Source organism: Chlorocebus sabaeus, chromosome 23, assembly GCF_047675955.1.
Source record: "Chlorocebus sabaeus isolate Y175 chromosome 23, mChlSab1.0.hap1, whole genome shotgun sequence".
In the NCBI taxonomy this organism is placed as follows: domain Eukaryota; kingdom Metazoa; phylum Chordata; class Mammalia; order Primates; family Cercopithecidae; genus Chlorocebus; species Chlorocebus sabaeus.
In genome coordinates this window covers 1,308,799-1,380,289 of record NC_132926.1, presented here as the reverse complement: position 1 = coordinate 1,380,289, position 71,491 = coordinate 1,308,799, and the positions used below count along the sequence as shown (strand labels likewise).

Below are 71,491 nucleotides of genomic sequence, written 5' to 3'. Positions count from 1 at the left end.
TCCTCAAGTTTCTGTTTCCAGTCTTACCTTGTGAATATATAGAAATATGATTGTTTTTTGTGTGTTGATGTTGAATCCTGTGGTATTACTAAACTCATTTACCAGTCTTTCATAGATTCTTTTGGATTTTTACATAGAAAATCATGTTATCTGTGAATACGGACAGTTTTGTTTCTTTCTTTCCAATCTATACATCTTTTCTGTTGTTGTTGTTCTTGCATTATTGTACTGGATAGGATTCTTTTGGACAATTTTAAACAAAAGTGATAAGAGTAGATATCCTAGCCTTTTTCTTGATTTTAATGGTAAAGCATTCAGTCTTTCACCATTACATATGATGTTAGCTATAGGGGTTTTTGTAGATGCCTTTATCAGATTGAGGAAGTTTCATTCTATTAGTGTGCTGAGAGTTTTATCATAAATAGTTTTTGAATTTTGTCATGCTTTACTTCATCAATTTACATGATCATGTGGTTTTCCTTCTTTGGGCTCTTGATATAGAGAATAACATTAAGTAATTTTTGAATGTTGAGACACCCTTGAATTCCTGGCATGAACCCACTTCAGTTGTAGTGTGTTCTTATTTTTATACATTTATGAATTTAATTTACTAATAATTTGTTGAGAATTGTCTATGCTTATGAAATATATTGGTCTGCATTTTAATTTTCTTGAGCTATCTAGTTTTGGTATCAGTGTAATACTGGCATTATGTAATAAGTTGAAAGGTATTGGAAAGTGATCATGAAACTTAAAGCTTTTTGTTAGGTGTATGCACATTTGAGATTGTAATCTTATTGATGAATTAACTCTTTTATGATTATATAACATCCTTAATTATCCCAGGCTATTTTCTTTGCTTTAAAGTTCATTTTAGGAAGACAGGAAGTCAAACTATCCCTGTTTGGAGATGACATGATCCTACATCTAGAAAACCCCATCATCTCAGTCTAAAAGTTTCTTAAGCTGATAACAACTTCAGCAAAGTCTCAGGATACAAAATCAACCTGCAAAAATTGCTAGCATTCCTATACACCAACAACAATCAATCCAGGAGCCAAATCATGAATGATCCCCCATTCACAATTGCCACAAAAAGAAGAAAATACCTAGGAACACAGCTAACTAGGGAGGTGAAAAATCTCTACAAGGAGAGCGATAAACCACTGCTCAAAGAAATCAGAGATGACACAAACAAATGGAAAAACTCTTCATGCTCATGAATAGGAACAATTGATATCTTTAAAATGGCCATACTGCCCAAGGTGATTTATAGATTCAATGCTATTCCCATTAAACTACCATTGACATTCTTCACAGAACTAGAAAAAGCTATTTTAAAATTCATATGGAACCAAGAAAGAGCCCAAATAGCCAAGGAAACCCTAAGCAAAAAGAACAAAACTGAAGGCATCACACTACTAGACTTCAAACTATACTACAGTGTTACAGTAACCACAACAGGATGGTACTGGTGCAAGAACAGACACATAGACCAAGGGAATGGAATAAAGAACCCAGAAATAAGACTGCACACCTACAACTATCCAATCTTCAACAAACCTTACAAAAACAAGCAATGGGGAAAGGATTCCCTATTCAATAAATGGTGCTGGGATACTGGCTAGCCATATGCAGAAGATTGAAATTGGACCCCTTCCTTACACAATACACAGAAGTTAACTCAATATGAATAAAGACTGAAATGTAAAACCCAAAACTATAAAAACCCTGGAAGACAACCTAGGCAGTACCATTCAGGACACATGAATTGGCAAAGATTTCTTGACGAAGACACCAAAACCAACTGCAACAAAAGCAAAAATTAACAAATGGGATCTAATTAAACTAAAGAGGTTCTTCACAGCAAAAGAAACTATCAACATAGTAAACAGATAACCTACAGAATGGGAGAAAGTCTTTGCAGACTATGCATTTGACAAAGATCTAATATCCAGCATCTATTAATATAAGGAACTTAAATAAACTTCAAGAAAAAACAACCCCTTTAAAAAGTGGGCAAAAGACTTGAACAGGCACTCCTTTAAAGAAAACATACGTGTGGCCAACAAGCATATGAAAAAAAAAGCTCAACATCACTGATCATTAAAGAAATGCAAATCAAAACCGTGATGAGATACCATCTCACACCAGTCAGAAGGGCTACTATTAAAAAGTCAAAAAATAACAGACGCCGGTGAGGCTGGGTAGAAAAAGGAATGCTTTTACACTGTTGGTGGGAGTGTAAGTTAGTTCAACCATTGTGGAAGACAGTGTGGCAATTCCTCAAAGAACTGAATACAGCAATACCATTCAACCCAGCAATCCCATTACTGGGTATATACCCAAAGGAATAGAAATTGTTTTATTATACAGACACATGCATGTGTATATTTATTGCAGCACTATTCACAGCAGTAAAGACATGGAATCAACCTAAATGCTCATCAATGATAGACTGGATAAAGAAAATGTGGTACATGTATACCGTGGAATACTATGCAGCCATAAAAAAGGTGAGATCATATCCTTTTCAGGGGCATGGATGGAGCTGGAGGCCATTATCCTTAGCAAACTAATACAGGAACAGAAAATCAAATACTGCATGTTGTCACTTATAAGGGATGGGAGCTAAAGGATGAGAACACATGAACACAAAGATGGGAACAACACATACTGGGGCCTATCTGAGGGTGGAGGGTGGGAGGAGGGAGAAGATCAGGAAAAATAACTAATGGGTACTAGACTTAATACCTGGGTGATTAAATAATCTATACAACAAACCCCCATGACATGAGCTTACCCATGTAACAAACCTGCACATGTACCCAAGAACTTAAAATAAAAGTTTTTGAAAAAGAAAAATAAATAAAGTTGATTTTGTTTGATATTACAGTAGCCACTCCACCTTTTCTTTTATTAGTGTTTACAAGGTATATAATTTTCATCTTTTTTATTTTTAATTTTATAGGTACATAGTAGGTGTATATATTTATGGGGTACATGAGATGTCTTCATATAGGCATGCAATGCATAATAATCACATCATGGAGAATGGGATATCTATCCCTTCAAGCATTAATCTTTTGTGTTACAAACAATCCAATTACATTTTTTTAGTTATTTTCTGATGTGCAATTAAGTTATTATTGACTGTAGTCACCCTATTGTGCTATCAAATAGTAGGTCTTATTCACCCTTTCTATTTTTTATACCTATTAACCTTACCCACCTCCCCTCAGCTGCCCATGACCCTTCCCACCCTCTGGTAATGATCCTATTACTCCCTACATCCATGAGTCCAATTGTTTTGATTTTTTAGATCCCACAAGTAAGCAAGAACATGTAATGTTTGTCTTTCTGTGCCTGGCTTATTTCACTTAACATAATCATCTCTAGTTCCATCCATGTTGTTGCAAATGACTGAATTTCATTCTTTTTTATGGCTGAATAATACCCCGTTGTGTATATATACCACATTGTCTTTAACCATTCACCTGTTGATGGACACTTAGGTTGCTTCCAAATCTTAGCTATTGTGAACAGTGCTGCAATAAACATAGGAGTGCAGATATCTCTTTGATATACTGATTTCCTTTCTTTGGGGTATATATTCGATAGTGGGTTTGCTGGATCATATGGTAGTGTTATTTTTAGTTTTTTGAGCAATCTCCAAACTGTTTTCAATAGTAGTTATACTAATTTACATTCCTAACGACAGTGTATAAGAGTTCTCTTTTCTCCACATTATTGCCAGCATTTGTTATTGCCTGTCTTTTGGATATAAACCACTTTAACTGGGGTGAGATGGCATCTTACTGTAGCTTTGATTTGCATTTCTCTGATGATCAATGACGTTGAGCACCTTTATGTATGCCTGTTGGCCATTTGTGCGTCTTTTTTTTTTTTTTTTTTGAAATGGAGTCTTGCCCTGTCCCTCAGGCTAGAGTGCAGTGGTGCAATCTCGGCCCACTGCAACCTCTACCTCCCAGGTTCAAGTGATTCTCCTGCCTCACCCTCCCAAGTAGCTGGGATTACAGGCATGTGCCACTACGCCTGGATAATTTTTGTGTTTTCTGTAGAGATGAGGTTTCACCATAGCCAGGCTGGTCTCTAACTCTTGACCTCAGGTGATCCACCCACCTCGGCCTCCCAAAGTGCTGAGATTACGGGCATGAGCCACTGCACCCAGCCTGTGTGTCTTCTTTTGAGAAATGTCTATTCAAATCTTTTGCCCACTTTTTGACTGGATTATTCGATTTTTTCCTATAGAGTTGTTTGAGCTCCTTATATATTGTGGTTATTAATCCCTTGTCTGATGGGTAGCTTGCAGTCTGTGTGTTGTCCCTTTATTGATGGTTTCTTTTGCTGTGCAGAAGTGTTTTAACTTGATGTGGTCCCTTTTTGTCCTTTTCTGCCTTGGTTGCCTGTGCTTGTGAGGTATTGCTCATGAAATTTTTGCCCAGACTAATATCCTGTAGAGTTTCCCCAATGTTTTCTTGTAGTAGTCTCATAGTTTGAGGTCTTAGATTTAAGTCTTTAATCCATTTTGATTCGATTTTTGTATATGATGAGAGATAGGGATTTAACTTCATTTTTCTGCATATAGATATCCAGTTTTCCAAGTGTGATTTATTGAAAATACCACCTTTTCTCCCATATATGTCCTTAGCACATTTGTCAAAAATGAGTTCCCTGTAGGCATGTGAATTTGTTTCTGGGTTCTCTAGTCTGTTCCACTAGTCTATGTGTCTGTTTTTATGCCAGTGCCATGCTGTTTTGATTATTATAGCTCTATAGTATAATTTGAAGTCAGGTAATGTGATTCCTGCAGTTTTGTTCTTTTTGCTCAGAATAGGTTGAGCTTTAGCTATTCTGGGTTTTTTGTTGTTCCATGTAACATTTAGTATTTTTTTTTCTATTTCTTTAGAAATGCCATCAATATTTTGATATAGATTGCATTGAATCTGTAGGTTGCTTTAGGGAATATGGACAATTTAACAATATTAATCTTCTAATCTATGAACATGAAATATTTTTCATTTTTTGATGTCCTTTTCAATTTCCTTCATTAGGTTTTATAGTTTTCACTATATACATCTTTAACTTATTTGGTTAATTCCTGGGCATTTAATTTTATTTGTGGCTATTGTAAATGGGATTACATTTTTAAATTTTTTTCTGATTGTTTAATGTTGGTATGTAGAAATGCTACTATTTTTGTTTATTTATTTTGTCATTTTTTAATTTTAAGCTAACTATATATATGAAATGAGTTTATTTAAATACAGTTGGATAATGTTTTTTAAATTGGCCTAAAAATATCTGTCTTTTACTTCATGTGTTTAGACTATCTACACTTAATATGATTATTCACATTTGGATTTGTAGCTACTATGTTATTATTTGTTTTCATTGATCCATTTGCTTTTCTTCCTCTGTTTCCCCTCTCCTGCCTTCCTTTGGGTTATTTGGACAATTTTAATATTCCACTTTAATTTATCTACTGTGATTTTAACACAATATTTATCTATTGTATATTAATTTGCATAATTTGCATAATTTTATCTATTGTGATTTAATTTATCTATTGTGATTTTAACACAATATTTATTGTGTATTAATTTGCATTTTTTGTGGTTGTTCTAGGGATTACAGTATACACACTTAAGTTTTCACAGTCTGCTTAGAATCAATATTTCAGGCACAGTGGTGCATACCTGTAATTCCAGCACTTTAGGAAGCCGAGGTGGGTGGATCAATTGAACTCCGAAATTTGACTGGCCTGGGCAACAAGGTGAAACTCCATCTCTACAAAAAAAAAATTAGCCAGGCATAGTGGCACATGCCCATAGTCCCACCTACTTGGGAGGCCAAGGTGGGAGGACTGCTTGAGCCCAGGAGGTTGAGGCTTTAGTGAGCCTAGATCACACCACTGCACTCCCGCCAGGGCAACAGAGCAAGACCCTTCTCAAAGGAAAAAAGAATCAATATTTTACCATTTCAAGTGGAAAGTAGAAGCCTTACCATCATAGAGGTTCCTTTCCTATTTTCTCTTTATGTCATAGTTGTCTTACATGTTACTTCTATATACAGTCAATCTCTATTATTTGCAGATTTTGTATTTGTGAATTTGCCTACTAACTAGAATTATTTATAGCCCCAAAATCAATATTCACAGTGCTTTTTTGCAAGTCATTCACAGGACATGGGCAGAGTAGAAAAATATTTGAGTCATACAAAGTGCACATTCCTAGCTAATGGTAAACAAGGTCATGTTTTTTCTTCTTGTTTCAGGTTTCATAAAGAAATGACCAGAGATTTGAGATGATAAGCAACACTGATATGTAGTAGAAGAAGCTCCAGATCTGGGGCCAGTTGAATGAGATTTAAACTACAGCTTTGGAAGTCTGTCAGTGTGGCAACCTCAGGCAAGTCACTTAACACTCTTGAACCTTTTTCTCTTTTGTAAAATAAAGAAAATTAAATCTATTAAAATGAATTATTGTTAGCTTTTAAGATTACAATCTATGTGATATATATATATATTACTAGATATATATGTGTGTGTATTTGTATAAAATCTAGGAGCAGTGGTTCAATATTCACTAATTCAGTGAACATGATAATCATGAATAATGAGAATCAACTATACATTGCAAACCTCATCAAACAATGTTATATTTTTTGTTTTCAATCATAAAATATATTTTAAAGAGTTCAAGAGGAGATGATAGTCTATTATATTTATCAAGATATTTAGTATTTCCTTTGCTCTTCCTGCATTTTTGAAGTTCTAAGTTTTCTAGCATTATTTCCCCTCTGTCTGGAGAACTTACTTTAGCAATTCTTCTACAGTAGGTCTGCTACATGTAAACACTCTAAGATTTCCTCCAACTGAGAATGTCTTCATTTTGTCCTTATTACTGAAGAATATTTTCACTGGATATAGAATTCTGGGTTGGCAGTTATTTTCTTTCAGTACTTTACAAATTGTTCCAGTGTTTTCTAGTCTCTATAATTTCTGATGAGAAATTCACAGTCATTTAAATCATTGTTTCCTTATAGGTAAGGCTCCATTTTTTTCTCTTGGTGCTTTCCATTTTTTTTCTGTCTTTAATTTTTAAAAATTTGATTATGATGTGCTCATAAATATGAGGGGTGTTTAGTTAAGTTGATCCTTAAATATACTTGAGGAGGGTGATGGGCGGTGTGTGCGTGCTTTATGGCCTTATTCAATTAAGCACTCTATTCTTAATTTACTGCTAAATCCTCCTTGGGCTCTTAGGTTTCATAAGAGTCATCGTGGGTTTTCTGAGATAGAAAATGTAGCCCATTTCTTACCACCTCACAAGATACACCTTGACCTAACTTTTTTGCGGGGACATTTATGCTTACTTTGTGGCCTTTATTAGGGTTTGCTGAGGATGGCGGTATATAGGCTGGGCAAGAGATGGTGAGGTGAATCGGGGTTTATCGATTATAGAACAGGCTCCTCTAGAGGGATATGAAGCACCGCCAAGTCCTTTGAGTTTTAAGCTGTTGCTTGTAGTATTCTGGTGAGTAATTTTGTTGTTTTAACTATTGAAGTTTAAGGCTAAGCATAGTGGGGTATCTAATCCCAGTTTGAGTCTTAGCTATTGTGTGTTCAGAAATTTTAAAGCCACTTTTGTAGTTTATTTTACATCAGCTGGGGTTTTTTACAGTTTAGATGGAGTTTAGCTTTATTGAAATAGATCTAAAACACTCTTTACGCCGGTCTCTATTAGCTTGGGTTAATCGTATGGCCGCAGTGGCTGGCGTGAAATTAACCAACCCTGGATATAGCATAGCTTAGTTAAACTTTTGTTTATTGCTAAAGGTTTGTCACTGCTGTCTCCCATGGGGGTGTGGCTGAGCAAAGTGTTTTGAGTTGCATTGTGCGTGCTTGATACTTACTCCTTTTGGTCGTGGTGATTTAGAGGGTGTTTTCACTGGGATGGGGATACTTGCATGTATAATCTTGCTAAGAGTTAATAGAAAGGCCAGGACCAAACCTGTCTGTTTACGGGGTATGGGCTTTCATGGGTTTATCATGTTTGGAAATCACAGAGCTTCTTGAATGTATAGGTTTACACTGTTTGCCAAACTTGGGAAATTTTCAGGCATTATGTCTTCATGTATTTTTTCAGCATTATACTCTTTCTCTTCTTCTAGGCATCTGACAACATAAATAATAGATCTCTTATTATTATTTTACATATCCTTCTGGCTTTTTTTTATTTTTTATTTTTTTTGAGGTGGCGTCTCACTCTGTTGCCCAGGCTGGAGTTCAGTGGCACTATCTCGGCTCACTGCAAGCTCCGCCTCCCGGGTTCTGCCTCCACCTCCTGCCATTGTCCTGCCTCAGTCTCCTGAGTAGCTGGGACTACAGGCACTTGCCACCACACCCGGCTAATTTTTTGTATTTTAGTAGAGATGGGGTTTCACCATGTTAGCCAGGATGGTCTCAATCTCCTGACCTCATGATCTGCCCACCTCAGCCTCCCAAAGTGCTGGGATTACAGGCATGAGCCACTCCGCCTGGCCAGCTTTATTTTTAAAATCTATCTCTTCTCTCTTGTTCAGATTAGATAACTTTTATTGATCTATTTTCAAGTGAACTGATTTTTTCCTCCATCATATCCATGCTGCCCTTTTGTCCATCTGTGAGGACTTTTTTGTTAATTTGTTATATTTTTCACTTCTAAAATTTCCATTTGGCTCATGACATTTCTGTTTTTTTTTTTTTTTTTTTTTTTGGACTTCTATATTTTACATTCATTTCAAAATTGGTCATGATTGCTTATTGAATTTTTTATAGTAGCTGCTTTAAATTCTTTGTTACGTAATTCAAAATCTTGGCATATCTTGGCATTAGTACACATTGATTGTCTTTCCCCAGGTGGACTGAGATGTTCCTGGTTCCTTGCATCTGAAGTAATTTTGGATTGTTTCTTGAATATTTTGAATATTATGTTATGAGATCATGGGTCTTACAGAGAATATTAATATTTTTGCCTTTTCAAGTATGAAAGGAAAATATCTTGAGCCCCCAAAATCACTGAGCTAAAGGAAAAATTCAAGCCGGGAGCTTCTCAGAGCAAATCTGCCTCCCATTCTTTCAAAGTCATCCCTCTGCTCACTGAGACAGATGCATATTCTGATGGCTTCCTTTGAAGAGGCTCATCAGAAACTCAAAAGACTGCAACTATTTGTCTCTCACCTACCTGTGACCTGGAAGCTCCCTCCCTGCTTCGAGTCATCCCCGCCTTTCTAGATAGAACCAATATACTTCTTACATATATTGATTGATATCTCATGTCTCCCTAAATTGTATAAAACCAAGCTGTGCCCCAACAACCCTGGGCACGTGTCGTCAGGACCTCCTGAGGCCGTGTCACGGGCACATCCTCCACCTTGACAAAATAAACTTTCTAAATTAACTGAGATCTGTCTCAAATTTGGGAGGTTCACACAAGCAATTGACCTAGTTCATTTCAAGCCACAAATTCCAGCTTATCTTCTGTGGCTTGTGGTTCCAATGTCAGTTTTCAAGACCTTTGTATAACTATTCTGATCTTTTTCATATGTGTACCATCAGTGGTCAGTCTGGAACCTGAGCATGCTTTCTGTTTGTTGAGCAACAAAAGTCTTCTATATACTGATTAGGTTCCGATCCATGTATGTGTAGCTCAAGGTGAGCCCAGGAGTTCATGAATAGTTTATGGGATAACTTACCATATCCTCCCTCTCTCTGTCCATCTCTCTCTCTCTCTCTCTCTCTCTCTCTCTCTCCCTCCCCCCCACACACACTCCCCCCCCATCTCCCCAGTACTATCTAGCTTCCTGGGGCTCTTCTTTTTAAGTCCTGTAGCCAGAAATGTTGTACTTTGGCCTTCATACTATGTTCGCCCATTTTGCATCGTTAAAAAGGAATACCTGAGACTGGGTAATTTATTTTTAAAATGGGGGGAGTTTATTTGGCTCATGGTGCTGCAGGCTGAACAGGCAGGGCACCAGCATCTGCTCACCTTCCAGTGAGGCCTCCAGAAGCGTTTACTCATAGCAGAAGGTGAAGTGGGAGTCAGCATGTCACATGAGGAGAGAGGGAGCAAAAGAAAGAGGCAGGAGGTGCCAGGCTGTTTAAACACCAGCTGTCCCGTGAACTCATTACCACAGGAAGGGCAGCCAGGCATTCATGAAGGGTCCACCCACAGGACTCAAACACCTCCATTAGGCCCCACCTTCAATACTGGGGAATCACATTTCAACATGATATTTGAAAAGGACATGCATCCAAACCGTATCAGGTATTCTACCGTGCACTTCTGTAACTGCACCTACATCTGAGACCAAAAGGCAGGAGCACAGAAAAAAAATTAATAAAGCTTTGCGGGTGTTGACTTTGTGATTCCAACTGTGGGCTTCCATTGAACCTCTGCTTTCAACAAACACTTGCTTGGAGCCTAGTACATGACAGAATGGAGACAAGAAAAAATAACTGCATATTTATGGAGGGGAATGTGGTGTTTCAATGCATGTATACATTATGTGATGATCCATTCAGGGTATTTAACATATCTGTTACCTCAAACGTTTATCATTTCTTTGTGAAATCCTCTCTTCTAGTTATAATAAAATATGCAATACAATACTGTTAACTATAGTCACCCTACTGTGCAATAGACCAGAACTTATTCTTCCTATGTAATCGTAATTGTGTAGCTGTTGACCAATCTCTTCACAATCTCCTCTCCACCCTGCTTTCCCCAGCATCTAGTAACCATTATTCTACTCTAAACTTTTATAAGACCAGTTTTTTTTATATTCCACAAATCAGTGAGATCCAGCAGTATTTTTTTCTGTACCTGGCTTATTTCATTTAACATAACGTTCTTCAAGTTTATCCATGTTGTCACAAATGACAGGATATCATGTTTATGGCTCACTAGTTTTCCATTGTGTATATATACCACATTTTAAAAATTCATTGATTCATTGATAGACACAGGTTGATTCCATATCTCAGCTACTGGGAATAGTGATGCAATTAACTTGGGAATGAAGGTATCTCTTTGACATACTAATTTCATTTTCTTTGGATGATTACCCCGGTGTAGGATTGCTGGACCACATGGTTGTTCTGTTTAATTTTTTGAGGAAACTTTCTATTGTTATTCATAATGGCTGTACTACTTTACTTTCTCACCAACAGTGCGTAAGAATTCCCATTTCGCCACACTCATGCCAATATTTGTTATTTTTTAATCTTTTTGATAATAGCCATTCTAACATGAATGAGGTAATATCTCGTTGTGGTTGTGATCTGCAATTTCTTAATGATTAGTAATGTTAAGTATAGAGTTCGGCAAATCCTGTTTGCAAAAAGTAGCAGCACTGCATCTCCACACTCACCTTCTTGGAGCATTTGCTTCTGCTTTTCTCATCCTTCCTGAATTTTTTCACAGTTATTGCTATCTACCACGAAAAAAAAAAAAAAAAAAAAAAATCCTGGTCTGGAAGTAACGCCTGCAGAAGAGCCTAATTTTATCTTGACCACCAACATCCGGCACCGTGAAACTAACAGTCTGTGTCCACGTTAAAAACAGTGGTGGGCGTGGTGGCCACTATGCCTCCTGACCTCCGTTTCTACAGCAGCATCCAATCCCACCATCCAAAGGCGCGTGTGCTTCTTGACCAAGGTGGGGAAGAGGGGAGTAGGGGAGGCCCACGCGCAGGTGCAGCCGGGCTCGGAGTCTCCCCTCGCGCAGAAGGAGGGAGGCGGGAGCTGGGAAGAACGGGCGCGGCAGGGAGGGCTCCTGGGGAGAAGAAATCCAGCGGAGCTGGGGCTGTGGCACCTGCTCTAGAGGGTGCGGCCCCTCCAAAGCGGCGACGTAGCCCAGGCTTTTCAGGTTCTTCCTCCTATGTCTTCTGGAAACTGTGTCCCTGATAAGAGGTCTGCCTTCAGTTGAATCGTCACACTTGCTTTTCAATGATTTGGGATATTTACAGCCGTTTTCTTTCTAATGTTGCCTTTTTACTGTCCCTACAATTCCCTTTTTCCGGAGTTCCTGTTGGAAGCTGTCAGAACCTCTCAGTCTATCTGTACATCTCTTATCTGCTCTTCTTCTTTTTGTAAGGACGAGGTCTCACTCTGCTGCCCAGGCTGGTCTCTAACGCCTCGGCCTCCCAAACCCCTGAGATTACAGGGGGGTGAGCCTCTGCCCTGGCAGTTGGCTCTTCTCTTTCTCGCTGTTCCTTGATCTCTCTGCTCTGTATTCTGGGAGCCCTCATTATTAATCAGCTCAATGTTTAATGCAGTCTTTGAACAATCCCATCAATAGTTTTTTCTCATATTGCATTTTTGTTTCAAAAAGGATATATTTTATTTCCAAGATGTTACGTTGCTTTTTTAAAGGTTAACTATTCTTGTGTAGTTTCTACTTATTTTATTTCAATAACTTCTTGTTCTATTTTGGCTTTATTGAAAGGAAGGTACTATGACTTCTGTCCTTTTTCTAAGTTGTGGTAAAATAAACACACAACTGACCGTCCTAAACATTTTAAGTGTACACTTCAGTGTTTGTTAAGTGTATTCACATTGTTGGGTTCCCTTGACTTTTTAAATCTTTTTTAAAATAAACACATGTTCCAGATTTTATTTTACTCATTAATGAGGGAATCAGGCAGGCACTACAACCTGAAGAACAGATGTGTCTATAGATCACAGATATTGAAATGAATGTATAAATGGAGATAAACTGAGTTTTCCATAGAGGGTGGGAAATCACCTGGATCTCTACTCAACAGGACAGAATCTGCACGTCTATTGTCTATGGGAACATTTTGCATTGCTATCAATTACTGAAAACATAAATGGTTGTAAAAGACAAAGAAAGACTAGAATCTGATGCACTGGAGGGCTATCCTTTAGACAATGCTGAGTTTTCCATTGAGGTACAAGTGCTTTTTTTTTTTTTTTTTTTTTTTTTTTTTTTTTTTTTAACAGCCCCTAAAGTATCTCTTTACTTTGACAGCCAGGCAAGAGGGCCTGGGCCCTACTCATAAATGAATAACCTGAGCAATACAGCGAGACCTGGTCTCTACAAGTTTTTAAAAAAATTAGCCAGGCATGGTGGTATGCACCTGTGGTCCCAGCTACTCAGGAAGCTGAGATGGGAGAATCATTCGAGCCCGAGAGGTTGAGGCTGCAGTGAGCCGAGATTGTGCCACTGCACTCCAGCCTGGGTGACAGAGCAGGACACTGTCTAAAAAAAGAAAATGAGAGAGAGAGAGAGAGAGAGAGAGAGAGAGAGAGAGAGAGAGAGAACTGGGATCTTTGTCATTATCCCAAATTTTGTGAAGGAGAAACAAAGTATATCCTTTTTATGAAAATGATAGGCCAGGTGTGGTGGCTCACACCTGTAATCTCAGCACTTAAGGAGGCCAAGGTGGGCGGATCACCTGAGGTCAGGAGTTTGAGATCAGCCTGGCCAACATAGTGAAACCCCATCTCTACTAAAAATACAAAAATTAGCCAGTCTTGGTGGCATATGCTTGTAATCCCAGCTATTCAGGAAGCTGAGGCAGGAGAATCGTTTGAACCCGGGAGGTGGAAGTGGCAGTGAGCTGAGATCATACCACCTGCACCCCAGCCTGGGGGACAGAGCCAGACTCCATCTCAAAAAAGAAAAAAGAAAAGAAAAGAAAAAGAAAAGAAAAAGAAAAAGAAAAGAAATGATAGAGGCTTCCTTATACAAACGTGGATACTTGAATATGCTATTTGCAATGAGGCGTAAATTGATAGGTTGAAAAAAGAGTAGGAGTAAAATGAAACGCGCTGGAGACCCCAGGAGGTGGAAAGTACAACAGGACAAGGTGCGTGTGGTGTTATGACAAAGAGATGCATGTACTGGTTTTCGTCCAGGGTTGCTTGTTCATAACTCCCATATTCCTTGTTGCTGGCCATTTTTTCTTCTTCCTTTTTTTCAGCTGAGGGAATTCAGCCAATCCAGGGGCCTTGTTCCCCAAAATTTGGAACTTTTCTTTGGATTTGATCGAGTCGGGTAGAGTTGGTCAAACCTAAAGGGAAAAAGACCAAAACAACAGAAACAGAAACTAACAAATTTTTAAAAAACAGTTAAAACAAACAAATGATCACACAATTTATATTATTGCTGAGCACTCTAATGGTAAGGAGGAATTAAGACCAACTGGTTGTTCATCTTAACTTGAGTGATTAAGGAGAATTTCCAAGACAAAACCCCCATTCAGCTACTTACCTAGGAACGAGATCAGGCTAAAGACTGTGCTCTACCATCCAGAAGCAGGAAAAAATGCAAACTTGCTTTCCCTGTTGGAAGTGGGCTGAAATTCCAGAAAGGAGTTGCCTGTACTCCATCATCATGGAAGCAGGAAAACTCTCCCTTCTTGTTGAAAGTGAAGGAAACTCCAGAAAAAGAGTTGCACAGCCAAATAAACCTTAAACCCCAACCAGCTTTTGGAAGATCAGGGATTCTCTGGAGGGGGAGCTCCCAGCCTGCAGCAAATTGTCCAACTGATTTGAGCAATAAAGACTGATTTGGCCGATAAACATAGCCCAAGCTGGTACCAAGTACCCACAGGAGATTTGACCCTCAGGAGATTTGTCAAAGGCCAGGGGTAGCTCCACTCAGAATCCCTTCGTGGTTACCAATTGTAAACCGAAAAGGATCTGAGACAGAGCTCAGTCAATGTAGAAGTTTATTTTGCCCATGTTAAGGACACACACCCAAGATACAAGTCTGTGTCTTTCTCCAAAGATGATAGTGAGGGCTTCAATGTTTAAAGGAAAAAGGGCAGGTATTGCAGAAAGACAAAGACATTTTTAAAAGGTGTGGGTAGATAAAAGGCAAGAGGTTGCTTTCTTCTGAGCCTTTGATCGGCCCTTCACATGTAAGGGAGGTAAAGGAATAGTCACTTAGACATTCAGCTAGCTCGGTGAATCTGCACTTTTACATAAGATAAGGTAGGGCAGAGGAAGCAATCAGATATGCATTTGTCTCAGATGAGCAAAGAAATGAGGGAGTTCTTTCCTTTGCCCCATCACCGTGAAGACAAGCTATCAATTTACATGGTCAGGGTGAAATTCAACAGAACTCTTTTAGGGTAAACATCTTGCCCACAAGGGCAAATTGGGAGGGAGATATGTAGCCTTTTCATTTGTGAATGGGAGGCAGGTTTGTGTGACACAGTTCCCAGCTTGATTTTTCCCTTCGGCTTAGTAATTTTGAGGTCCCAAGTTGTATTTTCTTTTCACAATATGTGTATATATATTATTGGTTTATGCATTGATTTTCAACCTAGGGTTCCTGGCTCATAATTCCCACAGCCCTTGTTACAGTCTTTTGTTACAGTGTTGGGTGTGTGAGGCCTCAGGGGCAGGACTCTGACCCTCCGCTGCCCCAAGGCAGGACTCGAGGACCCCTGTGAGATATCCCATCCTATACCCTGGGGGAAGCAATGCCAATGTCATGAAGCTTCCATAAAAAACCAAGGGGACTGGGTTTGAAGACTCTCCAGATAGCTGAACACATGGAAGACGACAGGAGGGTGAAGATCTCATCCACGTGCCGGGAGGGTGGTGCACCCCAGCTCCACAGCCCCAGAAGCTCCTGTGCTCCAGACCTCACCCTACGTACCTCTTCGTCTGGCTAATTATCTGTATCCTTTAAAATATCCTTCCTAGTAAACTAATTCTCTGTGAGCACCCACCCCCCAAATTAATCAAACTCAAAGAGGGGGTTGTGGGAACCCCAGCTTAAACCCAGTTGGAAGCCCCGACTTTCGACTGGTGGGGTAGGGGCAAGGATGAGTCTTATGAGTCTTGGGGATGGAGGCCTAACCTGTGGGATCTGGCACTGTCCCCGGGTAGACAGGCTGGAGCTGAACTGGAGGACACCTGGCTGACTTCCACTGCGTGGAGGTGGGGAGAGATCCCCACACATTTGGTCGCAGAAGTTTTCTTCTGTGTGGATGATCCTTGCGGTGTGAGAGCAGAGAGAAAACATGGTTTGGGGAGCGTTTTCTCCCAACGATGTGATTGGAGCAAAAGCACAAGAAAGATGAACTGAAGGAGGAAGTAGAATTTAGGGAGAATCAGGGGCACCGGTTCAGCTGAGGGAGGAGGAGTTGGAACCACACGTTCCATGCTGTGTAACTGGGGTGGAGAACTGCCAGGGCTTGACCTGGAGCCAGGCGGGCATCGGGGCAGGCTCCAATTCAAGGGAGCAACGGGACAAGGACAGGGAAGTCACACTTGCTGGTTCAGGTGAGGCCTCATCCAAGATTTTGATTTTGATTTTTTTTTTTTTTTTTTTTTGAGACGGAGTCTCGCTCTGTCACCCAGTCTGGAGTGCAGGGGCGCGATCTCAGCTCACTTCCAGCTCCGCCTCCCGGGTTCACGCCATTCTCCTGCCTCAGCCTCCCGAGTAGCTGGGACTACAGGCGCCGCCACCTCGCCCGGCTAATATTTTGCATTTTTAGTAGAGATGGGGTTTCACCATGTTAGCCAGGATGGTCTCGATCTCCTGACCTCGTGATCCGCCCGCCTCGGCCTCCCAAAGAGCTGGGATTACAGGCGTGAGCCACCGCGCGCGGCCGGATTTTGATTTTTAAAACGCGGGTTCGAGGCCGTCAGACTCTGTTCCGCCGTTTCCGAAACCACCGCCTTGATGCATTGGTTCCTGCGGAGGAGGCGGATCCGGCCGCCAGCAGAGGGCGCCCCTGCCCGGCGAAGACCGAGACCAGGCCCGACGCCTGCTCAGCGAGCCGAGAACCAAAGAGAGTTAATCCGGGCAGTGCGGTTATGTATGAACGCTATTTTCCTTGTATTTTTCAATGTTTTTAGGTAGCTACACAATAAGCACATATTACTTATATAAGAAAAAAGTTCTTTAAAAAACAATATTCATTCTTTACCTTCCTATCAAGTGGTACAGAAAATTATACGGTATATATTTGCCGTGTGGCAAAACATTACTTGTCAGATCGTCTCAGTGGAAGGAATATGGTTCTTCTTTGTATTAGTCTTTCAACTCCCCTGTGGGTTTGAATGTTTTCATAACAAAAACTTGAAAAACAGAATATAAAATTGAAAAAAAAGTTTTGGAAGGAAAAAAATATTCCCATCCTTTAATTCAAGAACGTCTGCGTAAATAATAGAACCAGTCTCCTAGATGAGACTGTTCCTCACCCTCGGGTGTTGATGAGTAAATGTTTTAAAATTCTATTCTCAAAATATTTGTTCAAACATTCCATTCTGGTCACATAAAATCTTCCACCGTTTCAAGGACAGAACACAGTATCCGAGAGTTCTGGTTTCTACCGTTGTTCCCACAGAACTCAGCAGCTTAAAATACCCATTTCACATTGCCCACCATTTGTGAGTCAGAAATTCAGGCAGCCCTCGGCTGGGCAGTAGTTGCTTGGGGTGTCGCATGTGGTGGTGTCCCATGCTGGCCGGGGACTTCCTCAGCCCCTGTGGGCGACGGTAGCTGTGGGCCACTCCCCAGGCCTCTCCAGCAATGGGCTCAGAGTAGCCAGATGTCTCCCATGAGCTCCCTGGAGCTCAAGGCCCCAGGTGTGCCTGTTCTAGCAAGAATCAGGAAGAGGCCGTCTCCTGTCATGACCTAACCTAGGAGCCACACAACCCCATTCCGCTGCCAGCATCCTGCAGGCCCCTCCTCAGGGAAGACCCTCGGTGAAGGGTGAGGCCCGATCACCACTCACCTACTCCTGATCCTGAAAGGTTTTGCCCTTTTCCCAAATAAAAACTTTGACAGTATTTCCAAAGGAGGCTTTTGACAGACTTGCCACATTGTCCGTGCAGGGAAGGTTGCCTGTCTCTAGCCATCTTCCTCTTCTTACAGCTGTGCTGAGATGTTTTGACTAGATGCAGGGCTGCTGCACTGAGGGTGCAACCCACCTCCTGCAGGGAAGGCAGCTAGACCACATTCCAGGGAGTGGAACGTGAGCGAAGGCCGTCTGCAGACTGCTTTTATTCTATAAAGAATGAGGATTGCGCCGGGCACAGTGGCTCACCTGTAATCCCAGCACTTTGGGAGGCTGAGGCAGGCGGATCACAAGGTCAGCAGATCGAGACCATCCTGGCTAACACAGTGAAACCACGTCTCTACTAAAAAATACGAAAAACAGGCTGGGCACGGTGGCTCACACCTGTAATCCCAGCATTTCGGGAGGCCGAGGTGGGTGGATCACGAGGTCAGGAGATCCAGACCATCCTGGCTAATACGGTGAAACCCCGTCTCTACTAAAAATACAAAAAATTATTCGGGCGTTGTGGCGGGTGCCCGTAGTCCCAGCTACTCGGGAGGCTGAGGCAGGAGAATGGCATGAACGCAGGAGGCAGCACTTGCAGTGAGCTAAGATCGTGCCACTGCACTCCAGCCTGGGTGACAGAGTGAGACTCTGTGTCAAAAAAAAAAAAAAAGAATGAGGCTTGCCCTGCCTTCCCCTCTCCCGTTCCCTGGTGGCTGAACCAGGAAGGGTGTGGTAGGGCTGTGTGTGGCCTTCAGGAATTTCAGTTTTCATTCATGACTCAGAAGGCTCAGCCCCCTGGCACAGGACAGGTTTCTCAAACAACCCACTAGGGTTAGGGGCCTGCAGGTTTGATTCTGCCCCTCTCCAGGTCAGGGTTCCTAATGCACTCCCCCAAAGGTCCCCATCACCCTGCTTCTCCAAATCCCTGGTCACTGTCACAGGCTTGGTCTTCCAGGCACTGTGTATGGTGGTGGTCCCTGTAGTTGCCCATACAATCACTCCCTTTTTCCTTAGTAACAGGAATCTTAATTTGATTTGGCTTCAAAAATACTGTTTCCAGCCTCTTTTTGCTGACAGGGGTGCCTGTGTGTTCCAGTTCCACCCCGGGAGTTTTGACCCAGCGCTCCGTGAGCTTCCAGGAGAGGAGGAGGCAGCTGCCATCCACCCTTACCTTCTTCCTTCCTCCTCCTTCCTACCTAAAACGTGTGCTGGCTGGAGCTCCCGCAGCCAAGAAATGACACCTGGTATGGACGCCTCGTGCTAAGAAGAGTGAGACTGAGACCTAAGAAGGAATCTGGGCCCTGATGGGGGGGGAACCCCCACGCCAGCCCTGCACCACCGACCTCTCATCTCCATCAGGCGCTGGGATCCTGCTTCCTGCTCTGCAACTGAATCTATTCTGACACACTGTCTTCCAGTTCTGGTATAAAGAGTCAGACTTCAAGTTAGCCAAGGGAGGCAGTGGGGGAAAGCAACAGCCTTGGCACTACCCGGCCCCCTGTCAACTGCCCCCACTCTGCTCACTCCAGACACAGGTGGGGGGGATTAAGTGTCGAGGGAGCCAAGGTGAACAGCAGGAAAAGGAAAGCAGTGGAGACAGAGCTTTCCACCAGACTTTGCTCACAATGCAGCCACACAGATTAATCCCACAGCCACCACAGAAGGCTGTGTTACCCCCGCCTCACAGGAAGAGCTCTGGCAGGAAGAACAGCTGGACCCAAGTCAGACACGCAGGTCATGGGCCCAGAGCAGGGCCTGCCCAGTCCTACTGCACTCTATGACATCGGCCACCAGGCTGGTCTCCAGGAAATATGGCCCCCGGCGTCTACTTCCTAGTGTCAATTCCCTGTGAATTGCCAGGGGCCAGAACGTGGGTAGGTGGGAGAACAGATGGAGGTTGAAAGACCTCTGGTGGCAAAACACTGACCTCTACAGAAGTCTCATCAGGGAGCCTGAAATCCCATGTTAAGATATTTCAGAAAGAGGGCAAGCTTCTGTTATATAAATCCATATGTTATTTAAAGTTATATAAAGCTAGACAAATATGTACATAACGCTATGGGTTTTGGTGGTAAATGTTTTATCTATGCACATTACGTGTAAATGTGAGGAAGACGTGTGGTAGGATACACCACCCACGCGTAAACACATAGGAGGGAGCATGTGCAGTCTGTTTGATTATCTAAAATGAACATGTAATATGAAAAACCAGTAGCTGGTATTTTTAAAGGGGTGCTCTGTATCTAACCCTCTAAATGCCCCCCACCTCGCACCCTCTTGGCCTGCCCTGAGGGCTTTGTCAGTTTCCCCTGCCCCACAGCCTTGGCAGGGTTCTGATGCAGGGCCCAGCGAAGGCTCAGGAGAGCCTTGGCCAGACTCCATCAGACATTTGTCTACACTGGGGGTGACTCAAATCTACACAAATGAGATCCCATCAGTGACCCAGGTAAGAGGATTGCAAAGGCCAAGAGGCTTGAGAAGGGAAGGCTGCCGGGAAGGCAGTGTGTCCTGGAGACAGAACGAGCAGGAACCCGCAGCGACAGCAGGAGTGGCAGGAGGTGGTCACAGCTGGAGGCAGAAGCAGGAATGCAGCAGCAGCAGCAGCCAGGCGAAAGACAGCTCTGTAAACCTGAGACTGGAGGCTGGCTGAACTCTACAGCACTGAGTAACAGGGCTTTTCCATCTGGCATTTCCACTTGCTTTGGTACCCACAGGAGCTTCGGGGTCTGGAGGCAGCCGCCATGCACACATGCACACCACCTGAGCAAGCCTTGACGGGGGAATACCAGGAGACCCCTGAAGGTGCTCCTTCCTTCGGGAGCCTGAGATCCAGTCTCTGCCTTGTAAGGGTGTCCTCTGGCCCCGCAGGCCCCAAACTCTACTCCTCCCACATCTCTCCCGGACCTCCCCGAGCCACCCAGCCCCCTCACCACCCTCACAGGAGACCACCGGTGCCTGGCCTGAGAATCCAAGTGCAGCTGGGAAGTGGCCTGGAAGAGGCGGTAAAGGCTGGAATGGAACAGTCCAGCATCACACAGTGGCTAAGAGCAGAGTTAATTCCAATCCGGCTCTCCCACAACCCTCTGTGTGACCCTGGGCAACTTAACCTCTATGTGCCTGCTTCCTCACCGGTCAAACAAGAGCAAAACTACTCACCACCGAGGCTCGCTCTGAGGATTAAGTAAGTTCGTATTTATCATGGAGCACTCAGAACAATGCACTCGGTTAGCTGCATGAAATGCTAAGGACATGGAGCCTGGCAGCCAAGCTCCTCCTGGCTCCACTGGGAAGGGCACAGTGCAGCTATCTCCTGGTCTGCTCCACATCTGCAAAGCACAGATAACGACCATCTCCCCTTATTTAACAAAAAAGTAGGGCTAAATAACCCATCTAAGCAACAGGGGAAGGCAAAACCCACTCCACACAAATCTCAAAGGTTAAAATAAAATGGATGTCTGACACTGGTTTCTGAGCCCAGACGGGAGGTCAGAGCTGCTCCCAGGGCCACGGCCTCGACACAGCTCCCCAGATGCCTCTGCCACCATCTGGTGTGGAGCTCCAAAGTAGTTTCTGCCAAGAACATTGCTAGCCCGGGGTTTTTGTTTTGGTTTGGTTTGGTTTTTTTGGAGACAGAGTTTTGCTCTTCCCGCCCAGGCTGGAGTGCAGTGGCGCAATCTCAGCTCACTGCAACCTCCCCCTCCTGGGTACAGGTGATTCTCCTGCCTCGGCCTCCTGCAGCTGGGATTACAGGTGCCTGCCACCACGCCCGGCTAATTTTTGTATTTTTAGTAGAGATGGGTTTTCACCATGTTAGCCAGGCTGGTCTCAAACTCCTGAATTTAGGTGACCCACCCACCTTGGCCTCCCAAAGTACTGCAATTACAGGCGTGAGCCACCGCGCCTGGCCTAGCCCTGAGTTTTCAAACCCACTCAGGAAATCAGGAAACCAAGTTCGTGGTCACAAAAAGCGTTTTGCTTTTTGTTTTTCCGAGACGGAGTCTTGCTCTGTCGCCCAGGCTGGAGTGCAGTGGTATGATCTCGGATCACCGCAACCTCTGCCTCCCAGGTTCAAGTGATTCTCCAGCCTCAGCCTCCTGAGTAGCTGGGATTACAGGCATTCACCATCACGCCCAGCAAATTTTTGCATTTTTAGTAAAGTATTTTTAGGTTTCACCATGTTGGCCAGGATGGTCCTGAGCTCCTGACTTCGTGATCCATCCACCTCAGCCTCCCAAAGTGCTGAGATTAGAGCCACTGCGCCTGGCCGCGTTTTGTTCTTTTAAATGAATTAGTGGAGAACAGAAACTCTCAGAATGTTGCATGTGATATGCATAGGTAACAGTTTTGTCTGCGTATGTGTTCTGGGTGTTAGCAAAACAGGGGTTGCGTTTGGGAGTCCAAGCGTCACTGTGAGGCCAACCCTGGTATCAGCTATGCACCCTGAGGCTCGCCGGCAGGTGATAAAGCGCACTTAGTAAGCACTGCCTGGGCCAGCAGAGGGCACCGGGCACAAAGCACCTCTCAGGGACCACCCTCATCAGAGGAGCTGGTTCTTCCCCAGACAAGGCCTGCCCAGCCAGCAGGAGGCAGAAGCAGGAGACACTCACCAGCTTTCCTGCTGCGGCCTCCTGGCTCTACAGGATGATCAGTAGGAGCACAGCTTGGGGGTCCTCTCTACCTTGTGGCCTGCACTTCCTTTCCCCCCGGCCCCCATCCCCTGGGCTGTCGCTGGCTCTTCTCTCCCACTCATCCACTTTCCTTCCTCAACTCTGCTTCCTCCCACCCATCTAGCCCTCTCCTTAACTCTTCATTCTCCCTTTTCCTTTCTTCCCCCCCATCACCTCCTTTTCCAGGACACACACACACAAATATTTTTCAGACAATTCAGCCTTTACTTTATTTTAGAAAATAATTCTGTAGCTTCCACTTTCTTTCATGAAACTGAGGTCAGGCAAGAAGCGAAAATCCACCAAGTCCTCTCCACCCCACCATGGCATCCTGGCCTGTGAGGACACGGGGCGCCTGGGAGTGGGCAGGGAGGCTGGGCAGCACTGGGCCAGAGGCGTCCTGGTCGCTGCTCCACCTCATGCTGAGAGGCCACCAGAACCACAGCCTGCAGGGAGGAGCCTGTGCGCCAAACCCCAGAGGAAAAAGGGACACGCGGATCGAATTTTGTCTTCTACCAAGCCAGCAGGAGCCTCCTAGAGCAAGAGGGAGGGGACTGATTTTCAGAAAGGAGGGGTCAGGGCATAGTCCCTCTCTGAGGTAAGGCAAGAGAGGGGTTGTCCCAGCACAAGCCTTCCTCCCTGCACCTCTCCCCTGAAAGCTGGGCACAGGCTGAGGAGAGGTTTTGCTTGCCCCCTTCAACTTTCCATCTCAAAACGATAGACTGCTAGGCTGCAGGGAGAGAAGGGCTAAGTGGGGGTCAGAGACAAGGAGAGGACAGGGGCAGTGAGCCACCAACTCCACCAGGCCCTGACAAGGCAGCCCCTTTGGTTAGTATCATTTTGGCCACAAATATGTCCCCTTCTCCCATAACCCAGCTCCCACTGGGGGAAAGGGAACAGGTATAGAAGGAGGGCTCATGCCCTGGCTGGAAAAGCCAGGTCAGGGAGAAGGGTCTGGTCAAGAGGGCAAACGTTGCCAAACTCTCTGCACATGCTCCAGGAGAAAACTCAGGAGGTGGACATTTCTGGCCAGTGTCCCCCTACCACACAGTGGTTTCCTGCTTAATACCCAGCAACATACCCTAGAATAGTTCCCCTGATCTGACTCCCTTGAGAACGGGAGAATCATCCTCACCTTATCATTTGTGCACTTAAATGCCACTCGGAAAAATCAAAAAGATAAATGCACCTAAGAGGGAAACACAGGCAGGCCGATGCAGCCTGGGGACTGTGGTCCCACCTCAGCTCATGATGCGGTAAGGAGGGGCCCACGAAGGACAGGCTAATTCCAGCTAGGATCGTAGCCCTCCCACGTCGGCGGGGGCGCCAGGTGGACACGGCGGCCCCGGAACTGGAAGGTGACAATACCCCGATAACCAGCTCTCGGAACCCCCGACTTAAGGTCATCCATGACACCCAGAGCCTTGGCGAAGGCCTTGAAGCTGTCCCTGCCGGTATACTGCACCCGCACCTCCCCCAGCTCCTTGCGATCATTGGTCCTCACTTTCTCCACCTGCAGCTGGGGAGCCGCGTAGACGCGGGCGAGGAAGTCCCGGTCATAGGCCTCCCGCTGCAGGTAGGAGAGGTCCAGCTGGGTGAAGTGCACAAACTGCTGGTTCAGCTTGATGAACTTGAGGTGCTGGTCAAAGAACTGCCCGTGGCTCACACCCTTGCGGCCAAAGGTCATCGTTCTGGAGATTTCGGGGCGTATGCAGGCCCGGCCCTTCCGCTGCTCCGGCCGGCGCATCCAGTCGTCCCAGAAGGCCTTCGGCCACTTGGGCTCCAGCTCGGCCCAGAGCTCGGCCAGCAGCAGCCAGCCCAGGCCGGGAAAGAAGTCGGTGCGGTAGAGCAGCTCGGGCTTGCCGGGGTCCACCATCTGCTCCTTGCCGTTGTCATTCCAGGCCGAGACGCACCAGAGGGAGGGGTCGGCCTTCAGCAGCGGATAGGTGGCCTGGAAGTACTCGAAGAAGTCCGGGGCCACCTCCAGGTCATCCTCCACCACCACGGCCGCGGGGAAGCGAAACTGGTGGAAGACCTGGCCCAGCGCCCAGCGGTAGTGCCGCGCGATCTTGTAGTAGCCCTGGAACTTGCGGTGGTCCGGCGGCACCGCGATGCTGCTCAGGTCGGGCTGCCGGATGTGCGTGACCGCGCTGCCGTAGGAGGCGATGGCCTGCGCCGTCTCCTCGTGCCCACAGTCCTGGCTGACGATGATGGGGAAGAGCTCAGCCGAGGGCCGGTAGTGCAGCAGCTTGTCCAGGCAGCGCCGAACAGTGCTGCGGTCACAGGCAATGACCAGGATGGGAATCACCGCTGGCGCTGGGGTCACAGGCACGTGCGGCTGGGCGGGAGGGCCCGCTGTGGGCACCCTCCCCCGCTGGCTCCACAGGGCATCCCCGATCTGCTGCAGCAGCCCACGCTGGCGCTCCAGCTCCACCTCGGCGTCTTGGGCCAGGCGAATCACTTCCCGCGTGAGGCTGGCGGGGTCGTCATCCAGAGCACTGACTGAGGGTGGCCTGCCGGGTGCTGGGCGTGTCCAGAAGAAAAGGAGCAGCAGGGCATTCCAGGCCACAAAGAGGATAGCGCCCCACAGCACAAGCCCTGCAGACTGCTTCTTCAGCATCCTGGCCCCCACCGGGGAGGGCTCGAGGCTGCCCGCGGCTTGCCCGGCTCGCTTGCCTGCAGTCCTGGGGACGCTTCCTCTGGACTATGGGATTAGGAAGCAGCCATGCACCTAAAGACAGGAGAGAGAAAACAAACCGTCACACAAAGGCGCGTGGCTCCGCACCCCACAGGTAGAGGAATGTGGGGGGCAGGAAAAGGCCAAGCGTGAGGGTGGAGGAAGGCCAGGAGGTTGATTCCAGAGCTCTCTGCGGAGTCTACATATATGCTGACTCTCAGCAACATGTTCTTGAGGGAGAGGTAGAATGTGATGCTGACAGAGGGAGAGAGAAAAAGAATCCTAACTCCTCTCTTTCTACCTGTCGGAACTCATTTCCCTCCAGCGGGGAAGGAGGCGGCAGGAGCAAGGAGTGAGAGCATCCGCCTACCATTCCTCTAACCCAACTGCCCCAAGATTACTGATTTTTAAAATCAAGTATCACACCTCAGGGCTAAAATTAATCCCTTACCTAACAGGGAAGCACCAGGGGCACCCCATGAATGTCAGGAGCAAAATGAAGCTGCCCATCATCTCCAGCGTTATTTAACGTTTTGCTGGAGGAAGCAGTCAATGCAAATGAACCAAGAAAAAAACAATTCAAAGCAGACGTGGAAAAGAAGCGAACTATTTCTATTATCTTTACTTGTGAGAATATGCCTGGAAAACTCTAAGACAATCAATAATAAACTAAACCAAACTATCAATGAACTGAGCAAGGTAATGAAATATAAAAATCAACATACACAAATGGATAGCCTTTATATCCACAAATGACTCATGAGAAGAAAACATGGATGAGAAAACCCTACTTACAAAAGCCAGAGAGATGAGAGAATATTTAGAAATAAACTTAACTTAAATAAACTTAAACATTCAAAACTTATGTGAACAAAACTATCATTCCCGAAAGACACAAAAGAACATTTGAACATTCCTTGTTCTTGGTCAGGACATCTCAGCATCATAAAAATCCCAATAAAAATACCTTTTTATGGAACTAGACGAACTGACAATAAGGTTCACATGAACAACTAGGAAAACAGTAAAAATAAGCTGTGAGGAGGAACTTAGCCCTACCAGATACTAAAATGCTGCACACTGGCCAGGTGAGGAGGGACTTAGCCCTACCAGATATTAAAATGCTGCATACTGGCCAGGTGCAGTAGCTCCCACCTGCAATCCCAGCACTTTGGGAGGCCAACGCAGGAGGATCGCTTGAGCCCAGGAGTTCAAGAATAGCCTGGGCAGCACAGAGAGACCCTGTCTCTACAATAAATAATCAAAAAAAAAAAAAAAAAAAAAAAAGCTGGGCATGGTGGCATGCACCTGCGGTCCCAGCTACTTAGGAGGCTGAGATGGAATCACCCGAGTCTGGGAAGCGGAGGCTGTAATGAGCCGTGATTAGATTGTGCCATTGCACTCCAGCCTGGGCAAGACAGTGAGGCTCTCTCAAAAAAATTATATATATATACACACACACACACACATATCACATACTACAAAACCTCCGTAATTACAACTGTGTGGTATTGGTACATAAACAAACAGACCAGCCAGTGAAATAGAATTTAAGCTCCAGAAACAGACTCAATACACACAAAAAAAATAGTATGTAATAAAGGTGCTACTTAAAATTCCCAAGGCCAAGATGGTCTCATTAATAGTGTTATAATAATTATGTAGCTACGCTATATAGCTTGAATATGGTTTGTTCTCTGAAACACATGCTGGAATTTGACCCCCAGTGTGGTGGTGCTGGAGGTGGGGTCTAGTGGTAGGTGTTTGGATCACAAGGGGGGCCGGGGCAGAGCCCTCATAATGTCCTCTGGTGAGTGAGCTAGTTCCCCAGGGATAACAGACTGTTACAACCAAGCCCAGTCTCTCTTGCATGCCCCACTTCCTCTCTACCGTCTCTCCTGCATGCCCCACTTCCTCTCTACCGTCTCTCCTGCATGCCCCACTTCCTCTCTACCGTCTCTCCTGCATGCCCCACTTCCTCTCTACCGTCTCTCCTGCATGCCCCACTTCCTCTCTACCGTCTCTCCGGCATGCCCCACTTCCTCTCTACCGTCTCTCCTGCATGCCCGCTTCCTCTCTACCGTCTCTCCTGCATGCCCCACTTCCTTTCTACTGTCTCTCCTGCATGGCACACTTCCTTTCTACTTTCAGCCATGTCCATATAAAAACCTACACAGGAATGTTTATAGTAACTTTATTCATAATCACTCAAAACTGGAAATAACCCAAAGGCCCATCAACAGGGAAATACAGATAAACAAATTGTGGTTTACTCATAGAATGGAATAATATCCAGCAAAAAAACCTGAATAAATCACTGACATACACAACACAATCTCCAAATAAATACACAATATGGGTCTTTTTGGGAAAAATAAAAAAGAACATATACGCTATGATTCCATTGACATAAAACTGCAGAAAATAGAAACTAATCTATATGACAGAAAGCAGATCAGTTGTTGCCTGGGGATGGAGGCAGAGAAGGGCACTGGGGTAGTTACTACACAGGGGCTTTAGGAAACTTCTGGAAAGGTGGATATGTTTATTATCTTGATTGTGGTGATACTTTTATAGGTATATATATACACACACACACATATATTTGTCAAAACATCAAATTGCACACTTTATATGCAGTTTATTGCACATATTTATATCAATTGTACGTCAATAAAACCTCAAAAAACTTTTTTAAAAAAGACATTATTGGGTAAAATGACAAAGTTGGAATATGGACAATAGGTTAAAGTATCAGTGACAACTGATTAATTCCAATTCTTAGAATGGATGCAACTTCTTAAATGGTTCAGAACAAAAATATACTGCATACATAGAGAGGGAGAGCAAATGGAGCAAAATATTAACAAGTGAATCTGAGTAAAGACAGTGTGTACGAGTATCCTTATACTATTTTTTATTCTTGCAATTTGTATAAGTTTGAAGCTATTTCCACATGAAGTTTCTTGACAGTCAAATATGTAGACATTGCCCATAGCTCTGAATAGCTTCATCCATCAGTGTCGCCCCAGCTGGGCACATCAGCAAGGCAAATTGAGATGATCTGTTTGCCCTGAATTCCTCCGTCAGTCACCTGACAACATGCATCACACACCTGCTCTCTGCCAGGCTCTGGGAAGGAATCAGGACACAAACCAATGAGAAAAAGGCATGGTCCCACCCACCCTCCAAGCTCTACCAGATCACACTACTGGAAAGGATCTGAAACACTCCTCAATTCCCAGCCAGCTGCCCTTCCAGACCATAACTCCTTGACTGTCCTGCCTCTGATCTACCCTTCACACCTGGAAGCTTCAGGCATGCACCCTCTTACACCGACAGCTCTGCCAGTCACCCTCTTACACCGACAGCTCTGCCAGGCACCCTCTTACACCGACAGCTCTGCCAGGCACCCTCTTACACCGACAGCTCTGCCAGTCACCCTCTTACACCGACAGCTCTGCCAGTCACCCTCTTACACCGACAGCTCTGCCAGTCACCCTCTGCCTCACAGCCTACTCTCTAATCCTGGTCGAAACCTTGGGCCTCAGATCTAATCTCTGAGGCTCTGGGCTCTCAAACCAGCAGATCTGGCTTAAAAGGGCTGATCCTGAAGGGCGTCTAAAGAGACCTGGATTCTGTCTCCCTCCTGGGGAGATTTCCCCAGCCCGCCAGCATTCACCACCACTTGTCTTCTTCCTAGAAACCAACCACCCCCGCCGCTCCAGGACATGTCTTCTCAGAAACCTCCAGTCCATCTCCACGTACCTGTGCAATTAAATTCCTATTATGTCAGGGCTCACACACTGCAGATCAGTTAGATACATGTCATCGAGTGGCGGAGGAATTCAGGCAAACACTGTTTCAGTTGGCCTCACTGCTGTGCCCAGCTGGGGCCACACACATGGATGAAGCTACTCAGAGCTGTGGGCCATATCCCCATATTTGATTTTTAAGAAACTTTATGTGGAAGAAAAGAGTGATGTACAGAAGAGTTTCAGTTTCTTTATCTCCCTTTTTTTTTTTTTTTTGAGACAGAGTCTCGATCTGTCTGTTGCCCAGGCTGGAGTACAGTGGCATGATCATCTCAGGTCATTGCAACCTCTGCCTCCCAAGCTCAAGCGACTTTCTTGCCTCAGCCTCCCGAGTAGCTGGGATTACAGGCGCCTGCCACCATGCCCAGCTACTTTTTGTATTTTTTTTTTTTGTATTTTTTTTTGAGACGGAGTCTTTGCTCTGTCGCCCAGGCTGGAGTGCAGTGGCACGAACTCGGCTCACTACAAGCTCCGCCTCCCGGGTTTACGCCATTGTCCTGCCTCAGCCTCCCGAGTAGCTGGGACTACAGGCGCCCACCACCTCGCCCGGCTAGTTTTTTGTATTTTTTAGTAGAGACGGGGTTTCACCGGGTTAGCCAGGATGGTCTCGATCTCCTGACCTCGTGATCCGCCTGTCTCGGCCTCCCAAAGTGCTGGGATTACAGGCTTGAGCCACCGCGCCCGGCCCTACTTTTTGTATTTTTAAGAGAGACGGGGTTTCACCATGTTGGCCAGGCTGGTGTCGAACTCCTGACCTCAAGTGATCCACCCTCCTCAGCCTCCCAAAGTGCAGGGATTACAGGTGTGAGCCACGGTGCCCGGCAGAGTTTCAGTTTCTTCTTCGCTCTCCCCTCAGGATGTTGTCCATGTTGGAACTTCCCCTCCAATCTGAAGGCCAGGATTGCCTGTCTCCCAACTTCTCGCCTCCTAAATGACTGTGCAAGAAAAAGACTTTATATAACAGGATGGGGATGGAGAAGAGGGACTGAACTCTATTCACCAAAGTGCTGCTCTGCATGGCTTAGAAGGGCGGGGCCACACTGGGCTCAGTGGCTCAGGCCTGTAATCCCAGAGCTTTGGGAGGCCGAGGCAGGCAGATCACCTGAGGTCAGGAGCCTGGCCAACATGGCAAAACCCCATCTCAACTAAAATAAATATACAAAAATTAGCTGGGTGTGGTGGTGTGCGCCTGTAATCCCAGCTACTTGGAAGGCTGAGACAGGAGAATCCCTTGAACCTGGGAGGCGGAGGTTGCAGTGGGCTGAGATGGCGCCACTGCCTTTTAGCCTGGATGACAGAGCAAGACTCCATCCCAGAAAAAGAAATAAAAAAGGGGGCTAGAGGGATAGCCCGTCCCTGACTGATCAACGACCTGCAAGCCCTTATGGCAAAGCCTCATGGGACCCTCCAGACGACTTCTGCACCCTTTAGATGACTTTTTACTCTTCTCCAAACATGAGAATTTGTGGCCCACACCCACTGCCTGACACTTAGGACCTCCTGCCCCACCCTTCTAAGTCATGCAGGTCAAAGCAATCTTCTGACTGGGTTTTTACTTAGCAAAATCTGCACACATCTGGAGTGGCTGGAGAGCCCACAGGAAAAGCTGCCCCAGCCCAGCCCTGGCCTCCACTTTAGTGCTTGGACCGTTGTTCTCCACCCCACAGCCCTGTGCTTCAAACTTACTCCTCTTGCCGTAAGAGTACATGACACCCCTATTTCCAGCCCACCTGCTTCTTCACATAGGCTCATCCTGGGCCCCAGTGCTATTTTCCTACTGTTTACCCATGTAATTTCTGGGATGTGATCCTCAGCTCTGCCTGGAAGTTAGTGCTGTGTGCACACACATGAACCAGGAGTCACACACTCTCTCACAGCTGGCTGTGCCCAAAAGGACGGTCAAGCCCAGACTCTGGCCAGCAGCGGTGACCTGCTCCTCCAGGAAGCACTGCTCAGGTCTGCTCAGGCCACCATCAGGAGAGTGCAGCAGTAACAAAGGCAAGCCAGACAGCCCAGAGGCATCACCCTACGTTTTGTCACATTTCTGAGACTCAAACTGGGTTGCTGTGAAGATCAGATGAGATAAGCCATGTTAGGTGTTTAGAACAGTGCCTGGCATGACCATGTAAATACTGGCCAGTTACTTCACTCCTTTCTCCCCATTCTCTTTGTTCCACTCTACCACACTCCCATCGGGCACCCCAATGGCCAACCCTACCCTTGGGGTCTGTGCATGTGCCCTTGAGCCAGCTCTGCTCTTCCCTATCTTCTTCACCTGGCACACTCTGTCGTGTCTCTGCCAAGATGCCTTCCTTGACGCCTGGGACCACGTAAGGTCCACCTACCCTTCACCAACAGCAACGAGCGCAACCACCTGCTCGATTTCTCTCAAGTCCCCTCAGCTGCAAGCTACATGAAGACAGGGATTGGCTCCACCAGCACCACCAAGCCGCTGTGCTAGGGCCCTCATCATTCAGCAGACGTGCCTGGGATCTAAACACATCCACAGTTCCTCAACTGCAACTGCCAAATCCAAGAAGCACTAAAAAACAGAAGTTTTCTAAACTCAATTGGCAGTAAAGCCTCATCCAAGCTCATTTGCTAAAATCTGATCTGATCTAATATGGGGCTATTTATAGTCTTTTATCTCTCCTGCTGTGGTTATTCATACATTTTGCTACAGAAATAAACATGGTGGCTTATGCTGTGCTGCTTCTGATCTTCCACTACAGAGTAAATTCACCAGATCACCTTTTCAAAACCCCAAAAATTCTGAATTCTGAAATACGTCTAGGCCCAAAAACTTCAAAACTGTGAGAATGGAAGTACAAAGTTACTCACTGACTGCTAGCAGCCCATGTCAAGCCCTCCAGCCCGTTAACTTGAACTCACTCCTTCGTAGGAAGGACTGTCTTAAGTCTGGACTCTTGATGTAGTTTCCCAGCTGGTCTACCTGTCACTCATCCTGCTTCCCTCTCACAAACCCTCCCAACAGCAACGGTGCATCCCTCCTGACAAGCACGTCTGGTCACATTAACTTGCCTTAAAGCCATCAGAGGCTGCACTGCCCACCAAATAAAACTCAAACTCATTATGATGACATACAAAGCCCTTCTTACAGACTGGCTCAAACATCCCTTTTCAGTCTGACCTCCAACCACCCACCCCATGGACCCTGCACTCCGGCCTCAGCAGGATGCTTTTTCCCCAATAAGCAAACCTGGACACTGCTGGGTCTTTGCTCCAGCTGGCCCCTCACCCTGAAATCTGGCCCAGGGCACCCCCTGCCAGCCGCCCACACATCCTTTCAGGCCACTTCAGGTGACTGCTTCTGCAACATTGCAGACAAAGCCAGGCCTCCCTGTGGCTACACTCCCATAGCACTCTCTCCACACCATAACAGAATCTGTGGCCACACGCACCTGACTCCCACCTTCCTCCTTAGGAAAGAAGACTCTGACTTCTGTGCCCGTCACAGTGCTTGGCACATGCGTGAGGTTCAAGTGGCTGGATGGAAGACTGCTCACACTATTAGCGAAACCAGGGAGAAAGATGGTCAAAGCAGTAGCAAGAGTGTGAAGCATTACATTTTCCAAAGATGACCGCACATATCCCATTCCATACGCTCTTCTTACAAGTGACAAAGACAGTCCTGGCTCCAGAGTGGAGGGTCTGTGCTCCCTCCCTTTGGTTCTGGGAAGAAGAGATGCTATGTGACTTGGAGACTAACTCATAAAAGGCAGTAGTTTCCACCTGGTCCTCTTAAGATGCTTAATCCTAGGACCCTGCTACACGGACAGGACCCCGCTACACGGACAGGACCCCTCTAGGTATTCCAACTGACAGCCCCAGCTAAGGTCCCAGCTGACAGCCAGCATCAACTGCTAGACACGGGAGACGGCCCTCCAGATTATCCCAGCCCCAGCCATACCTGACTGCAACCGTGTGAAAGACCACAAGCAAGAACCACACAGCTGAGACGTTAATGAAATGATTCTGTTGCTGTAAGCCACTAAGTTCTGGGGAGATTCATTATGCAGCCAGCAGTACCTGAAGCGATGAGAAAAACAGAATCTAGACAATCTTGACAAGCAGGGCAAGAGTCCTCCCTGTCCTCTGTGCTCAGTTCAAAGTCCAAACACTGAGGCCCTGTCTCCACTCATGCCCCCTTCCTTATTAGATATCTACTCCTGCATAATAAATTACCTCGATATTCACTGGCTTAAAACAACAGTTATCACTTACTCTTTCTCACAGTTTTTATTGGTCAGAAATTTGGACAGTGCAGCACAGAGGGGAGGGATGTCTCTGCTCTACCATGCCTGAGGCCTTGCTGAAAGACTCGAAAGTTGAAGGCTAGACTCCCCTGGAGGCTCTCAGGTTCTCACATGTCTGTAGGATGATGTTGGCAGCAGCTGAGACGTTATTGGCAGGGGTGCTCGCTAGAACCCCTCTATGTGGCCCGGAAATGTACTGGAAGTGGTGGCTGCATTCCAAAGGTGAGTGTTCCAAGAAAGCGAGCAAGCCAGGTGGAGGTGTATCCTGCTCCTGATTCAGCCTTGGATCAGGTCTGTCTTACTCACTGGTCAAGGGAACCACAAGTTCCTATCCACATTCACGGGGAGAGAATCACAAACCCCACTACTGGGTGGGAAGTGGACAATGTCAAACAATAACTACATGTGGAAGGGGATACTTACGGGTGAGGCCCTTTAGGGAAAATACAATCTGCTACACCTTCCTTTTTAAGTAGAACAACTGTCCTTGATCCTGACCTAAGTTCCTAACGATATCATTATGAGACTGGCATGCAAGGCACAGACTCAAAACTGACTTCCATTTTCTAGAGTTTTCACAACTCCTTTAGGGAAGTGACACAGCCAATCCACACCACCAAGTACAAAGACATCTGCACCAGGGTGGGAGATGAGAAGTGTGTCTTTTCAGTACCAAACCCTTCGGCCAAAACCCAGGTGGCTCTGGGTGGGTGCTACCCACCCCTACGGGGCTCACTCAGTTTCTGAACCATTTGAAGGACTGCCTAGAAGCTGTGAGAGCCTTTCTAACACTCTGATGTCATGGTATTCTCCAGCCTATTTCCTTTATCTGGCAAAAAACGTTTCTAAACAGTAAGTGAACACCAGATAGTCAACTTCCAATCATGAGCAATAAAAGAGAAGTTATATTTAGCTTTAAAATTAAGTATAGAAGTGGAAGAAATGGTAACAGATTTTCCCTTCTATCTCTGCTTTGCTTAATGTTAAAAAGCACTACGTAAAAATTCCAGAAAATATAGACATGTCACAGATAATGGAAATCTAACTGAACTACTTTCATGTTCATTCTTAGACCTTGGCTGGACTCCTGTATCATGTACCAGGCCCATAATTTCAGGACGGAAAAAAAAAAGAAAAGTAGTCAGAGAAGATACACTAAATAATTCAAGGGTTTAGAGAATAAGACCTAGGAGGGAAAGGATACAGGTTATTCATCCTGGAAAAGAACAGCTAAATACAAGTACCACAAAAGGCATGAGGCCTGGGATTCAGAGGATCCAGCCAGCAAGCAAGGCAACTTTGGACAAGTCACTTGACCCACTCGTACCTTAGTTCTCTCATCTATAAGGTGACGGGGTTGATTTGGTTCATCACAAGGTACCAGTGCCTGGATACTGAGGATAGTGACAATTTCCCTAATGCCCCAAACAATAATGAGTTTCCCTTGTTACACAGGCCACTGAGGTCAGACATACTGCAGTGCTTTTAACAGTGAGAAGAAGACACAGAAGCAGGGATATGGGTGAGCTCAATGGTCCCCGGAATTGGGAAGGACCAGGACCCAGTGATTCCTGATGGAAGGCAGACCCTGGATGATGTGAGCATGTAAGAGCAAAGGCTACATGGCCTGAAAAAATATTGTAAAAGACGGAAAATAAAGTTGGACAACTTCTCAGCCAGTGATGTTCTAAAACAAAACAGTAGACCCGCTACAGCAGCAAGGGTTAACCAAAGTGAAGCTTCAGCCTTGCGGGAGACAGAGCCGGCCAGCCACAGTCCCTCTGCTCGAGTTTACCGGACGCGGGCACTGCACGTCCCGGGGCTCTCTACTCCACACACGTTAGCAAACAGGTAGGAAGAAAAGTTTTCTTGCCAACTCATTATACATATTTTTCAACACTGAGTCAACATTTCCTTTCTGCTGAGGAGAATCCACCTCTATTAACTTGGGGAAAGGCCACCCCCCCAGTCTCGCTCCGCAAACCCTCCGGGCACTCCCACCCCCTCCCTGCCCCGCACCCACGGACGCCCTGGGCCGAGTTTCACAACATCCTCCCCAGTCCGCGGAGCCCTCCCTCCCTCCAACAGCTGGAGGCCCGGGATTCCGAAAGCAGAAGCGGAGTTCCACCCTCCCGGCTCGGGAAGGGACTAAGGCGCAGCTGGGACCGGGTCGGCCCGGGCCGCTCCCCAGCCAAGCGCCCTCTCGCCAGCGCTCACGGGCACGGGGCTTTCGGGCGACCCGACGCCCCTGGGGCTCCCTCTCGGCGCCCGCGAGGCCTCCCCCGGTCAGACCTCCGTCCCCGGACCGCTACTCACCAGGGCCTCCCAACGTCCTGGCCCCGAACTTGGCCCGCCCGGGGGCGCAGGGAGCGAGCCCGGTGCCCAGGCGCTGCCGCGGCCGCCTCGCCTCTCGCCTGGCCAGCCCTTCCTGCGGCGCGCCGGGGCCGGACGGCCCGGGCGGGCAACGTGGCCCTTCCCCGGCAGGCGGGGCGGGGCGGGGCGGGGCGGACGGGCGGGCGGGACCCACCGCCCTCCGCGTCCCGCCCCCCGGCCGGCGTCCGCGGCCCCCTCCTCCTGGCCCGCCTCCTTTCCCCGCCGCTTCTCAGTCGACCCAGGGCCCAAGTTTTCCCAGGCCCCCAACTTCGGGAGTCGGCTTTCCCGCTCCCTGGCGCAACCCTGAGGGTGGACGCCCGACCCCACCCCTGCCCTCGGCCCCCCAGCGCAGCCGCCCTGCCTGGAGCCGCGCCTCAAGTGGGCCCGCGGTCCAGGAAAGGCGTTCACCAAACTCTAGGCCAAGGGCTGGGAGCCGGTGCCCCCGCCCCAACCCAGGGGAGGCTGAGGAGCCTGGGTGGGGGCCCCAGGGCGCGTGGGGCAAGGGCAGAAGAGGAACCAGGGTGCCCGACGCGGGGCCGGGGGAAAGCACCTGTGCCAAAGCAAGCCAGGGCCAGCTGTGGCTTCTTCCCTTTTGTTTTTCCTTTGTGGGTGGGGAATGAGAGCGTTAGTTCTAAGTAAAGAAAGCAGAGAGCGACCTGCCAGCAGGGTAGGCCCACCAGCCCTAGGCGGGAAGGACTCGGTCACAAGCTTTGGCGGGAGCACCATGGAAAAGCCCAGAACCGGTCTGCGCCTGGCTGGTGTTTTAAAGGGGAGGAAGGTGCGGAACTGAAGAGGAGGTGGAGGTGGACCCAGACCCACCGAGGGGAGGGAGGGACAGCTCTTCCATAGCAAATACCTGTGGCTGGGCCAGGAGCAAAGTCTGGCCAGGAGAAGGAGGAGAGACGCAGAAGACCACGGGCTCCGGCGCATAGAGCCTGTTTCGCCAGCGATCAGGTCTGAGGCCTGGATTCCACGAGGCCGGTGCAAGCCAGGAGCCAGCCCCACGCCCTCCCCCAGCTCCGTCCGGCCTGGCCCTCTGCCGAAGCTGGATGCCCACTCTCACCATGGGACCCCAGGTAATGAGGGTGGATAGCCGAAGGCTACTGGCTGCTGGGTAGCTGACTCCCCCTAGAAGGGCTGCTGCCATATGATCAGGACCCACGCCCCTGACATCAACCCCTCCCCCGTGTGCCAGAGCACGCAGCAGCCCGGAACTCTGAGGCCTGTGGTTACTGACTGCTCACGAACTTGTTTCTACATGAAACCACGAATCGTGCAGGGTTCTAGAGAAACAAAGGGCCCGGCGTACCCTGCAGGCCCCTGAGTGGAGGCGAGGACCTAAATCAAAACTGCTAAAGGGTTCCCAGGCATAGTGAGAGGCCTCAGGGGCCAAACCCTCCCTCGGGCTCTCCTTCAAGCCTCAGGAGCTCTGTGGAGTGGGCGTTATCATCCCCATTCTACAGATAACTAGTTTGAGGCTCAGGGTAAATGCCAACGTGCTGGAAGCCACAAGACCCAGTGGGGAGCATGGCCAGGTTTTAGACCGGGCACTCTTGCGCGCCCCCCCATCCACCCTCGTACACATCCTCCAGCGCCAGTATTCTAAGAGGGCTCTGTGTCCTTTCAGGCGCCGCCGTGAAGCCTCCGTAGAAGTGGCCAGAGCCCAGACCTGGAGGAGGAGCAGGAGAAGAGCAGGCCCACCGAGGCCCGTCGTGTGCAGTGTGCAGGAAGCCCGTGGCCTCCACTTTAGCTGACTGCGTGCACTGTGGCAGAAGCCTCGAGCCCAGGAGGGTGTGCCAGTCAGAGGCCAGTTGTCTGTCACCTCTGCCTTATGTTTCTCTAATGAACAAGAGTCAGGGGCCTGGGGGCTCTGCACACTCACACTAGGTGTCAAGCGTAAAGGAAAAAACAATTATGTTTCCTAAAAGTGAAAAGGCTGGGAAACACTGTTTTGTAGATCCAAGACATGAGGAGCCAAAATCACCTTCCAGGAGAAAGGACAGACATCAAGGGGGTGCTGAAAGGTGGGGGAAGATCAGCCCATGAGATGTCAGATTCCCACCACTAACCCTGATACTTCTCCATCTGAGGCAGGTGAAGGGGAAACAGTATGAGGGCTGTTTGTGCACTGTAACGCACACCCCCTCTCTACCACCCTTTGTTTAAATCCCAAGGCTCACAAGAAAATCCAAAAGGAGAAATTCCCAGACTGCAAGAGACCATCTCAAAAAGAAAGGGCCTGGTTAGAGAATCAGAATGGGCGTGATGGAGGCAAAAGAAAGCACTTGGTCTGAGAGGCAAGAAACCAGGGTAAATGAGTGCCAAACTGACCTGGGTTTGAAAAGAGGCTCTGAACTCTTGATAGAGGTTACATGGGGAGCAGTGATTGGGGGTAAGAAGGATAGAAACAAGGGCCCAGGATTCTGGGGGTGGGCCTGGGATTGGATTATGTGCAAAAGGAAAAAACAGGAGGATAAACAGTCACAGGATTAAGCCAGAATTAGGAGGAACAATACTCTCCTGCCCATTCCACCACCAACAAAAGAGAATGAAAAGATGAAAAGGAAGTGAAAACTGTTCCAGGAAGTTGCCCTCCCATAAACCATGCCCAAGATCCCTGATATTTTTTACAATTTGGAAAGAATTCATGCCCTTAAATTAAAACATATGTTGGCTTGAAAACATCAGTAAAAGTAAAAGCAGGCCAGGTACGGTGGCTCATGCCTATAATCCCAGCATTTTGGGAGGCCAAGGCAGGCAGATCACAAGGTCAGGAGTTCGAGACCAGCCTGGCCAACATAGTGAAACACCATCTCTACTAAAAATACAAAAATTAGCCAGGTGTGGTGGCATGCACCTGTAGTCCCAGCTACTCAGGAGGCTGAGGCAGGAGAATTACTTGAACCTGGGAGGCGGAGGTTGCAGTGAGCAGAGACCATGCCATTGAACTCCAGCCTGGGTGACAGAGTGAGATTCCATCTCAAAAAAAAAAAAAAAAAAGTAAAAGCAAATGTTTAAAATCAATGTTTTGTTTCCCTTCTTCCTGCCTCCCAATCTCTCTGTTTGCCACTCTCCCTCACCCCACAATGGAGACCCAGAAATTCATCTCATCCAGGTCAAAGAGGAAAGATTAACATAATAATCACTAAACAATGTCTGTGAAATGTAACTTTTGGTTAGCCACCTACAATTCCTTTTGGAATAAAGAAGGATATAAATAATTGAGTTAAAATACACACATGGCCGGGCACCGTGGCTCATGCTTGTAATCCCAGCACTTTGGGAGACCAAGGCGGACAGATCACCAGGTCAGGAGATGGAGACCATCCTGGCCAACGCGGTGAAACCCCGTCTCTACTAAAAATACAAACAATTAGCCAGGCATGGTGGCGTGTGCCTGTAGTCCCAGCTACTTGGGAGGCTGAGGCAGGGGAATAGCTTGAACCTGGGAGGCGGAGGTTGTAGCAAGCTGAGATCGCACCACTGCACTCCAGCCTGGCGACAGAGCAAGACTCCATCTCAAAAAAAAAAGAAAAAGAAAAAAAAAGAAAAGAAAAGAAATACACACACACAGTCTGGTGAAGTCTATCACTGCTCTTGGCTAAGTAGCCTGACACCTGCTGAGTGCCATGCCCTGGCATCCTGGTGCCCCTGTGAAAAAGCCAACGGTTGTCTTGAAAGGCCTGTCTCATGGAAGGGTCAGGTGGAGGGCGGAGGGTGGGAAGGTCAGGGAGAGGAAAGCTTGCTCACTTTAAGGAGGAAAGGTTCCACCAGAGAGGCTGTCTGGCGGGTACAGAGCTTCTCTCCTGGAGGTCTGCAGGACCTAGATGGCCTTTGTCAGGTCAGATGCTGTGGAAACAGCACAGCCCTGGGAGGTGATTTCAGTGCCGACCACTCTACCCTTAGGCAAACCCTTCCCACTCAGGGCTTCCGTAGCTTCCCCTCAAACTGGGAAAAGAATCCCTGCTGTGTTCTCCTCACAACAAAGTGGTGAGGGAAACCGGACAAAACAGATTGATGGATGACACGATAGAAGCACTACGCAAATACACAACTCCCTGGTACCTGGGATCCCAGAGACGGCTGAGGCGGCACCGTGGCATCACATGTCCCTGAGGGACCACTGTGACCCGTGTCTAAGCAAAGACCGACACCAGAAATGTGCTGGGTGAAGCTGGGGAAGGTGGCATACCCACCTTGAGACCCACACCTTATAAAGGAACAGCCTGGCCTCAAAGGGGCTGCCCCAGGCATCAAATCAGAGGAGAAAGAACAGCTTGGGAGCAGCAGCTCCACCCAGGCCACAGCCCACTGCTCAGGCCGCTGGAGGGAGTGAGGAAAACTCCTGTGGCAAAAAAGGAAAGATTGGGGAAGGCGGTGGAAGAAAAAAATTTAATACGGAAAGTAAGGCGTAAGTACAGGATTTTCAGTTTGCAGATGAACCCACTGGCACCCATCCATCCTCATGGAACATGTGAGGCCTGGGTGTTACTGAGCTAGGGAGAGGCAGAGACTGCCAGAAGCCAGGCTTCCTGCCCTTTGCCCAGGCCACCACATCCTACTGTCTCTCAAAATTCCCAACACTGTGCTCCACCTCTCCTTTCTGCTGTGTGTGGTCACTGGGAAAAGCAGGCATCTTGGCACGGGTAAACTGGAATTGAAGGAGGGAGCAGACAGGAAGTGAGAAGATAAAGACAAACAGGGCTGCTTTTAGTGGGAATACAGCCTGAGAAAATACAAAGGGCAAAAAGATGTCAGTCTGGAAAACAACGTCATCTTAAAGAGCTGGAAAGATAACAAGGATATGGCACAGGAAGGCAAAGACCACCACTCACTCCAAGAAATGCAGTACCAATTCCTAGCCAGACACTTGCCCTCAAGGCTTAGGCATCCCTCCACCCCCTCTTTAATCAGCTACCTCAAAGGGGCACACTGAAATTGGACTGGAGAGCCATAAGGACCAATGTAGTATCTGCAAGAATCTTCAATCCAAGCTCTCCTTGGATCCATTCGCCTGTTCTACAACTTGATGATCCCAAGTACTGCTTAACAACAAGATGATGAAACAAATTCAGGCTTTTAACTAAGGACATCTTCTTAGGCTTCTGCCAGCACACTACTATTTCAACAAGAAAAGAGAACTCCTGATTCAGAATTGTTTCTGCGCTTTTAAGGCACATGTAGCAATATCAATGTTATTGTTTCCTATGTACATGGCCCGGGATACTTTTCAAAATCCTTCATTGTTTCATTCGCTCCTTGTAACAACTTGTAAGGGACCTGGAAAGTCAGTGTTCCCCATTTTGTAGGTGAAGAGAACATGGCCTGTGTAGGGTTGCACACTGACTAAAAAAGTCAAAGCTAGAACACAAGTACTCCTTCCTGATTCCCAAACCTGTGTTCTGTTCCTCTGCTCTCTTCCTGAGCTTTCATGGGCTAAGCTCCTGTTATAGAAAGAGGAAGAGAGACAATTTAGGAGGTGATCTAGACCATTCCCGCCTTCTCCTCCCACCAGCAGTCCTTTTCAGTTAGCTCCCCAAAACAGAGCAGCTGCCTCTGCCTAGGTAATCCATTCCAGTCTTAACCCAGACTGACTTGGAATCCTATTATCTCAGTGTTGGAGGGGCCTTTAAAGGTAATCTAATCCAACCTCCCTTCGGAAGCCTGAATTATTTTCATGTTCTCCTTGGCCGAACCTCTCAACTGCCAATGCTCACAATCCCTTCCAAGGCACTCATCCAGCCTGGGTAAGGACAGGTGGGGAACAGGTCTACACCCGGACAGAGTAATGGAGAGGTGTAGCTTCCAGTGCACCCATCTGGATAAGATTTCCGGAATAATAGCCTCTGCAAACTCGCCCGCTCAACAACTTCTGCACACGTGCAGTAAGACATTACATGGGAAATGAGACAGGAGCCTTACCTTTCCTCTTGTCTCAGTTGCTCCCCAGGAGATCATCAAACCCCCATTCAGCACTCCATTTTCAAAACTGAGAATCCCAAATCAGATCCACCAAAGTGCAGCTTCTCTCTTCTTATCCAGGTCCAAAGTCCATGGCTGAGCTGACCCTGACGGGGAGGAGTCTGGGGGGGAAGGGGTGCGTCCAGGCCCCTCCCCCCCCACTGCAGACTTCAGTGCCCCTCTCAGGGGTCCGTTACCTCCCTTCATTCAGCTGCCTTATTAAGCTCAGAGTCTGGTGATGGGCAGATCCCAGATACTATCCCATCTCTTGCTCAGGCAGGGGAAGTTATCCACTGTAAGAACGGACCCATCTGTCTTCTGCGGAGGCTCATAAGAAACAGGCCTTAGAAGCCGCATGGCCCAGGTGGCAGATTTTCGTGTTAACCTGCAGAACATTTAAACATTATAACACTCTCTAATCTAGCACATACCCAGATAGAGTCCTAAAACCTTCTAGTTTCCACTCCCCACCCAAGAGTCCATACTAGACTCCATCATCAAAAAACTTTAAACACTCCACAAGGTTATACAAAGCACCTACTTAACTCACGTATCGCACGCCAGAACACAGTCACCTCATCAATAGTGTGTTTATATACAAACACATATAATATAAACATTATATATGTACAAATATATACATGATTCAGGATAAAAGATGGGTCGTACCCATTCTTGCCACAGAAAAGTAACCGGAGACTGTCATCTAAGAAATCGAGAAAAGAACGCCCTTTCTCCTGCCCGCCTGTCTAAAGCCCAACATAATAATCGAATCTCCCAAGCTTCTTAGGGTGCTAAGTGTTTTAATCCACCAGCCCTCTTCAACTAAACTAATGAATCCTTTCCAGACCGAGATGTTGGCATCTTCTACGTGCATTCTTTGCTCCTTTTCCTTCAACTAAGCTCCCCCTCCGCTTGCAAAACTGTGCCAGAGATATAATTCCCAACCTCTGTTAAAGTCCTTCCCGGGGCTACTCCCGAGAACACTCTCCTGGAATGTTTAAGGCCCAAGTCCTGCTTGCAGCAGCCCCACAGTGTTCCTATTTCTCAGCCCGGATGTCGCCCCATCCCCTCCAAGTTTATTCCTAAACACACATCCCCACACAGACACACACTCTCTCCTTTCCTTCCTGTAGGGGCGTGGCGTCCACATGACCTCCACCCCCTCCAAGAATTTAACTCCTCCCACCCTTCCCCCCGGAACCCCGTGCCCCGTGTTCACAGGAGAAGGGGGTGACACTGCAACCCTCCCTGGACTCCGACCCCCACCCGGCCGCCCTGCGGACGACCCTTGCCCTAACTGAGCCGGCTCGTTACCTGGTTCCCACCCGCCCCGCCTCGGCTAGGAGCCGCGGCCCGCCCGGCTAGCAATCCAGGGCCCAGGCCCGATCCCCAGCGCCGGCCCAGGCCCCACCCCCTCGACCCCCAGCGGCCCGGCCCTCCCCTCCCACTCCTTCCCCCTCCCACCATCCGCCGCCGCCACTTCCGCCCATCCTCCGGAAGTGGGCCCCAGCACCGCGGCCTCCCACATCCCGCCCATTTTTCTACCCCACGTCCCCAGCCCTTCTCCACCGCCACCACGGGAGCGAGGGAGGTGGGTCTGCAGGGCCTGAGATTGTTCTACAGCCACTGTTCACAAGGCTGAAGGGCAGGTGTGGGCAGAACCGGGTTGTGAGAACGAAGCCGGGCGCAGAGTGGCGGCCGTACAGGAGGGGGAAGGGCAGAAGAGCCTGGCCAGCGGCGGAAGCGCACGGCAGGTGGAGGCGCGCGGGAAGCAGCACGCATGCGTCGCGGGGGTTTGGCCCTTGGGCTGCTGGGCGGGGCTTGGGCGGGGCGAGGACGCTAAAGTGGGGGCGGAACCTGTGCGGGGCAGCCCTGCCCTTTGCCTCCGCCCAAAGGTCGCCCAGCCACAGCGCGCTTGACCCGGCTTCTCAAAAAGGGTGGGGGCCTCCGTGCTGGTCGCGGGTTCCGGCGCGAAGCCTTTCGGAAAGCTCCGCGGCCTGTGTGTTCTGCTTCCTCGGACGCGAGCTGTGTCCCAGTAGTGGAGGAAGGTTTTATTTCGTTCGTCGCGGCCGTTTCTCGCTGCCTCCCTTGACGAGGCAGGGCCCTCGCGCGGTGCGCCCGCGCTGCCCTCTGGCCGGTGCTGTTGGTCCCTGTGGCCGGACCCGCCGAGGCTGCCGGGAGGAGGGCGGCCTGGCCGTTCCCGGCGTGCCCCGGGCTCCTCGGAAGCGGCCTCCGCTCCTTCAGACGTCGGACCCGAGTTCCACATGTGCCCCCGGTTTTCCCTCACCCTGGATCCTAGGAGCCGCCTCTCGTTTCTGAAGTGTCTGGGCAGCGCTCTCCCCACATTTTCGAGAATCGTACCAGGACTGGGCACGGGTTTGCCGCCTCCGTTTTGCCCCCGCTTTTCGAACGCCGGAATCTCGGCCCGGCCTGCGTTCTGTGGTGGGATGTCTCCGGGGCACGGACGGACTGGACATTCCCGTTACTGGGAGTGTAATGGTTGCTGCGTCAGGACTCTTGAAATGATTTTTTTATTTGGAACGATACCATAATATTTGGAATTTTCTTAAAGGAGAAAATATATATTGCTTAATTATATTGCTTGGAATATATTATTCCAAGGAAGAAGAAAGTAAGACCGTTTCTTCCCCCACCTCCAAACCCGCTCCGCCCGCCTGCCTTTCCCGTCAGCATTAATGGCGGCTCCATTTACTCAGGCCAGAGCCGGAAGAGCCAGCTTCGCCCTCTCGCACCCTCGACACACCCTGACTGGAAATCCCGTTGACGCTGCCTTCAGTCTGTGTCTAGGATGCAGCACCTCAACATGTCCGCACCCCTTCATCCCTCGCCTGAGCACCTCGGTCTCCCTGCCCTCCCTACGCTCCCAGTCGCCGGGTTTCCATACAGCAGCCGCAGGGATCCTGTGGGTTCTGTGCTCCACGCTGCACAGCGGCTCCTCAGTTTACCAGAGTCCTTACAATGGCCGCAGAGCCGGACAACCCGCTGGTTGCCCAGCTGTCTGACTTGCTGTCCGCGTCCTCTGGCCTCTGCACTGGCTGCTGTCTACTTGTAAAACCCCCGTCCAGGCGTGTCCAGGACTGACCCCTTCAGCTCTTTCAAATCTTCACTTCCACGTCACCGCAGTGAGGCCTTTCCTGACCAACCTATTTAAACGTGGCCCTGACCCAGAGCACTGCTAGTCTCCCTTGGCCTGCTCCACTCTTCCCACGACACTCACTCACCACCTCCCAAAATACTCGCCGTGTTTACCGTGTATTGTCTGTCTCCCGCTACTAGAATTTAAGTTCCCTGAGTGGAGACACGTTTGACTTTTGATTGCCTGCTGTATCCAGGTGCCTGCAACAGTTGCCTGGCACATAGTAGCAGCTCAGCACACATTTGTGGAATAAATGAACGAATGAATGAACTTGAACAACTATTTTCATTGTAGAGTATTCCCCTTCAGGCTTCTCTCACATGGAAATATATGAACATAGTTACAAGTACAGTATACATATTTTGCATTATGATTTCTAATCATACCATAGAGACTTTACATATTTCTAAGTATTTTCATAATTATAACCATTTTTAAGTGACCTTCGATTTTTCATGCTTGTTATAACAAGTCATACAGAGTTATGTAAACAAAAAATTGTCTCCTGTCCGCCTCTCATCCCACCCTGCTTAAAGAAACCACTGTTTTAAACTAGTGGATATCTTTCCAAATATTTTTTATACACACTCGCGCGTGTGTGCACACACACATAACAGGTACAAATTTCACAGTTCAAAGACAGATATTCCTGAATTATAACTTTATTTTCTATAATTCGAGTCAATTTGTATTTTAGGTCTTTCCTCCCATAGTAGAAAAATGAAATCTAGTTTATTTAAGGTAAATATTAGTATGTAATGATGTTTATTTATTAATGGTCAGTTACAATTTCAGTTGCTTCAGAATTTACTAATGCCTTTCTCTCCTTTTCACCATATAATTGCCAGTTTTAAAACGTTGTTATCAAAAAATGTGCAATAATTACAGGAAAATAGAAAATGATAAAATAAAAAAGCAAAAACCACCTGTAACACCAGCAGCCAGAAATAAGCCTATGAAAAATATACTTCTATGGCATTTTTAATGACCAAGTGGCATACTATTATACAAATGTACCATAATTATCCCCCCTATTTTTGTACATTTGGGTGGTTTTCAACTTTTCACTTTTGCAAAATTACTTGTAGCTAAATCTATGTGCACGTCATTTTTTTTTTTAAGGATAAAGTCCAGGAACTCATGTCAAAAGGGGTGCTCGTTGTTGAAGGCGTTTAATTAATGTGAAATATATAGAAAGACGGCACAGCTTCGACATCAACTTTTCTCCACACCCTGCACTATCACACCATTTTTTGTCATCTTTGTTAATATGATAGAACAGTGGTTTCGCATTGTTGTTTTAGTAATTGTTGTACTAGTAATTGTTGTTGTACTAGTAATTCCACTAATTACTAGTAATGTTGAACCTGTTTTTATGCATCACTTTTGCAGATTGCCTGCGCATATCTTTTGCCCACTTGGATTCATCTTTGTCTTATTCATTTGCAAGAACTCTTTATAGAATATCAGCCCTTTGTTACCTATGTTACAGCCATTTTCCCAGTTTGTCATTTGCTTTTTAAGTCTGTTTACATGCAATTTTGATATTGCATAGTCAGCGCTAGCTGGGCCAAAAGTCTGGTCTTGCTGTACATTCTCTGCCTTCAGAATAAACACTTAGGAGTAAGCTAGAGATTTTTGTTATCAGTTACTCCACCTGGAGAACCAGCAGGTGGAGTCTCCGTGGTCAGTGTGTCAGACTGTCATTTGGATTGGGGGGGCGAAGAGGGACTGGACATCTGGAGAATATGGTTGTTGGGCTGTTTATACAGGTGGACCCCTCTTTCCTATGGAAGCCTCGCATCTACATCAGAGGCAGCAGGAAAATGGCCTCCGCTGTCTTCTGCCTTTCACATCTAACTCAAGGGCACCTGAGTGGGTGAACCTAATTGCGAGGGAGTTAGATGTGTGACCTAGTCATCGAGAAAGAAGGTAGCCAGAGGGCCTACGTACAGTCCCCACCAAACTTAAGTCTCAGGGCTTCCCATCCTGGCTTGTTGAATTATCTATTCTGGCAGCTGTTCTAGTCAGTACAGCTGATAGTAAATTTTAATAACTGGCAGTAAAAGTCTTCCCCCAGTGACCTTGATTTTCAATGTTTTCTTGGCCATTTTCACACATTTTTTCAGGTATATATTTTTTCACAGTATTTATTCAGATGATAATTGCAATTCATTTCAGAAACTGGATATCTCTTGTAATTTCCTGGGCTTCTCCTTACCCTGGCAAGTATTCTTTGTGCTTTTTTTAGTCTGAAGTCTGGTAGGTACAAAATACAAAAGTTAGTGTATTTGCTATTTGTTAGGTGCCCTTTCATCCTGGTATTTTAAAACTCTGGCCCATAAAGAAACAACCACACTCACTTCCTCCCTCAATGTTATTGTGCCTCTTGGCAGCTTCTGACATTGTCAGCTGCTTCCTTCTTCTGACACACTTCTGACTCCCGTATCAGCATGCTCTTCTGGGTTCCCCCTCCTCTGGCTGCTCCTCCTCAGCTTCCTGACAGGCTTCTCCCTTTTATCCCTTTACCCAGTACTTGCTGTGCAAATGCTGAGTTCCCTAGGGCTCTTTCCTGGGCGCTTGTGTCTTCTCATTTTACACTTTCTTTCGAGATGATCCCACAGAAGTCATATGGCTTCCAGTATCCACTCCATGTCAAAGATATTCCTCTGTTTCTATTGCTTATAACAGAGTATCTGAAACTGGGGCCAGGCGCTGTGGCTCACACTTGTAATCTCAGCACTTTGGGAGGCCGAGGTGTGTGGGTCACGAGGTCAGGAGTTGAAGACCAACCTGACCAAGATGGTGAAACCCCATCTCTACTAAAAACAAAAATTAGCCGGGCGTGGTGGCAGGCGCCTGTAATCCCAGCTACTCAGGAGGCCGAGGCAGGAGAATCACTTGAACCCCGGGGCGGGCGGCGGTTGCAGTGAGCTGAGATCGTGCCATTGCACTCCAGCCTGGGCGACAGAGTGAGACTCCGTCTCAAAAAATAAAAAAAAAAAAAAATTAAAAATTAAAAACAAGGAATATCTGAAACTGGGTAATTTATAGAGAAAGGAAATTTATTTCTTACAGCTCTGGAGGCCGAGAAGTCCAAAGTTGAGGGGCTGCATTTGGTGAGAGCCATCTTGCTGGTGGGGACTTTGCAGAGTCCTGAGGGGTTGAGGGCATGACATGGCAAGGGGGTGAGCGTGCAAAGGTGCTAGCACAGGTCTCTCTTCCTCTCTTACAAAGCTGCCAGTTCTCCCATGATGAATTCATTCATTAGTGGGAATACAGCCTTCATGATCCAATCACCTTTTACAGGCCCCACCTTGCCATGGTGCCACTTTGGAAATTAGATTTCAACATGAGTTTTGGAGGGAACATTGGAACCATGGCAGCACCTAAATATGCCTGCTGAAGCCCCTTCTCTGTGCTCCAGGCCCACGTGTCCAGTTCCCTGCTTGCCCTCCCAACTTGGTCCCCTCACAGATGACTCACGTGTCCAAAGCGAAATTTGCAGTGCTCCTCCCGGCTCCTCTCTCAGCAGTCCCATTCTCAGGAAATGGCAGGCCAGACGTCTTCCACCACATTCCCACATCCAGTCAGTCAAAAGCCCCCAGAAGTTTGTCTCCAAATTATTTCATGGCTCTTTTCCCCCACCCTCTCCTTTGACCTGGTCAATACTCTCCTGAAACTCCTTCCTCTTTTTCGTCTCTCTTCATGTGTCATTCATTAGATCCACTAAGATCCGCCCCTAGAAGGAGAGGGTGGACTTTCCTGGAACACTGAAGACAAATTTCCCTCTTCCCCCTTTTCATGTTCCCTGTGACTTTTTAAATTAAAAAAAAAAAAAAATCTTTTTTGTTTTGGCCCTGAGTTGCACCGTAAATACAGGACTGAAGATGATGCGACGAGCCCAGACATCGCCATGGCTAAGGTGTAGAGCTGAAGACTTTCTATGTGTCATAAGGAATTCTAGCAAAACCCGGAATACTCAGCAGGAACCTGGAATGGGGTTGGGGTGGAGGACACAGAAATTTCAGTTCAGTTCAGTCATGGGATAAAAGTTACCTCAGTCCCCTAAAAAAATCACAGCACTGTCTTGCCTCATTTCACAATGAAGTATGTGTGCTCCTGCCTTATTCATTCCTTGTATGGTTATTTTAATTATTTTTATTTTGGAGCCGGGTGCGGTGGCTCACGCCCGTAATCCCAGCACTTTGGGAGGCTGAGGCGGACGGATCACCTGAGGTCAGGAGTTTGAGACCAGCCTGGCCAACATGGTAAAACCCCATTTCTACTAAAAATACAAAAATTAGCCCGGCATGGTGGCACATACCTGTAATCCCAGCTGGTAGGGAGGCTGAGGCAGGAGAATCGCTTGAACCCGGGAGGCGGAGGTTGTAGTGAGTGGAGTACGTGCCACTGCATTCCAGCCTGGGTGACACAGTGAAACTCCATCTCAAAAATAAATAAATAATAAAACATATTTTGAACATTTCTCCACAATTAGATTATGAGCTTCTTAAGGACGTTCTGTTTACCTTAAAAGAATCATACATTTCTGTATTAGTTGAATTCAATGAATATTTATGTGTGGGCTCAGATCCTGGCTCCTCTCATTTCCGTGGACTCCAGGGATCTGGTTTCCTCTTCATACAGCGAGGACAGTGAAACCTGGCCTTCACCCCGGCAAAGCTCTCATGAGGATCAGGTGAAACCATGTGTGTGGGAACCCTTTTAAAACTGCAAAGAGCTGCATACACATCTGAGGGCTTTAGGTTCGCAGATGCAATCGGAAGGCGCCGGCGCTGCTAGGCATTGAGCTTCCAGGGGGCACTTGGTGGAGAGCCCGGCACTCTCCTCCCTAACGAACCAGTTCGCATTTCCCTCCTGGCCTCTCCTTTTCAGGGCCCCTAAGGAGTGATCTTCACAGAGAAAGCCAGTCTGTTTAAACGATATTGGAAGTTCTGAATACCACCAGGTCTATTTTTTAAGTCTGAGTTTACATTTAAATCAGGAGCATTTGTCCAGGTCAGTAATTTTTCAGCCCAGCTCCTCCAGAGGGGGCGTGTCCATTACCAGTGAGAATTTGAAACCTTCCTGACGCCAGGAGGCTGAGGTTTTCCTGCACTGGCCTCCACTTGTGTGTGGAAGGGCAGGGGCGGGGCGGCAGGGAGGCAGGAAGAGGGGTACAGAGGGAGAAGGGTGGGAGAGAAAGGTCAAGGAAGCACAGTCATAAATAGAAGTGTCTTTTGCCTTCAAGATATTTCAGGTCACACGGAGAAAGGAAATTCACTCTTAAGAAATAACAAAGAAACAAAAGACTGAAGTCGGTTCAGAAGTGCTGACATAAAGACCGGTTTGGAGGGCAGTAAAATTAATCAGGATTGCCTCCTGGGAGTAGGTGCGTCAGCACAAGGTCCTGAAAGCAACCAGGGGAGAAAGGAGCTCCTGGTTTGGGGATCATAAATCCCTTTTCGAGAACAACCAAACTCCAGTATGAGTATTTAAGCTCCTTGTCATCTAAGCTGGGTCTGGGGTCAGGAGCTTGGATTCTGGTCCTCATTCCAGCGTCCAGCTCATCACAGGCCCTGAGCAAATTCTTTACTCATCTCCTTGTGCAGGAACAGCTGAAAAGTACTTTGGGAAAACTAGTTTTAACTATTACTCCCAAACCTTAATTAGAACTGTATAATTCTTTATCTTTTGTGAAATGAGTTTTAAGCCAGAACAACCGTTGTAATTATTAGAAACATTTTAAATAATTGTCAGTAATAATCTTCATTAATCATAAAAAGGGAAACACATCTATTAATCTTTCGAAGCACAGTTCTCTGATCTTTTGCCAGGCGTATGATTCACTCTTTTCTGCCTTATTTTGTGACAGAATGTGGTCTGTATGGGCCCCCACTCAATATCAACACAGGACGCCTTCCAAAACAATGCAAGAATGTAGGTTCAAGACTGTTTAACGCCCCAGCAAGCACTCATTAGTGGCATTCAAGGCAAGTTTTTTAAAAAAGCGGGGGCGGGCACAGGCTGCTGGGGGTTAATAACTTAGTACTGTGCTTGCCACCGCCCAGTTGTTGCTGGTTTGTGGCAATCACAGCTGCATTGTGTCACACCACTGATTAATTCCCAGGAACTGCTAAGGGCTGACCTTTTCAGATGACTGACCTGACTAAAGAAATCAAACCCATTTGAGGTCATGTCTGTGGGCACAGCAAGCTGACTTGCTTGCATTCTGCCATGCCTTCTCGAGTGGGTGAAAAACAATTGGAATTTCAGTGAGGAACTGGATGTAATATATGCAGTGGCTCAGATCTACTCAGCTGCAACCCAGGTGAGGAGAATATTCCAAGTAAGAAAAAACATGATTTGTCGTTTTCTGGGCTTTGGCACTATATAGATCACCACAGGCAGTTTGTTCCAGGGTAGAGGTCAGGGATGGCTGGCCTGAGGGACACAGAGACCCCAGACTCATCTCCCTCCCTCAGCCCAGGGCAGTAGCTCTCCCTTCAGTCCTTGGTGTCCTCAGACTTTATTACCAGCTCAAATGCCACTCTCCTCGAAACCGCAGTTCAAATGCCACTCTCCTTGAAACCGCAGTTCAAATGCCACTCTCCTTGAAACCGCAGTTCAAATGCCACTCTCCTTGAAACCGCAGTTCAAATGCCACTCTCCTTGAAACCGCAGTTCAAATGCCACTCTCCTTGAAACTGCAGTACGCTGTCAGCATGAGTTTTCGTTGCTCTGTATTGGAATTCACTGTGGCACGGCTGTCCCTGGCTTTCCTCCTTTTCCTATTTCTCAGCCCCACAGCAGTGTCTTGAGAGGACTTGGGTGGATGTGCAGCAGCTGCAGGGATGAAGTAGACGGGAGCAGCCATGGAAGAAACTCCGGTGTCAGTGACGCACTGTGAGGAGGTCTTCCCAGGGAGGCTGTGGAATCAAAATGTTAAAATGGGGTAGAAAAAAAGGGAGCTACAAGATGAAGATTTTGCCTACCACATTTTGAGAAAATTTGAACAGATAAGTGATACAGTGAATGAGGCAGGACTTTCGGCGAAAATCTGAGTAAAATTTGTAGATTCCAGTAAACGAAATCCCTAGAGAAGAGATGCAGCCAAGAGAATGTTAGAAACTTGGTTGCAAACTGTACAAGTTTGAACTGAGAGGGCCAAGTTTGTGGGTTAAGGGAAAATAGAAAAATAGGCATCCCAAGAAGGATACATTGTTTTCCTGTTAAAGAAGTAAGGAAGTACAATTGGAAAAGTATGGGAATGAGTGAGTTTAGGCCTACACAGAGATGCCGCAGCACACTGGTTATTTGCCTTGGGTTCAAATGCCAACTGTACAGCAATGCTGTGTGCCCACAGGCAAATCTTAACCTCTCTGTGCCTCAGTTTCCCCATCTGCCGCATGGAAGATTTAGAATGGCCACCTCATGGTATTATGAAAATTGGAAGAGTTGTCAGGAATGGTGTGTGGCACATAGTACTGTTATTATATTGTTTTATTATATAACATAATTTATATTATTATGTATTATATATTAAATATATAAATATATAAATTATATAAATAAAATATAACATAATTTATATTATACATTATATATAATATAACAATTTATATTATTACATTATAATATAAATTATATGTTATATATAAAAAATAATAAAATTTGAAATATCTAGTGTCATTTATTTGGAATAAAAGAGGGAACTTTATGGATAACCTGATCAAATCCTCTGTAATTCCACAGATGAGGAAACACAGTGTCATTATATGATTTTATTAATCACTGCAGACTCATTTTATTCTTTGGGTCATCCTTAAATGGCTTTCATTTCCTTACACCTTGTCTTCCAGTATGATTCTTGAATGCAAGAACTTGTGTCTTAACTGTGTGCTCCTAACAGTGTTAGGCACACCTAGCAGAACTTAAATACTGGCTAGATTTTTTTAAATACAAAATTTCAGATTTATCCCAGTGGCAACCGTTTACACATTAACAATGATTAGGGTTTTTTGTTTGTTTTTTTAAATACCAGTTTGCTTTGAGTTTTTTAAAACTATAATGCCAGTTTAAAAGATCCAGATGGCCCTGGCAGAAGAGTCTGGATGAGTAAGTGTTAGCAGAGGGTGAGAAGGCCTCCGAAGGAATTGTGGCCGGGCAGAGAGAGAGAGAAACGGTGAAGAAAGCCTCGGTGCTTTGGAAGGAGGCCCGGCGAGGCCCTGGAGCCCAGCCCAAGGTCCTGGCTGCCAAAGGCTTGGAGAAACCTTCTCCAGGAGGTGACGCTTATCCTTGCCTCTAGCTAAGGTCAGAGGAACAGCCCGAAGAGGAGGAAGGCAGGGAAGAGTGCAGCGCTTCATGATAACATCGGTGTGTGAGCAGTTTCACACACTAACTGATTTTCTGTTGAGGGATGGGGTGTAGGATGGGAAAAAGAAGAATAACAGGAAAAAACCAAGCCCAAGGTCCTGATTCTGAGGGATGGACAGACCTGGCCTCTATGGGGCAGGCAGTGGGCTTTGATGGAAAGGAAGAGTCTGGTGGGCGGGTGGAGAAGGGTGGGGGCAGGTGGGGGAGGGTGGGGGTTAGAGTGTGGCCTGAATCTGGTCTCATGAAACTTCTGTGAGTGTGAGTGTGTACACTGGTGAATTTGGTCTCATGAAACTTCTGTGTGTGTGTTTACACTGGTGAATTTGGTCTCATGAAACTTCTGTGTGTGTGAGTGTGTACGCCGGCTGATGGTCCTCCTGACCTGTAATCATGGTCCACAACGCCTGAAAGCCCCTGATATGATCATGAAACTTGCAGGGTGTTCTTTGTGAAAACTATGTTGGGTCAACAGCCAGGTGTTAGTTTCACACTCAGAGGTGAGAGAAAATCACTCTTCTGGAACCACCCTACCTTTTCATTGAGTCTATAGTCCCAGCATGTGGGTTAATGGAAAATAGAAAAATAGGCATCCCAAGAAGGATACATTGTTTCCCGTTAAAGAAGTAAGGAAGTACAATTGGAAAAGTAAGTATGAGAAAGAATGAGTGTAGGCCTACACAGAGATGCCGTGGCACACTGGTTATCTGCCTTGGGTTCAAATGCCAAGGAAATGGCAATGCTTCATTTAATTTGGGTTTCCCAGTTTTCGTTGGTTGTAATCACTTTCTAAAAGCACACACTAGACACATCGTTGCGTGGAGTCTTAGGCGATGAGTGCTGATGTGGGGCAGGAGGCACTGTCCGAAAGGCCTTGTGAGTTTTTCATTTCTTCCTTTAAAGGGAAGGTTTCTCGACTTTGAAATCCTTGGAGATTACTTGACAGAAGTCCTCAGAGCCACGCCAATGGCTTTGAAAGATTTATAACTTCCCTCATGTGCTGAATATATGATGCTCTTACTTAGGAAGAGGAAGAAAATATGTTTACAGTTTCACTTTGAGCTTTAAAAAATTCTTATAACAATTAGCTCTGGATTCAGAAATTATAAATAAAACTGTTTTATTGTCCAATTTACTGAAACATTGTGTCCTTTAATGTTTTAGTCTTTATTGGTCCAGGGATTTAATTTTAATCTTGCATTTTTTTGTAGAAAACAGCTTATGGGCCGGGCGCGGTGGCTCAAGCCTGTAATCCCAGCACTTTGGGAGGCCGAGACGGGCGGATCACGAGGTCAGGAGATCGAGACCATCCTGGCTAACACGGTGAAACCCCGTCTCTACTAAAAATACAAAAAACTAGCCGGGCGAGGTGGCGGCGCCTGTAGTCCCAGCTACTCCGGAGGCTGAGGCAGGAGAATGGCGTGAACCCGGGAGGCGGAGCTTGCAGTGAGCTGAGATCGCGCCACTGCAGTCCAGCCCGGGCTACAGAGCAAGACTCCGTCTCAAAAAAAAAAAAAAAAGAAAACAGCTTATGAATCTTAACTCTAAATATTTATTGTTCTGTACCAATTGTACTGATCTCTAATGTTGGAGATTTGCATTCATGCATGGATGAAATGGATTTGCTATTCTTTATTAGTGGACAATAATGATTGGCCATAGAATTGGGCATAAGTGCAGGCTTTAAAAGCAGAGAAACCTACATTTGAAATTAACCCTGATACACAGGAACACTATAACTTTGAAAGGCATATAAACACTTGGAGCCTCAATGTCCTTAGCTGTAAAATGGGGATAATAAGAGTATCTAATTTACAGAGCTGTTGTGAGGCCTATATAAAGATTTGTGTGGCTGAGACAGTGCCAGTAGTATCCACCAAATGCCATCTCAGTTTCCTCTTCACAAACATAACACACATTTTCCACCGGTTTGAGTCCATGTGACAGCCCTAGCCGCCATACAGATACATGTTCTAGGTGATGCAATTACAAGATAAAGGAGTGTTGTCCTATCCACAAAGGACTTTATGTGAGCAAGCGATCAGCCTTTATTTGTAAAGCCACTGAGTTTTTTTGTTGTTGTTGTTTTTCCTTTTTTCTAGGGGAGCATTGTCCAGCCCATAATATATTTGACATATGATAAACAATTGATAAATTTTGGTATTTAAGTCTGGGCGCGGTGGCTTGTACCTGTAATCCCAGCACTTTAGGAGGCCGAGGTGGGCAGATCACCTGAGGTCGGGTGTTTGAGACCAGCCTGACCAACATGGTGAAACCCCGTCTCTACTAAAAATACAAACAATGAGGCGCAAGGTGGCGGGCGCCTGTAATCCCAGTTACTCGGGAAGCCGAGGCAGGAGAATTGCTTGAACCCAGGAGGCAGAGGTTGTAGTGAACCGAGATCGTGCCACTGCACTCCAGCCTGGGGGACACAGCAAGACTCCATCTAAAAAAAAGAAAAAGGAAATTGGTATAAGGTGTCTGTGAACCAATGTGGAATGATGCCTTGAATATACATTATTAAGAGAGAGAAGCAAGACAACAGAATATATAGTGTGCCACATTTTGTGTAAGAAAGAAGGATAAATTAAAATGTATATATGTACTTGCTCACGTTTGAAAAAAAAAAACACAGGAGAGGGAAAAACACAAACGAATGCACTTGATGACCTATCCTTGTTGGGAGACTGGGGCAGGGTGGTGGGGATGTGCACGGGAGTGAGACTTCTCCGATCAAACGTTTTGACACAATGTTGATTTTTGAACCATTTATTCCCTATGTATTCAGAAATAAAAGTAATTTATAAAGGAAAATGCCTTAAAATTGGACCTTAAGAGAAATAAATTACTAACTCTATATAAAATTGATCCAAACCAACAATAAACGAAAAGGTTAATTTGGGTAACTTGAACATACTACTCAGACTATATCTGTATATCAATATTATTAGGAACTAGGAATTTTTCAGTATAAGAGGAAAAAGATAAAATATAAAAAAGAATTTAAACACTGTTATGTTAAATTTCAATAGCAATATAAACTCATACTATTTCATTATATATGTATTTTTATTATATATATATTCATTACATATGTAAATAAGGTATCCTAGTTGTGTTCCTGAAAAAGCGTCCAAACAATGACGCCCTAGTGGTAACGAACATAACTAACTCATATCTTGCATCTCCTGCTGTAATAAACGGTACAGGCAAGAATAATCAATGGATACTGAAACCATTACATAAAAGTGGCAATAGAACATTCCTACAGGGGCAGAGTACACCCCAGAAATCATTCATTTAAAAGGGAAAAAAATGTTGGATCCAATTTTATATCCACCCAGCGCATCCATCTGACCCTGCCTGCCCCGGGGACCCACTCGCCGTGATCCTAGGTAAAGCAGCCCCAGCGATGGCCGTAAAGTTCCAGCTTCCACCTTGTCACTTTACCTCCTGTAATGACAGGCCCCGCTGCCTTTGGCAAGACCATGTCATTACACCTGCCAGGACAGGAGCTGCAGCAACTCCTGTGCCCAGGTCCAGCAGGACCCATGGGCGAACTGGCTTTCCCCGGGGCTGTGTGGAGGCACCTAGTAACACAGTCCTGAAATACAAGTGCTTTAATACCACGCGAGCTTTGTCTTGCAGGACTCCTCCGAGATGCCGTGGAGCTACACAGCACCTCCAAAGGTGTCTCACACAGCCAAGCAGTCAGCTGTGCTGTTTATCAAGCAGCGGCCAGTTCAGCAGTGGACCATCTTGTATTTTCCCCCGCAATTCATTTTCCCCCCTTTCTTTCTTAGCATTGCACCCCCACCCTGCAAAGCAATAGCATGTAAACCTTGCCTCAGTTGATGTTCCCAGGCAAAGGCACCTTTTCATGGACATATAATAATTAATTTCTCAACCAGGTCATCCCCCTGAGCATCACTGGTAGCACAAAAACTCGATGTGAGGACCCCCTCATGGAATACCTATAAAATATTCTTTATAGCCAAAAAGAAAGAAAAAAGAAAGAAAGAAAGAAAGAAAAGAAAAGAGTTTATTCAAACCTAAAACCTAACTTCCATTATAAGTGCTTAAAAGTAAAAGAGAAAGGACACCATCAGAACCAGGGATGTGTCTCCTTCTGGTCCAAAGTCCCCAAGTCAATGTCGTAAATCAAAACCAAACAGAAGTTAAGGTGGGGAGATTTTCCAGATTAGCCTCCAGATGGAATCCACAAGCCTTGATTAGATCTCAGGGGAAACTGCATAAAAACCTTTAAGGGACAATTTCAAAAATGGTAAAATGACTTGGATATTAGTTGTGATTGTAGAATCATTAAGTTTTCTAGGTATGATGGTGGTATTGTGGTTATACAGGAGATTTTCTTTATTTTTAGGAGATTCATATTGAAGCACTTAGGAATCATGATGTCATACTGACAACTTATTTTCAAAAATGGTGTGTATCATGTGTTTGTGGGGAGACAGAGAGGAGAAAAACCAAATATGGTAAAACATTAACAACCATTGAATCTAGATGAAAAGCATTTGTGGTTTCTTTTGACATTTTTAAGTGTTGAAAATTTTCATAATAGAAAGTAGACAGATAAATATCAGTAAAAACCAGATAAAATTTAGGATACATATGTATTTGAAGAACTTTTTAAAGCCATGTTTTCTTTTCCTCAACCAGTTTCAAATAAGCAGCCAATACTTTATCAGGAACTAATTCATCCATCTCAAAATGGATATTCACACCCAAATTGCTGTGCTTTCAAAAGCTTTTTAACCTCTTGTTTGTTGCTAGCAGTTTCCCAGTGCAAAGAATTTGATGTCATTTCTGCACACCCAAATTCCTGTTGGCAGGATAATCAGCAAGTAATACAGAGAGCTGCTTCCTTCAACAGCTGCATTCAGCACAAAACCGAGGGCCAATGCTGTGGAGAAATAATCCTTCAGCGGTAAGGCATCAGTGATCTTTTCCATGCATTCCAAATACTGTATTGATCCAAATTGGAGCAGCATCATTCTCTACAACTGTACTGGCAACAGACAGCCACAAATGAACTATTTAATATGGCAAAAAGCACAGTTATCTGAGGCTTCTATTATTAGCACCAGTTCTCGACTCACTGGGAAAACTCTTCTTCCACTTGTTAATGCGACAATGGAACATTTGTTTGGACACAGCTTTCCATCATCGTTCTTCCCACCCCGAACTTCCCTTTACCCCCCAGTTGTCTCCAGACGGAGGTGTTTCCAGCTGGCCGCAGTTCAGCGGATCTCCAGTCCGTCTGCCCGTGAGAGTCCCAGGAAAGCTGCCATCTCCAGCGTGTCCATGCTAACTAAGCTGCCCGGGCTTTGCTCTGGACTCCTACGGAGTCCCTACAGGTAAGGTCTTCCCTGCTCCACCCAGGGAGCGGCCCCTCTCATACTGCAGAATGCTCGAAGTCCACAAATGTTCATTCTTCCCTTCCTTACTAGTAGAACTAACGCAGTTAAGGCTGAGCTCATGGTAGGCAACCTCAAAATCTCAGTGGCTTATCAAAAAAGTCATTTATTTTTCTTGCAGGCCAGTGGAGGCAGCTCTGCTTCAAGTTATGAGCTGAGTCAGGGCTGCTTTACTTGTCTCTCATCCTCTGGACCAGTGACCACTTGGGGTGGCAACAGGGCCAGTGGATGAGCAGAGACACAAGGGGCCTTGTAAGGCCTCAACTCAGAACTAACAAACTCGCTTCTGACCACATTCTGTTGTCCAAAGCCCTGCATGAGCTGTAGAAAAGTATTCTCCACTTTGGTGAACATTACTAAGAGAAAAGAGGGAAGGAAGAATTGCAGGCAAGTAATACCACGTGCCTTAGATTCCTATGCAGCTTGGTGTGTACTTGCACCTAAGTTCTGGCCTGTAGGACATGAGGGGAAGTGAGGGGTACAACTCCAGGCCCTGCCCTTGTAAAGACTAGGCCCTGCCTTTCCCTGTCCGTCTGCTGGGGACGTGGTAGGACTGCAGCAGTTGCCTGGCCCAGACAGAGATGGCACAGCTATCCTGCTGATCCCACCTCTAGACTGCCACGTGTACCTCACTTATACTGCGTGGGTTTTGCATCTCAGCTATGGCATCTTAAAACCCAAACTAGCACACCATTCATTCATTCATTCATTCCCCCATTCAACAAGTATGTACTGAGTGTCTTTGTGCCAGGCACTAGGTTTTGGAGAGATGACAGTGAACAAAAACAAACTTGGCTGTTCTGTATCTTGGCTGTGGCGGTGGTTACACAAGCCTACACATGTGATAAAACTGCATAGAACTAAATACACACACAGAGAGGAATGCCAGTCAAACTGGGAATTAAAGAATCAAAAAGTCACTGGTGATTCAACATGGCAGCAGTCCAGCTTCAACCATACAGATGACAGCAGTGTGCTGAAGTATGGCAAAGCAATGATTTAAAAGAAATTGAGGCAGAGCTGCCAGTCAGGTATGCTCACCTTGGACTTTGAAGCAAGACAAACATAAAGGTCTTTGTTCTTTAAGTAGAGTGTCCATATAATTTATCATCCAAACTGAGACACCTGTGAAAATAGTGACACTGGAACAACTTGTGTGACTGATCAGCTGGTCACTCTGTCTTTAAGTCATTGTCTTGTTGAGTCTGTTATCAGAGCCCATGGAGTGCCATGCATGGACAGCTTATTTAGGCACAACAGAGAAAAATTAAAGGGAAGGAGGAGTGAGGAAGAGTGGAAAGGATAAAGAAATAGTGAGCATGGGCAGGAAACAATGCAAGGAGAAAAGCAAACGGGAATCGGATTTTCTACTAATTTGCTGTGTGTTCCTATATCAGTTTATAAATTAGTGTCTATATTTATGACTGACTGGAAGAACCAACTTTTTAGATCCTCTCATCCAACAAAGCTGCAGATTTCTTTCTTGAGATGAAGTTGAGAAAGCTTTAAAACAGGCCAAAGCAACATGAGGACATGTATCATGAGAAGAGAAATGGTCTTCCATAATTGAGTGCTGGGGAAGGCTTGGTGTAGGTAACGTAGAGGTTCTCAAACTGTGGAGAAGCTCAAAGTGTGTTCCTTTGAGCTTTGGTCTTCTTAGGCAACTGGCTAAGCCGCTATACAAAAAGACACCAAACACACTGGCTTCAACAAGACCAGGCCTCTGTTTCTCTTTCGGGTGACAGGGAAGCAGAGGACTAAGCTTTCTTTTCAAAGTCATCACCTGAAAGTTGCCCCATGACTTCTGCTCACATCCCATTGGCCAGAGACTTGAAAGGAAGCTGGGCCCATGCCCTGCCAAACCTCTGGTGGTAAGGCTTTGATTACTAAATGGAAGAAAGGGACACAGCATGTTTTGGAGTTGATACCTAGCTCTTTGGAGGTGACTCAGATCACTTGGGAGAGTCTGTAAGGCCCAGTGGGCAACACCCTAATCCTCCAGTCTCTATGTGAGAAGCTCCACCTTCATCTATTTGACGGTTCTATGTTGCGGGATGTCAGGCCCCGAATGGAGGGACCAGCTGGAGCCGTGGCAGAGGAACATAAACTGTGAAGATTTCATTTTCATATGGACATTTATCAGTTCCTAAATAATACTTTTATAATTTCTTATTCTTCTCTTTAATCTCTTAATCCTGTTATCTTCGTAAGCTGAGGATGTACATCACCTCAGGACTACTACGATAATTGTGTTACCTGTACAAATTGATTGTAAAACGTGTGTGTTTGAACAATATGAAATCAGTGCACCTTGAAAAACAACAGAGTAACAGCGATTTTTAGGGAACAAGGGAAGACAACCATAAGGTCTGACTGCCTGCGGGGTCAGGCAAAAAGAGTCGTTTTTCTTCTTGCAGAGAGCCTAGAAACGGATGTGCAAGTAGGAAAGATATCACTAAATTCTTTTCCTAGCAAGGAATATTGATATTAATACTCTGGGAAAGGAATTCATTCCTGGGGGGAGGTCTATAAATGGCCACTCTGGAAATGTCTGTCCTATGCAGTTAAGGACTGAGATATGCCCTGGTCTCCTGCAGTACCCTTGGGCTTACTAGGGTTGGGAAACTCTGCCCTGGTAAATTTGTGGTCAGACTGGTTCTCTGCTCTCGTACCCTGTTTTCTGTTAAGATGTTTATCAAGACAGTATGTGAACTGCTAAACATAGACCCTCATCAGGAGTTCTGCCTTTTGCCCTTTGTCCTGTTTCCTCAGAAGTATGTGATCTTTGTTCTGCCTTTTGCCCTTTGAAGCATGTGATCTTTGTGACCTACTCCCTATTCATATACCCACTCCCCTCTTGAAATCCTTAATAAAAACCTGCTGGTTTTAAGGCTCAGGTGGGCATCACGGTCCTACCGATATGTGATGTCACCCCTGGTGGTCCAGCTGTCAAATTCCTCTCTCTGTACTCTTTTCTCTTTATTTCTCAGCTGGCCGACACTTATGGAAAATAAAAAGAACCTACGTTGAAATATTGGGGGTGGGTTCCCTGATATCTGGCCCCCATCGGGTTCCCCTGATAGTTCTATCTAAATTTTTATCTGAAAAATAAGTTCCTCTGCTTTAAAAAAGAAACTCTGAAGACCATTTTACAGAAGATTGATTTACCAAGGTGGAAAGAGAAGCTCATCAGTGACATGACTTAGCCAAAAGCACTGGTTATACCTCTATATCTTGTTGCTGATACTGAAAGCCCTGGCCAGTCTTTCTGCCCCAAGGAAAGCCTGGGGAGGGGGTAGGTGATATTGTTAAGAGCCAGGCTCCAGCTCCTCATACACACAGCTCATTTGCTCTTCCTCCCAACCCCCACCTTTGTACTTCTTCCACACACATACCACAGAAAATAAGAATCTCAAGGTTGGAAAATCCCATTTTGCTTCAAGTCAAGTCACTGGGTTGTCCCCATGAAATGTCTCCACAATGTGTGTGCTAGATCTTTACTCTCTGTGGCACTGCCAAGATCCCCTCACCCTGCCAGAGCCCTCTGATGTGCACTCAGAGTGGAGGGGCTGGAAGAGGCGAGTGGGTAACAAGATAATAGGAGCCCCTTTTGATGACTACAGAGCCATCGGGGCAGCCCTGGGCCCCCATTTCAGACTTCCATCTTGTCGAAGCCACCACCATTAGGGTCTCAGTCAGTCATCATTCCAATTTACTTGGGTGGCTGGGTGAGGGCGGAACACTACCTTCCAGCTGTCTGAGATTAAGCAGAACAGCAGCTAAAGCAGTAACAGCAGGTCTCCTTCAGTGGCTTGCCACAGGGAAGTGTGTAGAGGTAGCTGGGCCTTTAAGTAGCTTGCCATAGGGAAGAGGGTCCAGCATGAACTGAACTCAACTTCCATTTGTGTAGCGGTAGCGGGGCCTCAAATGGCCTGGCATAGGGAAGAGGATCCTTCAGTAGCTTGCCACAGGGAAATGTGTAGAGGCGGCTGGGCCCTTAAGCAGCTTGCCATAGGGAAGAGGGTCCTCCTCCACAAAAGGAGACGAGGGCGGGTCACGTGAGTAGGCGGCCTGGGTTTGCTGACGGGCGTCACGGGCAGCCTCCTACCCTCCTCGCCTTCATGTGCCCGCTGGAGCAAACAGTTCTTTTGACAGCCTTGAGCTTTCCCGGGCAGGAACGTACTGGGGCTGCAGTCACCCTAGAAACACGGCTCTGGGCTGTGGAAACGGTGCCACTGCGGAAGCCTCTTGTCGCGGGTGGACGACGTCGTTCTGCGCCCCGCGTTCTTCTGCGGTTCCCACAGCCCGCTCCCACTTCCACCTCGGGGATGTTGCGGGGAGGCCTCAGGTCAGCTCGGCCCTCGGGATGGCGGAGAGCAGATCCGACCCAGGGCCTCTGAGCTCGCGGCCCCGGCACGTCCCGCCTTCTCCTCCGCTTGCGGGAGCCAGGGCGGCTCGGGGAGAAATCTTCTGGACACGGGCCGGGAGAAGAGGAGCCGTGGGCGCCGGCACCCAGCTTCCCGGTGTCAGTCCTGTGTTTTTTTGTTTGTTTTTCTGAGACGGGGTTTCGCTCTTTCTGCCCAGGCTGAAGTGCAACGGCGCCATCTCGGCTCGCTGCGACCGCGGCCTCCCGGGTTCAAGCGATGCTCCTGCCTCGGTCCGTCGTGTTTCTGTAAATTAGAACGGGCCTGTTCGTCACAGCCCGGGCGGCTCTCGGAGCAGCGCAGAGGCGCCCAGCAGGGGGCGCGGCTTCCGGGACGCACCTCGCAGCGCCGCGCGCGGGCTTTCGGGCCGGGACGCCAGGGGGCGGGGCCGCCAGGGGGCAGCGACGCCGAACTGCGCACGCCCTTGGGGTTCTGGCTACGGGTACCCGGACCTGCCCAACAACTCTTCTCCATTCGCGACCTCCAAACCCCTACCCGGTGCCCAGGGCACTTTCCTCCTCTCTCAGGCACGTCCTTGACCTCAGTTGCCACGTGCACAAGCTGGTGCCTTCCAGATCGGTCTTTCTCCACCGGAGTCTCCACCTGCAACTTTCTTCCTTTTCGTCCTTTGCTGGGCTAACCCCTACCCGGCCTCAGCCCTCAGCTGCCGGCTCTAACTGTGCCTCTTTGTCTTTCCCAGATCCCCAGGACCAGACAGGCTCTGCTCCCTGGGTTCCTCTCTCCTTGCTTCCCTCCTCTTCCCTCCCCTCCCCGGGGCTTCCCCATCAGTGTGGATTCCCTGACCTCATAAGGACCTAACGTCTATGCTGGATGGAAGCAGCAAAACGGACCCTCTCACTCTTGCCTTCTCCCCAGCACCAAGGAGAGGCCCAGTAAATACCGGCTGGATAAGCAAAGTAGAAACTGGAGTGGATGGTGGAAAGAGGACGGGAGGGCGGCAGCAGGAGAAAAGTGGGGCCCACAAGGTCAGCTACTGGTCCATGAAGTTTGACGGTGAAGGACGCAGAGGAATGGAGGAACCGTGAGATAGTACAGCAGAGTGAAGGGAAGCCTGACAACACTGGGGCCAAGCCCAGCAAGTTTGAAAGTGGAAGCTAAGGAGCCCTACGGGACAAAGTTGGTGAAGGCGGTGAGGGCAGTAGAGTTGAAGGATGGGTGCTGAATCACAAGAGGCAGCGAGAAAGAAAGTATGCCCAGAGGGACAAAGGAAGCAGGCATCTGCAGGTCTCAGTGTTGTACCTGCCCTGAACCTGTTGTCAATACGTGATTGAAGGGGAGAGGAAGAAATTGTGGTTGCTTATCTCAGGCCGCCTCGGTCTTGTTGGGCCAGTACCAGGTTAGGTCTTCTGTGAAATGGACATTGGGAGTCAAGGGCCTGTGAAGAAATATGCTTGTTTATATATTAGTTAGGATCAACTAAATACCGTAAGAAGCAGAGCCCACATGCAAAGGCGCCACAGTATAACCTCTACCTTACTCAAATCTAATTCTTGCTCACTTGACAGTCCAGGATGAGTGTTCAGGTCAGCGGGTGGTTCCTTTCTTTTTGGTCATTCAGGCACTGCTTTGGTTTGAATGTCTGTCGCCTCCAAAACTCATCCTGAAACTTAATTGCCAATGTGGCAGTATTGAGAAATGGGCTTTTAAGAGACGATCACTGGGTCATGAGAGCTCTGTCCTCATGAATGGACTCATCATTCAGGCGTTAATGGATTAATGGATTATCACAGGAGTGGGACTGGTGGCTTCTTAAGAAGAGGAAGAGACCTGAGCTAGCACACTGAGCCCCCTCACCATATGATGCCCTGTACCACCCTGAGACCGCAGAGAGTCCCCACCAGCAAGAAGGTACTCAGCAGATGGGACCCCGGACTTGACCTTGGACTTGACAGCCTCTAGAGCTGTAAGAAATAAATTCTTTTTCTTTATAAACTGTCCAGTTTCAGGTATTCTGTTATAAGCAACAGAAAACAAAGTAAGATAGGCACCTAGGCTTTGCCATCCCCTAATGTCCTAAGAAAGGGGAAAGAAAATGGAGGAGCATGAAGAGGACATTCCCATGGACCTAGCATGGCAGTAACAGATAGTTCTGCTCACCCTCCTTTGGAGAGACAGTCACACAGCCTCACCCAACTGCAAAGAAGGCTGGAAAGTGTAGTCTAGTTATGTGCCCACAGATAGGGAAATACAGAGACTAGCAGGTAGTTAGTGTGTCTTCACCACTGTGGTAGACAGAATAATGGCCCCCAAAAGATGTCTACATCCTACTCCCTGGACCCTGCGAATATGTATTACAAGGCAGAAGGAACTTTGTGGATGTTCAGGATCTTGGAATGTTATTCTGGATTATCCCAGAGGGCCCAATGTAACTACAAGGGTCCTCGTAGGTGAACGAAGGAGGCAGGAGAGTCAGTTTCAGGGTGATGCAGTATGAGAAAGGCTTGACCACCCACTGCTGGCTTTGAAGATGCGGGTGGGAGGATAAGCCAAAGGATGTAGGCAGTGTGTAGAAAAGACAAGGAATGGGTTTGCTTCTAGAACCTCCATAAAAACACAACTCCTAGGCCAGGTGTGGTGGCTCACACCTGTAATCCCAGCACTTTGGGAGGCTGAGGTGGACAGATCACCTGAGGTCAGGAGTTCGAGACCAGCCTGGCCAATGCGGTGAAACCCTGTCTCAACTAAAAACACAAAAATTAGCTGGGCATGGTGGTGCACGCCTGTAATCCCAGCTACTCGGGAGGCTGAGGCAGGAGAATCGCCTGAACCTGGGAGGCAGAGGTTGCAGTGAGCTGAGATCGCACCATCACACTCCAGCCTGGGTGACAGAGCAAAACCGCATCTCAAAGCAAAAAACAAAAAACACAACTCTTGCTGGCTCCTTGATTTTAGCCCAGTGAGATTCATTTCTAGTTTTTTTTTTTTCTTTGAGACAGTCTTGTTCTGTCACCCAGGCTGGAGTGCAGTAGCGTAATCATGGCTCACTGTAGCCTCAACCTTCCTGGGCTCAAGTGATCCTTCCACCTCCGCCTCCCAGGTAGCTGGGACTACAGGCGTGCACCACCATGCCCGGCTAACTTTTGGATTTTTCGTAGAGATGGGGTTTCACTATGTTGCCCAGGCTGGTCTGAAACTCCTGTGCCCAGGCAATCCTCCTGCCTTGGTCTCCCAAAGTTCTGAGATTACAGGCATGAGCCACTGCACCTGGGCTTCCATTTCTGATTTCCAAAACTCTAGGATAATAAATTTACATTGTTTTAAGCCACCAAATTGTAGTAATCTGTTACAGCAGCAATAAGAAATGAATACAGCCATGCTTGATAATTCCTTTATCAAAAGCTACCTATTGGTGTTAGGAAGTCTTGTTTTAAATTTGAAGACAGTGTTTTCACTTTCTATCTTGTGCACTGACTACCTCATGACCCCTTAGGTACCAGTCAGGACTGGCAGACTTTAATGTGGAGAACTTCTGAAACAGCAGTTCTCAAAATGTTATCTGCATCACCCAGGAACTTGTAACCATGCAAATTATCAGCCACCCAGACTTACTGGATCATAAACTGTGGGGCCCAGCAGCCTGTGTTTTAACGAGCCCTTCAGGTGATTCTGACACTTGCTTAAGTTTGAGAACCGCTGTTCTAGGAGCTGGTCCTGCAGGGAAAGGGTGGCCTCTCAGTACGGGTTCCAGTGTGGCTGGGGGTGGGGGTTAAGGTGAGGGTTTGGTTGTTGTGTCTGGCAATCAGCCAGGCTCCAAAGGGACTGTTTACAAGGCTGCACTTTCCATGTTCTGGTCAGCAGTCTCATGGTTCATTCCATGTTACGAATGGACTGTCACCCCAAAATTAATGTGGAAATCTATTTCCCAGTGTGATAGTATTTGGAGGTGGGGCCTTTGGGAGGTAATTAGGTCATGAGAATGGAGCCCTCATGAATAGAATGACTGTCTAAGAGAACAGAGATGGCTCACGCCTGTAATCCCAGCACTCTGGGAGGCTGAGGCAGGTGGATCACGAGATCAGATCGAGACCATCCTGGCCAACATGGTGAAAACCCGTCTCCACTAAAAATACCAAAAATTAACCAGGCGTTGCAGTGGGTGCCTGTAGTCCCAGCTACTCGGGAGGCTGAGGCAGGAGAATGGTGTGAACCTGGGAGGCGGAGCTTGCAGTGAGCCGAGATCATGCCACCGCACTCCAGCCTGGGTGACAGAGCGAGACTCCGTCTCAAAAAAAAAAAAAAAAAAGAGCGTTAGCTTGCTGATTTTCTGCCATGTGAGGATACAGTAAGAAGGCAGCCATCTGTACCCTCTAAGAGGACCCTCACCATAACCTGACCATGCTGGCACCATAGTCTCAGACTTCTAACCTCCAGAACTGAGAAATAAATTTCTCCACAGCTCTATGACATGGTGTATTTTTTTTTTTTTTTTTGAGATAAGAGTCTCGATCTGTTGCCCAGGCTGGAGTGCAGTGGCGCGATCTTGGCTCACTGCAACCTCTGCCTCCCGGGTTCAAGCGATTCTCCTGCCTCAGCCTCCTGAGTAGCTGCGATGACAGGTGCCCACCAGCACACCTGGCTTTGTATTTTTAGTAGAGACGGGGTTTCACCATGTTGGTCAAGCTGGTTTTGAACTCCTGACCTTGTGATCCACCTGCCTAGGCCTCCCAAAGTGCTGGGATTACAGGCGTGAGCCGCTGCACCCGGCCGGCACGGTATCTGTTACAGCAGCCCAAGCTGAGACGCTCCATGTTGTGGACTGAATGCTTGTGTCCCCCCAAAGTTTCTATGTTGAGATTCTAACCCCATTGTGATGGTAACAGGAAGTGGGAACTTTGGGAGATAATTAGGCCATGATGGTAGAGCCCTCTTGAGTGGGATTAGTGGTGGTCTTAGTCCATTTTGTGCTGCTGTAACAGAATACCTGAGACTGGGTAATTTATAAAGAACAGATACTTGTTCTCTCACAGCTGTTGCATTGGGGGTAGATGGATGGACTTATTTATGTATTGACTGACTGACTGATTGATGGTGCCTTGTTCTGTTGCCTAGGCTGGAGTATAGTGGCAGGATCATAGATCACTGCAGCCTCAAACTCCTGGGCTCAAGCATTCCTCCCACCTCCGCCTCCATGTAGCTGGTGGGGATCAAGTTTCTAACACATGAATCTTGGGAGACGCATCAGACCATCGCAGTGGCCTTATACAAAGAGACACAAGAGCTTGCCCTCTGCCATGTGAGTATGCCACAAGAAGACTGGCATCAGCAAACCAGAAAGCAGGTGGACCCTCATCAGACACCAAATGCTCCTGCACCTTGATCGTGGACTTGCCAGCTTTCAGAACAGTAAGAAAGAAATGTGTGTTTAAGCCGCCCAGTCTATGGTAATTTGTTTTAGCAGCCCACTAAGAGACCCCAAGATATTTTAAAACTCATCAGCACCTGCTTCTGCATCTGGACCCTGATCTTCTGGTGGGTTTACCAGTTACTTGTAGAGTGTCCCGGTGATAGTTTTAGGTGTCAACTTGACAGGATTGAGGGATGCCTAGATGGCTGGGGAAGCACTGTTTCTGGGAAGGACCATGTTTTTGGAGGAGACTGTTGTATGGGTGAATTTCAGAGGAAACATTCAGATTATGGCAGTGGCATTACAAACACACACACAAAAGCTTGCGCTCTCTCTCTGCCATGTGAGACTACCACACACAGACTGCCATCTGCAAACCAGAAGCAGGTGGGCTCTCCTAAGACACCAGATCTGCCTGCACCTTGATCTTGGACTTGCCAGCCTTGAGAACTCTAAGAAAGAATTGGTAGCATGGTCTAAGTTGGAAGGCCTGAGAAATAAGGAAGCACATGGTGGAAGTCAGTTCAAGGATAAAGACTTGAGAATGCCTACTCAGTGGACAGTCGAGAAGATCAACCCTCAATGTAGGCAGGCACTATCTAATCACCTTTGGGCCTAGATGGAACACAAAGGGGGAAGAAGGGTGAATTCTTTCAGAGCTGTGACATCCTTCTCCTCATGCCCTTGTACCACAGAACTCCAGCTTCTTTGGCCTTTGGACTCTGACACTTGCACCAGTGGCCCTCTGGGGCTCGCAAGCCTTTAGCCTTGAACTTAGTTATACCACGTGCTTCCTTGTTTCTCAGGCCTTCCAACTTGGATCGGGCCATGCCACCAGCTTCTCTGATTTTCCAGCTTGCAGATGGCATATTGTGAGGCGTCTCAGCCACCATAATTGTATGAGCCAATTCCCATAAATCCCCACTCATCCATCTCTCTCTTTCTCTCCTGTTAGTTCTGTCTCTCTGGAGAAACTTTACTAATACAGCTGTTAATATCTACAGCTGCTTCATGGAGGACATTCGTTCTCAACCCCATCACACACAGGTAAGACCTAAAGCATAAATGGTATCCCTGGCATCTCCAAACAGCGTTTCTTCATGGAGAATGGGATTTGCCCTGCTCTTTTGGTGGCAGAGTGTGGTCGCCAGAACTGCTCTGCAGGCAGACCGTCCCGGGTCTGGGTCTGACCCTGACATTTGATAACTATGACTTTGGTCTTAAGCAATTTTCTTCCTCTGTGGATTGATATTTGGATATCAATGTGGATAATAATTTCTCACCAAGGTAACTGTTGTGAGGTAAAAATGAGTTAACATAAGTAAAACCTAGCACATGCAAACCATCCGAAATGGTTAATACTTATTATTAGCATTTGAAAAAATAAATGTTTTTGACAATAAGTTTCTTGTACAGTTGTCCTCAGCCAGTTTCAACTGAGCCGATCATTTATGTGACACTTTCATTACCAAATTGATGTTCTCACCCCAATTTCAAGTGCAGTATGAAACTTTGAAATTCTAAAAAAAAAAAAAAAAATTAAGGTTCTTTGGCTCTTGCAGCCTGTATTAATTTCCTAGGGCAGCCGTAACAAAGTAGTCACATACCACATAACATTTCAGTCAGCAGTGGGCTGCGTTTTTGGCAGTAGTCCATACAATTATAACACCATTTTTTTTACTGTACCTATGTTTAGACACACAACTACTTATTGTTACAGTTGCCTACAGTATTCAGAGCACAGTCACATGCTGTACTGGTTCGCAGCCCCACAGCAGTAGGCCATGCCAGGCAGCCTAGCTGTGTAGCAGGCTCTCCTAGCTGGGTTTGTGCACTCTATGATGTTCACACAATGGCCTAATGATGCATTTCTCAGAACGTATCCATGTTGTTAAGTGACCCATGACTATTCATTCTACCAACTGAGAAGCTTAAGTAACAGAAATTTATTTTCTCACAGACTTGGCAGACAGAAGCCTGAAATCAAGTTGTTAGCAGGGCCGTCGCCCTCTGAAGGCTCTAGAGGCAAATCTTTTCTTGCCTCTTGCAGCTTCTGGTGGCTCCCAGCAATCCCTGACATTCTTTTCCTTGTAGTAACACAACTCCAATCCCTACCTCAGTCTTTACACGGTGTAAACCCCTGTGTCTCTAAATCTCTCACTCTGCATAAGGACAAGTCTTTGCATTCAGGGCCCCTCAAATCCAGTGTGACCTTAATTTGATTACCTTTGTAAAGATGCCATTTCCAAATGAGGTCACATTCGTATGTACTGGGGGTTAGGACTTGAACATATATTTTTAGGGGGCACAAGTGAACCCACATCAGAGGTCAAGCCACAAAGCAGCCCACATGGCGAAACCCGTTTTGTCATGAACATGTAAACTGAAGTAAGGGCCACGCTGCCTTGGAAAGCATTCTGTGTTGTCATTCCAGAGCCCCGGGGGCTGGATGGTGACAACAGAGGGGGGCTGCAGATCTATGGGCTACTCTTTGCAGAGGCAATGAGTACGGACTGCCACAGCATCCAATTAATTTCCTGTAAGAAAACATTTTATTCGTTGATAAAAAAGCTATACTTATTAACACTGCATAACATTCCTGTGCTATCAAATGGGAATCTCCAGAAATGAATCTGAATAGCTATAAACCCCACATTTTTCTGCAGATACATGTGTGGCCACCTGAGAGCCAGGTCCCTCAGTGTCCACAGACGTAGCCCTGCCACCTACCACCTGCTTCCCAGAGCAGATGAAGCTTCTGCTAACTCAGGCTTATCCCAGTCTCTATTTCAGGCCATCGACTGGATGAATAATTAATTTAATAAGCATGAAACAGCTTGCAAAACATTGGTGAGTGGCTGAGGGCCACGAAAGGAGACCATCGTGTGGGCCATCTTTGAAGATGAATCCAACAGCAGTGACTCTCCCTGAGTCCTCCCCCCATCTTGCTTTCTGCTTTTTCATACAATGGCTTATTCACTGCATGTGACATCATCACTGGCACTATGTTGATCTATCAAATTTCCTGTTTTGTGGGTTTGTTTTGGATTAAAGGTCTACTGATCTGAGCTTTGAGCTGTAAGGCTTGACTGTGAGCACAAACTGAAGAGTGTGGCA

At 46.9% G+C, this 71,491-nt stretch overlaps 1 protein-coding gene and 2 long non-coding RNA genes across 9 annotated transcripts; 2 read left to right on the top strand and 1 right to left on the bottom strand.

Moving 5' to 3' along the window:
- Positions 1-22,712: 22,712 nt before the first annotated feature.
- Positions 22,713-43,422, bottom strand: MGAT1 (alpha-1,3-mannosyl-glycoprotein 2-beta-N-acetylglucosaminyltransferase). 7 transcript variants are annotated; one of them, XM_073010416.1, is made up of 4 exons: positions 42,560-42,756; positions 41,573-41,996; positions 32,932-33,050; positions 22,713-25,239 (listed from the first exon to the last, which is right to left on the bottom strand). In XM_073010416.1, the coding sequence occupies exon 4, from the start codon at positions 25,126-25,128 to the stop codon at positions 23,791-23,793; it is 1,338 nt and encodes a 445-aa protein (XP_072866517.1). In that variant the 5' UTR covers positions 25,129-25,239; positions 32,932-33,050; positions 41,573-41,996; positions 42,560-42,756; the 3' UTR covers positions 22,713-23,790. The 7 variants fall into 7 exon arrangements, with proteins under 7 accessions (XP_072866517.1, XP_037848600.2, XP_008013756.2 ...); XM_037992672.2 differs by lacking the exons at positions 32,932-33,050; positions 42,560-42,756 and adding an exon at positions 43,319-43,422; XM_008015565.3 differs by lacking the exons at positions 32,932-33,050; positions 42,560-42,756 and adding an exon at positions 42,929-43,019.
- LOC140709942 (uncharacterized) lies at positions 35,840-38,886 on the top strand. The gene is made up of 2 exons (XR_012090754.1): positions 35,840-36,726; positions 37,278-38,886. It is a non-coding gene; the product is annotated as an uncharacterized lncRNA (long non-coding RNA).
- A 6,738-nt stretch (positions 43,423-50,160) lies between the features above and the next one.
- LOC119621927 (uncharacterized) lies at positions 50,161-61,543 on the top strand. Its single transcript, XR_005238559.2, has 2 exons — positions 50,161-51,105; positions 58,001-61,543. It is a non-coding gene; the product is annotated as an uncharacterized lncRNA (long non-coding RNA).
- The last annotated feature ends 9,948 nt before the right edge of the window (positions 61,544-71,491 follow it).

Bases quoted from the DNA above. Each gene is read 5' to 3' on its own strand.
- MGAT1 (XM_037992672.2), bottom strand. From the start codon at position 25,128: ATGCTGAAGAAGCAGTCTGCAGGGCTTGTGCTGTGGGGCGCTATCCTC.